This window comes from Triticum aestivum, chromosome 4A, assembly GCF_018294505.1.
Source record: "Triticum aestivum cultivar Chinese Spring chromosome 4A, IWGSC CS RefSeq v2.1, whole genome shotgun sequence".
In the NCBI taxonomy this organism is placed as follows: Eukaryota; Viridiplantae; Streptophyta; class Magnoliopsida; order Poales; family Poaceae; genus Triticum; species Triticum aestivum.
The window spans coordinates 667,719,676-667,791,764 of NC_057803.1; the positions used below are offsets into that span (position 1 = coordinate 667,719,676).

General features: G+C 46.3%; 2 protein-coding genes across 5 annotated transcripts; one reads left to right on the forward strand and one right to left on the reverse strand.

Annotated features, from left to right (window-relative positions):
* The first annotated feature begins 7,875 nt into the window (after positions 1–7,875).
* LOC123082993 (FBD-associated F-box protein At4g10400-like) lies at positions 7,876–11,547 on the forward strand. The gene is made up of 5 exons (XM_044505160.1): positions 7,876–8,401; positions 8,481–8,979; positions 9,243–9,404; positions 9,490–9,645; positions 11,330–11,547. Exons 1-4 carry the CDS (start codon positions 8,091–8,093, stop codon positions 9,514–9,516), a joined length of 999 nt encoding a protein of 332 aa, XP_044361095.1. The 5' UTR covers positions 7,876–8,090; the 3' UTR covers positions 9,517–9,645; positions 11,330–11,547.
* An 18,458-nt stretch (positions 11,548–30,005) lies between these two features.
* LOC123087987 (coatomer subunit beta'-1) lies at positions 30,006–39,188 on the reverse strand. Of its 4 annotated transcripts, none has more exons than XM_044510123.1 (25): positions 38,977–39,188; positions 38,837–38,857; positions 38,631–38,692; positions 38,455–38,509; positions 37,702–37,738; positions 37,276–37,601; positions 37,048–37,179; positions 36,819–36,967; positions 36,037–36,105; positions 35,416–35,566; positions 35,274–35,339; positions 34,573–34,761; positions 33,920–34,060; positions 33,766–33,840; positions 33,460–33,636; positions 33,258–33,349; positions 33,053–33,169; positions 32,631–32,745; positions 32,428–32,499; positions 31,826–32,022; positions 31,654–31,747; positions 31,440–31,546; positions 31,133–31,277; positions 30,879–30,966; positions 30,006–30,555 (listed from the first exon to the last, which is right to left on the reverse strand). In XM_044510123.1, the coding sequence occupies exons 1-25, from the start codon at positions 38,977–38,979 to the stop codon at positions 30,533–30,535; spliced, it is 2,703 nt and encodes a 900-aa protein (XP_044366058.1). In that variant the 5' UTR covers positions 38,980–39,188; the 3' UTR covers positions 30,006–30,532. The 4 variants fall into 4 exon arrangements, with proteins under 4 accessions (XP_044366058.1, XP_044366057.1, XP_044366055.1 ...); XM_044510122.1 differs by having other exon boundaries at positions 30,864–30,966; XM_044510120.1 differs by having other exon boundaries at positions 30,814–30,966.
* Between the last annotated feature and the right edge of the window lie 32,901 nt (positions 39,189–72,089).

The window sequence follows — 72,089 nt, forward strand, 5'->3', positions numbered from 1 at the left end:
CTTTCCTAGTGTCGACCACCACCTTATGTGTAATGGTCATTAAGGACTCAATCAATCCAAAAAGAATAAAAGTTACATACGAACCTAAAGATAAGAATGATACGCGAGTGTGACTTGCAAAAGTACTAATGATAAAGAACTCTGTTGAGTTTCTGAAATGGAATAAGGAAAAAGTACTCCCATACCAGTTAACAGATAACTTCATTATGTATGAAGTAATCAGATAAATGAAGTCGATAATCAAAGTTTCCTCAATTCACAAGAGTTATGAATGGTTTTTCGAAATTGTGGTAGAAAAGTTATTGCCACATTTCGAGGGGGAGAAAGAAATATGAGATATCCATTAATGAAGAATGTGATCGTCTGGGGAGTACGACGTTCATAATAATACCCCTAAAGAAAAGAAATAGTTGTATTCCTGGATCTTTACAGTTTTGAAAGCAGACTAAGGAATACTAAGACGGTGCTTAATTGCCATAAAGAATAAAATTTTAACAGAATAAACCCAAATAATAAAGTTTAAAGATACGCCTTTTTTAGTGAAGATAGAGTAATCTGGGGGAGCATGTTGTATGACCTATATAACACCCGTTGTTAGCTCTATAAAGGAGGAATGAGTAAACATGGATCTTGTGATAAAGGTTCCTGTAAAACCTATTGCCTCTTGGAAATGGAAGACCATACAATTAATTTGCCTCTTGGCAATGACAGAGCAACAACAACCCCATATGAACAAAGTGCCAGTACCTGAGACACAGATGGTCTCAAGGAATGAGAAAATCAGATACTTCTGATTACTATAAAGTCTATGTTAATGGAGGTTGATCCCACCTCATTTAAAGCGCTCGATCGAGCTTTGAGTAGTGTCTATTTTGTCTAAATGATAAGAGACTATATGAGATGAAATACAATTGGTGAATCCTGATGATGTTTGGGACTCATAAGTAATTTCCAATGGAGCCAAAACAGTAGGCTGTAAAGGGTCTACAAGGTCAATGTGATTCCAAAGGAAATATGTAAAGGTGTAAAGCGAGACCTAAATCGAAAGATTATGTTGAAATGAGAATGAATAGATTACACTTAGTGTTAGTGGCACATCATGATCTGAGTTACATCAGATGAAAGTAAAGAACACAAGGGATACTGCTTCAAGAAGTCTTTTATGGACTAGAGCAAGTCTCTAGACAGTGGCATTTAAAGTTAGAACAATCAGATGGTATTTTGGGTTAAAGAAAATGAGAGGACAATTGTATTCATGCAAAGTTATAGAATATGAAATTCATTCTAATCCTGTGCATGTTGATGACGTCCTACTTGCGAGTGGTCATGTCAATCTACTACAGGAGGGAAAAAGAAGTTCTTGTCCTCAAAGTTCAAAAGAATGTTTTCGGTAGAGTGTCTCTTGTTATAATTATCGAGATTCACCAAGAAAAGAATAGAAGAGGTATTAGGAATGTCGCATAAACATGTTAAGAAAGGTCTCTAAAGTATGCATGCGAGAAAACCTACGCATGTTCTTATAGTCACGGGTAATGGAACGGGAAACTATGGTGTTCCAAAAGTTGATGAGAAAAGATTGAAAACGGATATGGTGCCATATGCTTCAGCTGTTGGAAGCTCAATGTATTACCCTGACACAGTCCACGTATCCGGGTTGTTTTGGCAATGTCCAGTCCATATATAGACCACTGGAATGGAGTCAAAGATATTGACCTCATGCTGAAAGAAATAAGTGCTCTCAAAAGATTGTGAGTACAAAGACAGGACTTGTGAAATGCATAGTGAAATCCACAGTTATCGCTAACTTTCACACTTGGAGTTTTTGTGTGGAAAAGCTCCAAAGAATGAAACAATTATCATCAATGTGATGCAAAATATGTTATAGCTTGATATGAGGCTGAGGGACAGGCAAAATAGTTAAGGAGACCTGTACCCGGAGTTGATAATGGTTGACAACAGTGATAACCATTTTAAGTTTTTCGCTCCTATGACAACGAGTCAAGTGTTGATGCCAAACACACTAACACAGAGTTATGCGTTGTAAAGGATAAAGTCCAGAATTATGTAGAAATGCTTGAAGCATAAAAGCAATAGACAAGTGTTTGCAGATCTGCTTATTAAAGGCTTACTGCCCAGTGTGTTCAGAGAACACACAGTCAACATGGGTTTTATGGTATAGTCTAAGATTTCCGGACAATAAAGGGCCCAAGGTTAAAGAATTTTTTTCGAAACAGAAAGGTACGTTGTGGCTGTCTGATTCTATCGGCAATTGAGATGTGACGATGAAACATGTGCTATGTATTGATCTGTTATGAAACGAGTAAAGTAAAAGTATAAGGTCAAAAGTAAAAGTTGAGATCAAGGGGGAGAATGTTAGGATGATCTCCACCGTGTGGGCCCAACGGCCCACCGGGCCCTTAGATTTGCGCCCTGATCGGGGGCACTCAACCCACTATGGTTGACAGGCCCCTGTCACCTACACTATATAAAGAGGTGGGGGCCGCGGCTCGCAATACGAGGTTTGTCGCGACGCCGTACACCCCACCTATATTCCCCACCGATCTAGGGTTAGTGCAGTGCTGACGGAAAGCACCGCCACCACTGCTCTCTCCCATCACCGGTGCCATGGCCGGCACTAGGAGCTCCTCGAGCCACAAGGAGAAGGTAAGTCTACCGGATTGATCTAGCCTACCCGATCCCAGAGATATATCACACATCAGATAGGGGAACAACCCCTTCATATGCAACATTCAGTGTACCACCAAACAAGGAGATTGCACTTTATCTAGCTGTAATGCCGTCTAGACACGGAGATGCATTATCGTCGAGAGTTGGGAGTCCCCAGGCAGGCTCCTGATTTACAACTACTCTTGCACTACCGAGGATTGGCACGACATGACCTAGGCTTCCTGCGAGAGGAGACCCTCTATTGTGGTGCTCTCCTATAGTCTATGCATCTCTCTCTCTCTCTCTCTCTCTATATATATATATATATATGTGTGTGTGTGTGTGTGTGTGTGTGTGTGTGTGTGTGTGTGTGTGTGTGTGTGTGTGTGTGTGTGTGTGTGTGTGTGTGTGTGCAAACTTTTTCTCCAATGGCAGCTGAATGCCCACTTGTATTTCCATTTGACGCTGAGCCACATTTTCTTGCATCATCTCTATTCCTGTCGCTGCTCTCCGAGCTCGGCCTTGAACCTTCCATTTTAAAGCCTCTATTCCTCACTAAGTAGGAAGGCCCTCTCTTTCTCTAATGATGATGGTTAGAGTAAACCGCTCACTAATTTTGTACTTCACATAGAGAGGGGCCCAATACAAATGTGAGTTGGTATTTTTTTGAGGGATGCACCAATATCGCAACACAGCCCCGTATGATTAATGGTTGCATGCATATTATTTACTCTCACTAGTGTAGATTGGGTCACCACACAAGGTTCAAAATCTCCATCGCACACGAATTTTCAAGAGCAAATACAATGTAGGATTAAAGTAAATTGAGCCACCATGACAAAAAATAGTGATCTTTCCTCGTACCGGCCCGCCCAGCTTTTGCTACATAGCTCCGCCACTGGGGGGAGGCACCGCACATAGTTGGAGAAAAATGTGTGTGATGGGGTTATTCACTGACACATATTTTCTCAAAAGAAGCGTGCATGCTTAGGAGTTGTGATATCTGACTTGTTTAATTTCACACTACGATAAAGTCAAATATGTAACAGTTATTAGATCATTTATTCACTCCACTCTAGGAGACATTCAGATCCTTTCACCACCGCCGCTCTATTTATAAATCAAAGTTCAGTATATTTACCATGTCATGCCCCTTGGGAGATTATGGTGGCCCCCTTAGCCATAAGAGTAACCTTACCAAATATCCCAAAGTGATGTTACACTATTCACATTGTCAATTTCCCATAGCTATGCTCAAGAGGAGGGATAATTCGTCAACTATCTAGTTTTTGTCGATGTTTCTTACGTGCCAACTATAAGAAACCTAGGTACAGGATTTGGCCCTAGAATGAGGATTCGAGGACGAACCCTAGGCCCACGAGTCTACCCCATGGTTGTTCTTGCGATTCAATGGCATGCGGATGTTCTTCGTGCATGGAATCTTCGGTCTCCACCCGGAGTGTTAAGTCACTAGTTGAGGCAGCACAAGGTCTTCTTTCTGGAGTGTTAGGACACTTTCCGAGGCTAACTCGACTATACTCGAAACGTTCGCTATGGGCCATGGTAATTGCGAATGTTTTTATGGCAAATTCTTCCAAAAATCCATGGCATTTTGTTCAAAAACACATGGCAAATTCTGACAAACAAAGGATTTTGCTGCGAAAATTTTGGTGCTTCCAATGCGTAAATTGCCGCGAAAAACATTCATTTTGCCATGCTCTCCAAACAAATGTTTGTTGCTGAGTAACATTACCCATAGAAAATTGTAATGGGACTATATTTTTTTCATAGTAATATATGTCTCATTTATATCATAAGGATCATAGCACAAGCCACATACATACCGACCTGACAAAACTGAAAAGACAACAGAACGCTAGCCTTTGCATAAAGGAACACCAGCCAAGAAGTAAAGTTACAGTCAAGACCGAAAATCCTATGAGCTTGACACCACCGCCTGTCACCTACCACTGGGGCCACCACAGAAGCCACCAAAGAAACAATGACAAATCACCTTCACACCCGAGCTTGAAGCGTCTCCATTGCTGGTATACAACTTTGGGGGGGGGGGGGCACCGCACATAGTTGGAGAAAAATGTGTGTGATGGGGTTATTCACTGACACATATTTTCTCAAAAGAAGCGTGCATGCTTAGGAGTTGTGATATCTGACTTGTTTAATTTCACATTACGATAAAGTCAAATATGTAACAGTTATTAGATCGTTTATTCACTCCACTCTAGGAGACATTCAAATCATTTCACCACTGCCGCTCTATTTATAAATGAAAGTTCGGTATATTTACCAAGTCACGCCCCATGGGAGATTATGGTGGCACCCTTAGCCATAAGAGTAACCTTACCAAATATGCCAAAGTGATGTTACACTATTCGCATTGTCAATTTCCCATAGCTATGCTCAAGAGGAGGGATAATTCGTCAACTATCTGGTTTTTGTCAATGTTTCTTACGTGCCAACTATAAGAAACCTAGGTACATGATTTGGCCCTAGAATGAGGATTCGAGGACGAACCCTAGGCCCACGAGTCTACCCCATGGTTGTTCTTGCGATTCAATGGCATGCGGATGTTCTTCGGGCATGGAATCTTCGGTCTCCACCCGGAGTGTTAAGTCACTAGTTGAGGCAGCACAAGGTCTTCTTTCTGGAGTGTTAGGACACTTTCCGAAGCTAACTCGGCTATACTCGAAACGTTCGCTATGGGCCATGGCAATTGCGAATATTTTTATGGCAAATTCTTCCAAAAATCCATGGCATTTTGTTCAAAAACACATGGCAAATTCTGACAAACAAAGGATTTTGCCGCGAAAATTTTCGTGCTTCCAATGCGTAAATTGCCACGAAAAACATTAATTTTGCCATGCTCTCCCAACAAACATTTGCTGAGTAACATTACCCATAAAAAATTGTAATGGGACTATATTTCTTTCATAGTAATACATGCTCATTTATATCATAAGGATCATAGCACAAGCCACGTACATACCGACCTGACAAAACTGAAAAGACAACGGAACGCTAGCCTTTGCATAAAGGAATACCAGCCAAGAAATAAAGTTACAGTCAAGACCGAAAATCCTCTGAGCTTGACACCAGCACCCGTCACCTACCACTGGGGCCACCGCAGCAGCCACCAAAAAAACAATGACAAATCATCTTCACACCCGAGCTTGAAGCGTCTCCATTGCTGATATACAACTTTGGGGGAGGGGGGGGGAGGGGAGGCACCGCACATGGTTGGAGAAAAATGTGTGTGATGGGGTTATTCACTGACACATATTTTCTCAAAAGAAGCGTGCATGCTTAGGAGTTGTGATATCTGACTTGTTTAATTTCACATTACCATAAAGTCAAATATGTAATAGTTATTAGATCGTTTATTCACTCCACTCTAGGAGACATTCAGATCCTTTCACCACCGCCGCTCTATTTATAAATGAAAGTTCAATATATTTACCATGTCATGCCCCTTGGGAGATTATGGTGGCGCCCTTAGCCATAAGAGTAACCTTGCCAAATATGCCAAAGTGATGTTACACTATTCGCATTGTCAATTTCCCATAGCTATGCTCAAGAGGAGGGATAATTCGTCAACTATCTGGTTTTTGCCAATGTTTCTTACTCGTGCCAACTATAAGAAACCTAGGTACAGGATTTGGCCCTAGAATGAGGATTCGAGGACGAACCCTAGGCCCACGAGTCTACCCCATGGTTGTTCTTGCGATTCAATGGCATGCGGATGTTCTTCGGGCATGGAATCTTCGGTCTCCACCCGGAGTGTTAAGTCACTAGTTGAGGTAGCACAAGGTCTTCTTTGAGTGTTAGGACACTTTCCGAGGATAACTCGACTATACTCAAAACGTTCGCTATGGGCCATGGCAATTGCGAATGTTTTTATGGCAAATTCTTCCAAAAATCCATGGCATTTTTTTCAAAAACACATGGCAAATTCTGACAAACAAAGTATTTTGCTGCGAAAATTTTCGTGCTTCCAATGCGTAAATTGCCGCGAAAAACATTCATTTTGCCATGCTCTCCCAACAAACGTTTGCTGAGTAACATTACCCATAGAAAATTGTAATGGGACTATATTTTTCATAGTAATACATGTCTCATTTATATCATAAGGATCATAGCACAAGCCACGTACATACCGACCTGACAAAACTGAAAAGACAACGGAACGCTAGCCTTTGCATAAAGGAACACTAGCCAAGAAGTAAAGTTACAATCAAGACCGAAAATCCTCTGAGCTTGACACCAGCGTCCGTCACCTACCACTGGGGCCACCACAACAGCCACCAAAGAAACAATGACAAATCACCTTCACACCCGAGCTTGAAGCGTCTCCATTGCTGATATACAACTTTGGAGACCTCCAAGGTGGCTCACCAAAGACGTAACCATTACCGTCGAATGAATCATATCAGGGCAACACCCCGAACACGTTATCAAACTCCAGATCCCCCCCCCCCCCCCCCCCCCCCCCCGCCACACACACACACAACTAAGGCATCGGAGGAGAAAACCATACGTGTCATTCACAAACCACGAACCCAGCACATGATCCACCATCTCTTCCTGATGCCGCCGATGCAGACCATAATCTGCATCCTCTCCTAGGCTACCTACCAAGCTCCGCGCCCGCGTTCAAGCAAATGCCGTTGCAACGGCGGAGTCCGAGGACACAGGTCCACCACGAGGATGCCGCCACACCATTCTTGCTTGAACAGACTGATTTCAAATCCATCCCCAACTATAAGACTGGTCGCCTCATCGGAATAGGATCTGAAAAAAAATTATTCAGCGTCGTCATTGTCGCCATCGAAGTCAAGACGATGAACAGCCTAAAACCTAAACTATGAGAGTAAAAAACGATCCACACGTGTGGATCCGACAACCCCCCCCCCCCCCCCCCCCCCCCACCCACCCCACCCCCACCACCACTGCCGCCGACGACCAAAGTCGCCAACGGAGGGGAGCCGCTGGAAGACGGCGGCGGGGGTGACTCCTGGCTGTGGCGAGACCGCCTTTTCTTTCTTCGAGAAGAAGAAAGAAAAGCGAACAACTATTTTTATTTTATTTTTTGCATAGAAGAAAAGCGAACAACTAAACAAAGCTTTTTTTTATACTGGGATTATATTTCTGCGTATAATTTAGATGTATCCGGAAAAAAGGGGAAATATTGAATAGTAGGAAACGAGCAGCAGAGACGGTATTTAGGTTACCGATCTCGCCCGAGAAACCCTTCCAGCGGCTAGGGTTTCGCCCGAGCCACCCCATGAGATCACCACTGCCGTTCTGAACCTGATTCCGTTGGCGTCGTGCCGTCGTTCCGTCCGTCCGTCCGTTGGCTCCGTGCTCGGCATTCCAGCGCTACCTCGTCCGCCTCTTCAACAGAACCGATGGCTCCGAGAAAGTACAAGAAAGCGCCTAGATCGACCGCCGTCGACCGCATCGGCGACCTCCCGGACGAGATTGTCCACCACATCCTCTCCTTTCTGCCCGCGCAGGAGGCCGTGCGCACGTCCGTGCTCGCCCGGCGCTGGCGCCACCTCTGGAGGTCGGCGACCGGCCTGCGCATCGTCGGCATTGAGGGCGCGGATACCGTCCAGGAGCTCCGGCAGTTCGTGGACCATCTGCTAATCCTGCGTGGGCACGCGGAGCTTCATACTTTTGAGATCGGCATCTCTGAATTCTCGCAAGAGGACGTGCCGTACGTGAACCTTTGGAGTTTGGACCCGTTTCGCCATCCTGTGCAAAGTTCGTTCGCTCACAGTTCGTTTCTGTGACAGTTTATTTCTCAACCTATATGAGCCGCCTCTTGTCTCACGGCATCTGAGGGCACTAGACCTTGAGGGCGTGCGCCTGCAAGGGGCCTTTCTTGATTTTACTTCCTGCCCAGCATTGGAGGATCTGAAGATGAAGCAGTCCCACATTTATCTTGAGAAGATAGTGTCCCGGTCTCTACAACGTTTGAGCATCATCGGTTGCAGCTCCGATATGTACTACCGGATCAGTATCTCTACCCCTTGCCTCATCTCGTTTACACTGGATGGCTTTCAGGACAAAACCCCTTTGCTTGAAAGCACGCCATTGTTAGAGACTGCATTTGTGAGGCTTGGGTGTGACTACTACGATACCTGTCATAATTATGAGGATGGGCTTTTTTGTGGTGCTAATGATTCTAGCTGTCCAAATTGTCTTGCTTACAATGATGGAATGAGCAAGACTGTGCTTCTTGGAGCTCTCTATAATGCTAAACATCTGGAGTTGATATCTACATCAGAAATGGTATGCACACCTCTGTCCTGAACTCCTACTCCTGTTGCTATCCATTTTTTTTCTTGTTGAATTTCTACGTACAATTAGTCATTCCGTTTCTTTGTACTTTGCATGTCGATCCCTTTAGTGGGATTGTGAGAGTAATCATGGGGTACTACTCTCATACCCCTTCTTTTTAACAATAGAAGGACTATCCACTATTCATGGCTACCAATTGCGATCCCGCACTAAGGATTAATTAGTCCATTGTTTTGTTTGTATATTTGTTCCAGTTTATTTTTGCAAGGGATTTGAAATGGTGCCCTACATTTAACAAGCTGAAGACTTTATTACTCAATGAATACTGGTGCGTGGGTCCTGACTTTGATGCACTAACTTGCATTCTCAAACACTCTCCAGTTCTAGAGAAACTCACTCTTCAACTTGTTTCCGAGGTTTGTGTTTCATGGATAGATTATTTCTGCACTACTGAAGTGTGTATTTATCATTCATCTTCCTTAAATGATTCCATCTTCGCAGGGACAACAAGCACATAAGTGGAAATGAAGGGAAGCTACAGTTCTATGGAGAGATCTGCTGTAATATCGGAGCACCTAAAGTTAATTTCTATCAAGTATAATGTAGTTGATGACAGAGTTCTCCAACTTTTGACGTTCATGTGCACATTTAACATACGTAAGTTGACTGATAACCCTTTTCATGTTTGCTATATTCTGAATTTCTACTAAATGTGTGCTAATATAAGGAAAGTAAGTGAGCGAGTAACTTCTAAATTGCTCTCAATTTCAATATGTTAAGAGTCCCAAATTACTTGATACATGGGAACACTGCACAACATTTGGGTGGAGAAACATTGTAATCCATTTTAGAGGAGTTTAAATTTAATTTAAATAAACAATAGCACACCTTATGGGCTTGTTGATTTCTTCTCACGTCAAAAAATTGTGTGAACAGTTTTGAACAAAAATAAATGGCGTGGATTATTTATTACCAAACTGATCACCACCCAGATTTATTTTGCACCCTATATGTGAAATGTGCCTTTCTCACTACACATAGTTTTGATGTTCTTTTAAAGAAAAGTAAAACATGGATGGATAGCATGCTAGTAGGTTGCAAAGTTTGGTGGAAACAAATACCGTAGGTATGCTACTTTTCTTGTTTGGGTAGCATAGCATTCACTATCCAAGTTGCTTCATTGTTTTATTTATATGTGACTCAGCTATCATATCTTTACACCAGAATCTGCGAGTGTAAATGTTATACCGTGGTGCATATTAGTGATATTAAAAAATAACTCAACTTTCTCCGGTGGGAAATACATCGAATATATATATCGGAATCCTTGCTCCCATGTGTAAAAAAATCTACGCAAATATCTTCAAATAATAATTGGTAACAATGTAGCCAAACTTGTTGATCTATCTTGTGAATAGTTGTTAGTACTTACTGCCATGTCCTTTTAACACCATTAGATGGGTGGTTCACTCCCCTTCTTAAGCAATTTTTCATCATCAAGTTATTGTACATATACACACTTGTATTACTAGGGACTAATTATTTTTTGTCCGCACATTTATTTATTATCAATTCAATCATGACCCTTTTGTGTAGTTTCATAATTCCCAAGTATCCCTACACTAGAGTTTTATATATTATTCCTTTTTTGCTTTGGGAGACCTAAACATAACTTCTACGGTTCTACGTGTGTCCAATATGATTTGTTGTTTTACTTGCTTTATTGTGAAACTACTTATGACATTTTGGTGACACATCTTGTTGTAATAGCTATAGAAAGTTGTTCGCGCGGTTCTCCTGTATTCTGAATCATTTGAACTTTCTCCACCTTCTAGGATCATTTGAATTCTTTTCCTAAAGATGATTGAACATTTCTCACATACTACCTATGTTTCCAAATACTTGAATTTCTAGGTTTATCCTAAGTCAAACACCTTTAAGTTTGACAAAGTACATAGAAAAGTATACCAATATCTACAACGGCATATCAATTTTATAAGATTCACCATGAAATATGTTATCATGCTATATATAGTTGATGCCATAGATGGTGATATATTTTTCTATAGAGTTGGTCAAACATAAAGATGTTTGACTTAGATTAGGCAAGAATTCACCCGGTATTGTACCTAGCCTAGAAAATTATCAAATATAATGAAGTTTTGGCTCAATATATCTTTAATAGAACTTGTTGTAAATTACATTTGAATATAATTAGATAAACTATAAAATATGACATGATCACTCAGGTCTTCTAATATTTTCACTTTGTTGTCAACTGAGTTGTTATTTCTTCTGATGACATTGTTCTTACTTCATCATGTCTTTCTGGTTTTGGCAGGATTCAGTTTTGAGTAAGGGTGAGAAAAACTGACTTGATGGTAGATTCATCGATGTGCTATCTATGGAGTATTTGAAAATTTAAGGCTTCATTCTGATGTGATGATTTTTCCCATTTGCAATATTTTATCTACATGCAACTTAGAGCTTCAGATCATCTAGCTAGACCAGTTTTTATGATACCAGGTTTATGCACTTTATGCTTGGAGATAATGTCTATTGCACCTTTTGCTCATCAAGATTTATGTGCTTCATCATAGAACTTGCATCATGAATTGTTATGTTTGATTTGGTTATTGTCTCTTGTCCTATGGTTCCATGAATGGATATGAAGTTGTCATTTTGGAGAATAGAAAAGTGAACCAAGAGCAAATAAAACATCATTTAGGAAGTCAAAAAAAGGAGAAAAAGAGAAGTTAAGGCATTTTTGGTTAACATGATTCTTAAAATGGAATAAAAACACAGGGTTGGGATGGCATGATAAGGAAACACAAAATTATGTACCATAACTGTTAGAAAAGTGAGAACTTTCTTATATCATTATGTGTGAGGCATATTTGTCACAGAAATAAAATAATTTGTTTCATTAGATTATTATCAGTGGAATGTAACTTCTATCATTTCTAACCCTACAAACAAAACAAACTCTAGGAAAAAATCGATGGGAACCCCTTTCTTTTCACTATTCGGTGGATACATGATGTTAATGTCATCCCTACCCACCCCCTATGAGAGTCGCCAAAAATGCAGTCTCCCTAAATTTTATCAATGTTAGGCCATATAGGGAATTGTAGGGAGGTAGGAAGGAAGATATGGTTACCTACCTCTCTCATCAGATTAAAGACCATTCTCTTCACTCCTCGGTATACTAGAAAACCGTGAAAAGGATTACTCTAAAAGTGTTTTCTTCCTGACAGAATCCTTGGAGTTCAGTCCTTGTAAAGTTCGCAAATATTTTCTTCAATTAACATGTGGGATAATAAAAAGAAAGTTGGATGGCATATCGTTTTGGTTGATAGTGTTGCTCATGTGCAAAGCTAAAAGATGAATCATTCCTTGATTTGCTATGTTATGTAATAGTAATACTATCTATATTTTTTACATTGTGAGAGGATATTTTAATATCCTTCGACACTACGATGAGAACATTTCAAACCTCATATTTCCCATTTTTGTAATCCCTTTAATTCCATCATTCATCCTTCGGGGCTAAGATAAATCCACATTAATGTATGTGTGGGGTGGGGGCGTATGTTTACTCGTCTAATATCATTGTATCCCTACTTTTGGAAAACCTTCCTAATGCGTTTGTCTGTTTATAATCAACACATGACTCCTAAAGCTAAAGAATTTCAGTTTGATCTTACTTGATGAAAAATTTACGATTTTCTCCCTATTGTGCATACCATTTGGAATACAATTGTTTACTGTCAAGACCCTACATACATTATTCACATAACACTTGAGCGTTTGAAAATTTATTAAAAGGTTAGGAAAGTGATTATGTTCGACACCTTAGAAAAAATTAAGGGAGTTTACGGAGGAGTTTGCTACCTTAGAGAAGATGGAGGAAATTGCTGTTATGACCGTGGTAACTTATACCCGTAGGAGGCCCACCGGGCAGGTTTAGTTAGGGGATTAGCCCACAAGTTATTTTATTTTCCTGGTTATATAAACAAGCTGTAAGACTCTTTTTCAGATTAAGCAATAAGACAATTCTATTGCTCGGCTCCCGGAGGAGCCGGAACCCTAAACCCTAGCCGCCTCCCCTCACCGATGCCGCCTCCCCTCACCACCGCCGCCTCCTCCACGCGCAAGACGGCACCCAGCCGTCGGCGGCCGTGTGCTTACCCGCGCCCCGCTCCCTCATTCCCCTACAAGCTCCGGTCTAGACCCGGTAGAACCCTAACTCCTACCACCTTGTATCAGGTAGCTCAGTTTCGATCATGTCTTCGCCGCCGCCCACCCCGTCGCTTCCACTGCCGACTAGCACCACTGCGTCGCTGGCCATCTCCACCGCGCCGCTGCCCTCCCTGTCTGCGCCGCTGGGCGCATCCTCCGGCACCGCCACCACCAAGATGCCGGCGCCCTCCACCGCACCACCGGCCGCCTCCTACACACCAGCGGAGATCACCGGAGTCCTCAATGACCTCGTCACAGCCATCCAGGGGATCCGACTGTACCTGGCCAGCCCCTACGGTCCGTCGTCGCCCTGCCGCCGACGGTGGCCACTGGGCCGCCAGCCCTGCCGCGGTACTCGCCGCATCCAGGGGCCCCCGCCGCATCCAGCCCTGCCGAAGTGGCCGCAGCGGCCGGCACCGGCTTCCATCGTGCCTCTAGCACCCACCGCCCCCATCCAGCAACCGCCGCTGCTGCCGGCCCCTCCACCACTCAGCACCGGGCCAGGACCGACCACGCCAGGAGGCATCCCGATCCATAAGGTTTGCTTTCCATCATCGCCATCACCGCTCCCAGCCTGGTTGTCCGGCTCGGTGCCGCAGCCTGTCTACACTATGACCGGGGATCAGCCGGCGCCCACCTTGCAGTTCGGCAATCCGTCCGGCTCTGCGGGTCCTTCCGTGGGCCGCGCCACCATGCTTCGCCAAGCTGGACTTTGCCACCTACGACGGGACTGAGGACCCCCTCAACTGACTAAACCAGTGCGAACAGTTCTTCCGGGGGCAACGCACACTCGCGTCGGACCGCACCTGGCTTGCCTCGTATCACCTTCGGGGCGCCGCACAGACGTGGTACTACGCCCTCGAGACGGACGAGGGCGGTATGCCCCCTTGGGAGTGTTTTTGCAAGCAATGTCTCCTTCGCTTCGGGTCGCCGATCCGCAGGAGCCGGCTGGCGGAGCTCGGTCGCCTCCCCTTCACATCCACGGTGCAGGACTTCGCCGACCGCTTCCAGGCCCTGGCATGCCATGCGCCGGGCGCAACGGCGCAGCAGCGGGCCGAGCTCTTCGTCGGCGGTCTTCCGGACCACATGCGCATTGACGTGGAGCTTCGGGGACCCCAGGACCTCCAGACGGCCATGTACTACGCCCGCACCTTCGAGTGTCGCGCGTAGGCCTTGCAGCAGGCGGCCCCGGATCACGGAGGTCGACAGCACGCCAGGCAGCCCCCAGCACCGGCGCCAGGCCGGCCGCCCCCGGCCGCTCCTGCGACCACCACCCAGGCCGCGATGTGGCCCTTTCGTCGGCTCTCTCCGGCCGAGCAACTTGAGCGTCGGCGCCTGGGGGCTTTGCTTTAACTGTGATGAACCCTACGTGTCGGGTCACGTTTGCCCGCACCTCTTCTACATGGAGACGGCCGACTACATCGAGGAGGACACACCTGCCAACGGTCTCGGCGAGTTGCCGCCCCCAGTTGCTACGGAGGCCACCCCCGCGGCTGCACCCACGACGGCGCTCGTGGTCTCGCTCCATGCGCTTGCCGGCATCCGCGACGAACAGACTATGCTCTTGCCGGTGATGATTCACGGCGAGCGCCTGGTGGCCCTCTTGGACACGGGGTCCACGCATAACTTCCTGCCCGAGGCGACCATGCGCCGGTTAGCGCTCCAACCGATGGGCGGGGAGCAACTTCGGGTCACAGTGGCTAACGGCGACCGCCTCCGGTGTCATGGTCTGACATGAAACATGCCCATCACTATCGGCGATGAGCACTTCACCATCACGTGCACGGGCATCGACTTGGGCTGCTTCGACTTCATCCTCTGCGTCGACTTCTTGCGGACCCTTGGTCCCATCCTCTAAGACTTCCAAGCCTTGACGATGACATTCTGGTGCCAGGGTCGCCACGTCCGGTGGGAGGGCGTAGGTGGCGCCTCTCCGGCGACGCCGCAGCTCCAGCTGGCCGCGGCCGCCACCGAGCCCGAGCATACCTTGCTGGATCGCCTCCTGCAGTAGCACCGCGACCTCTTCGAGGAGCCTCAGGACCTTCCGCCAGCCCGGGTGTATGATCACCGCATTCATCTCCTGTCGGGCACGGCGCAGGTTGCAGTGCGCCTCGACCACTATCCCTAGCTGCATAAGGACAAGCTAGAGTGGCAGTGCGTGCTCATGCTCGCCTTGGGCATCATCCGGATCTGCACGTCGCTGTTTTCGGCGCCGGTCCTCCTTGTTCTCAAGTCGGATGGCACGTGGCGCTTCTGCATCGACTACCGCGCTCTTAATGCCCTGGCGCTCAAGGACAAGTTTCCTATTCCAGTGGTCGACGAGCTCCTGGACAAGCTCCATGGGGCGTGTTTCTTCACCAAGCTCGACCTCCGGTCGGGCTACCACTAGGTGCGAATGCACCCGGACGATGCCGCCAAGACGGCATTTCGGACTCATCACGGCCACTTCGAGTTCCTAGTGATGCCTTTTGGCCTCTCCAACGCCCCGGCGACCTTCCAGGCTCGGATGAACGACGTCCTCCGCCCCTACTTGCGTCGGTTTGTGCTCGTTTTCTTTGATGACATTCTTATCTACAGCGCCTCATGGGCGGAGCACCTTCAGCACGTCGCCATCGTCTTCAACAAGCTTCGGGCACACCATCTTCATCTTAAGCGCTCGAAGTGCTCGTTCGGGACGCCTTCAGTCGCCTACCTCGGCCACGTCATCTCGACCGAGGGGGTTGCTATGGATGCCAACAAGGTGGCGGCCGTCGCGGCCTGGCCGACACCGCACTCACTTCGGGCTCTTCGCGGCTTCGTGGGCCTCACGGGGTACTACCGGAAATTTATTCGGGAGTTCGGCCTCATAGCGTCACTGCTCACGCGCTGGCTGCGCTGCGACACCTTTACCTAGGATGAGGAGGCGACGGCGGCATTTGAGGCCCTCAAGGGGGCCCTCATGATGGGCCCCGTTCTTCAGATGCCAGATTTTAACCGGCCATTTGTGGTGGACTGCGACGCCTCCGGTGCAGGGTTCGGCGCCGTCCTTCATCAGGGTGATGGCCCTCTCGCCTTCTTCGGCAGACCCTCTACCGCGCTCCATCTTAAGCTCGCGGCTTATGGGAGGGAGCTCATTGGCTTGGTGCAGGTTGTGCGCCATTGGCGGCGCTATCTTTGGGGCCGCTCATTCCGAATTCGCACGGATCACTACAGCCTTAAGTTCTTATTGGATCAGAGGATGTCTACCGTACTGCAGCATCAGTGGATTAGCAAGCTCTTTGGCTTTGACTTCACCGTCGAGTATCGTCCGGGCCGCCTTAATACTATGGCCGACGCCCTATCTCACCGCGACGCGGACCCCGACCCCACCGTCGGCGACTTCGAGGGGGTGGTGCTATGCATCCGCACAGGACCCTCTTTCGCCCTCTTCGCCGACATCCGACAGGCCACCACGCCCGCGCTTTCCTTTAGCAGAGGCTTGCTGCGAGCGACCTAGAGGAGCCGTGGTGCCTCACCGATGGCCTCCTCCTGCATGGGCGCCGTATCTTCGTGTCGGCGCACTGATACGTCTCCAACATATCTATAATTTTTTATTGTTCCATGCTATTATATTACCGGTTTTGGATGTTTATGGGCTTTAATTTACACTTTTATATCATTTTTGGGACTAACCTACTAACCGGAGGCCCAGCCCGAATTGTTGTTTTTTGCCTATTTCAGTGTTTCGAAGGAAAGGAATATCAAACGGAGTCCAAACGGAATGAAACCTTCGGGAGCGATCTTTTTGGAACAAACGTGATCTAGGGGACTTGGAGTGGACGTCAAGCAACAGAGGAGGCATCCACGAGGGTGCCCGGCACGCCCCCTAGGGCTGGGCGCGCCCCCACCCTCGTGGGCCCCTCGAGCGTCCACCGACCTACTTCTTCCTCCTATATATACCCACGTACCCTGAAACTATCGAGGAGCACCACGAAAACCTATTTCCACCGCCGCAACCTTCTGTATCTGTGAGATCCCATCTTGGAGCCTTCGACGGTGCTCCGTCGGAGGGGGAATCGACCATGGAGGGCCTCTACATCATCTCCAAGGCCCTTCCAATGAGTTGTGAGTAGTTTACCACAGACCTTCGGATCCATAGTTATTAGCTAGATGGCTTCTTCCCTCTCTTTGAATCTCAATACAAAGTTCTCCTCGATCTTCTTGGAGATCTATTCGATGTAACTCTTTTTGCGGTGTGTTTGTCGAGATCCGATGAATTGTGGGTTTATGATCAAGTTTATCTATGAGAAATATTTGAATCTCCTCTGAATTCTTTTATGTGTGATTAAGTTATCTTTGCAAGTCTCTTTGAATTATCAGTTTGGTTTGGCCTACTAGATTGATCTTTCTTGCAATGGGAGAAGTGCTTAGCTTTGGGTTCAATCTTGTGGTGCCCTTTCCCAGTGACAGAAGGGGCAGCAAGGCACGTATTGTATTGTTGTCATCGAGGATAAAAAGATGGGGTTTATATCATATTGCTTGAGTTTATCCCTCTACATCATGTCATCTTTCTTAATGCGTTACTCTGTTCTTTATGAACTTAATACTCTAGATGCAGGTAGGAGTCGGTCAATGTGTGGAGTAATAGTAGTAGATGCAGGCAGGAGTCGGTCTACTTGTCACGGACGTGATGCCTATATACATGATCATGCCTAGATAATGTCATAACTATGCGCTTTTCTATCAATTGCTCGACAATAATTTGTTCACCCACTGTAATACTTATGCTATCTTGAGAGAAGCCACTAGTGAAATCTATGGCCCCGGGGTCTATCTTTTATCATATAAGTTTACCATCTATTTTTAGTTGCATCTTTACTTTTCCAATCTATATCATAAAAGTACCAAAAATATTTATCTTATCATATTATCTCTATCAGATCTCACTTTCGCAAGTGGCCGTGAAGGGATTTACAACCCCTTTATTGTGTTGGTTGCGAGGTTCTTGTTTGTTTGTGTAGGTGTGTGGGACTTTTGAGGAGCCTCTTACTGGATTGATACCTTGGTTCTCAAAAACTGAGGGGAATACTTACGCTACTTTGCTATATCACCCTTTCCTCTTCAAGGAAAACCAACGCAAGCTCAAGACGTAGCACGCACGATGACCTCCGTCATTAGGTTCTGCTGCTGGCACACTCGACCGGCCACGAGGGTGTGCAGAAAACCCTACATCATCTCCGCGCCGACTTCTATATCCCCGATGATCGGGCCCTGGTCCGGGACTGGGTGCGGTCTTATGTGACGTGCCAGCGCAACAAGAGGAAGACACTACGGCCAGCTGGTCTGCTACAGCCCTTGGAGGTGCCGTCTCAGGTCTGGGCGGATATCTCCATGGACTTCATCCGGGGCCTCCCCAAGGTGGGCGGCAAGTCTGTCATCCTCACGGTGGCTGTCCGCTTCTCCAAGTATGCTCACTTCATCGCACTCGACCATCCCTACACTGCTGCGTCCGTGGCCCGTGCCTTCTTCGACGACATCGTCTACCTCCACGGGTTTCCCGCTTCGATCGTCAGTGATCGGGACCCGGTGTTCACGGGGCATGTCTGGCGCGATCTCTTCCGGTTGGCTGGCATGAAGCTCCGCCTGAGCACGGCCTTCCATCCTCAGACGGATGGCCAATCCGAGGTCGTCAACAAGGTAATTGCCATGGACTTGCGTTGTGTCACAGGTGATCGTCCTCGCGCTTGGGTGGATTGGCTCGCGTGGGCGAAGTACTACTAGAACACCTCCTATCACTCTGCCCTGCGCGCCACACCATTTGAGGTGGTCTACGGCCGCCCCCTCCGCCCATCCTGTTGGTTGACCCGGCGACGGCTCGGATAGAGGCGGCGGGAGATCTTCTTCGCAGCCGCGACGAGATGTTTGCGGAGGTCCAGCAGCGCCTCATTCAGGCCCAGCAGCTGGCTAAGCACTACTACGACGGCCACCATCGCGAGGCGGAGTTCGCGGTGGGCGATTGGGTGTGGCTGTGTCTTCTTCACTGCTCTACGCACTCCCTGGACCCCCGCACGAAGCGCAAGCTGGGCCCTCGCTATGCCGGGCCCTTTGCCATCTTGGAGCGCATCGGGAAGGTGACCTACCGCCTTCAGCTTTCGCCCGATGCTCGCATCCACGACATCTTCCATGTGGGGCTGCTGAAGCCCTTCCGTGGGGAGCCCCCGGCGGCCACACCCACGCTTCCTCCGACCTTCGACGGGTGCCTCCTTCCGGGACCCGACAAGGTGTTGCAGGCCCAGCTACGTCACGAGGTGTGGTACGTGTTGATCCAGTGGGCTGGCCTTCCGGAGGAGGAGGCTACTTGGGAGCAGCGCGATGAGTTCCGCCAACACTACCTAGATTCCAGCTCGAGGACGAGCTATTTGCGCAGGCGGGGAGAGATGTTATGATCGGGGTAACTTATACCCGTAGGAGGCCCACCGGGTAGGTTTAGTTAGGGGCTTAGCCCACAAGTTATCTTATTTTCGTGGTTATATAAACAAGTTGTAAAACTCTTTTTCAGATTAAGCAATAAGACAATTCTATTGCCCGGCTCTCAAAGGAGCAGGAACCCTAAACCCTATCTGCCTCCTCTCACCGCTGCCGCCTCCTCCACGCGCACGACAGCGCCCAGCCGCTGGCGGCCGCGTGCTCACCAGCGCCACGCTCCCTCCTTCCCCTACAAGCTCCGACCTAGACCTGGTAGAACCCTAGCTCCTACCAATTGCTCCTTTGCTCTAAACATTATGATAGGAAGGTTGGCAATAATGTTGACATAAATAAGTTGCTTTTTGATGATGAGATTAACTGGTTGCAACAATCTCATGAGAGATGGCTTATTAAAAGGGATTGGGACGCTTTCTACTTTCGTAGGCTTGCTAATGATACAAGAAATTTCAAAAATCATAGTTTTATCCTTCGAAGATAGGGGTAATGTTACAGGGGCAACTCGGGAGTTGGATAGTCATACCAATACGTATTACAAACTTTTTGGCCCTCTCATGTTAACATTTTTCATATTTCCATTAATGTGTGACTTCTTTCTGAATAGCTCGACAAGGATGACAACCTGACCCTAACCAAAATTTTCTGTATTGAGTTCTTATGGAGCTTTTTCAATTGTGATGGAATATAACCTAGGAGGATGATACGTGCATGTTTAGTCATTTGCACTATGATACTCTTGATGTACAAAGACTCGACTCCGGTTTTATCACCTCCTAAAGTTTTCATGCTGACAAAACTCATCAATTCAGATGCATGTACCTCTGTTGATCCATTTATAAATTTATAACTAAAACAATAACTTTGAGACATGAACCCTTTGCTCAACACTAATTACTATTCATCAAATGCTTTTTATCAAAGCTAGAAACATTATGGGTGGTATTGTGTCGTTGCATAAAATTCACACTCATGTGAAGAAGCATGTTGATATATAAATTTGAAACTAGACTTTCAAAAGGAATATGATAATTTAATAAAGATTTCTTACTTGAGTGTTATGCTCTAAGGGGGTTTGATAAGAAGCGATGCGGTTGGGTGTAACAAATCCTTCACAATGGTACTGCCAACGTCAAGCTTAAAAAATATTGGTCCATATTTCCAAAGTACCAAAGGGATTAGGCAAAGGGGTCCATTTCCCAATACCCTTTCAACCTTGCAGTTGACTACTTAAGTAGAATAGTTGTTAAGGACCAGAATAATGAATTTTTGGCATCCTTGGCTCCTCTTTTGCAATTTTACAATATGCAAATGGTAATTTGTGTGTATTATAGTCGTGATCTTGAAAAAAACTCCCTACCTCAAGTATATGCCTTATATTTTTCATAACATCTTCCAACAAAGAGTTCAATTATATCAGGTTTTAATTCAATTTTTTTATAAGTGAGGCGTTTAAAATTGGGACATATTTTTTTATTTCTCATATTTATGTTGATAAGTTTGATTGCCAAGTTCCCTATGAAATATCTGGTGTTGGGCTGAAAAATGCAAATTGGAGTTCTCTTAAGCTAAGTTTCTAAAAAAAATAGATGATGCTTGGAAAGGGGTTCTTCGCCCGTGGGAGTAAAAATTGTACTATTGATGTTTCTATGTTCATAATGAACAAAAAAAATATCAAGAAACTTGATAATCATAGCATGAGATATCTTTGGCAAGGTTGTGGTCCTATAAAAACATAGCATGTGGTCAAATTGGTTAGAGTGTGCACATCTTAATGTAAAGGGACCTTCGGTGTTACAGATTTGAGGAAGCGGAATATCACTCTCATGGTGAAGTGGGTGGAGGTTAGAAAATCTAGTTGGATTGTGGCAAGCATTGTCCAAGCTAAATACTAGTATATTCAGGTTGTTGTTTATGTAAACATTGTTTTCCTGACCCCCCCCCCCCTCCGCCCACCTACCCATGTTGCAAGGTCATTTTAGAAGTCAAAGAGCTTTATATGGTGGTTAGCCTTTTGAAATGTGAAAATGTTTATAGACTTTGTAAAGACACATGGACTAATCAAATATATTTGTGTGATAAGTTTCCTCAGGTAGTGAATGATATATGTGTTGTCGTTAATGGGTTGTCTAGTGATCCCTGTCGAGTTTTGTGGGACCTTGGGAAGAAACTGAAACTCACCATTAAGTCTATGTATAAGTGGCTAGAGAGCAACCTTGTTGGGGGCACTTTAGTTGGATCTAGAATGCTAAGCTTCCTTTTAAAATTTATTTTCTCTACCAACTTTCACATGATGTTGTGTTGTAGAGAATTCGTGAGGAAGATAAACTAGTTGGGAAATCCTGCTTGGTAAAACTAAATTTTCACAACATTTGATTTTTCCCTATCATGTGGCCAGGATTATCTGGAGAACGATGTGGTGTGTTTTGGCACTTCTCTTTGCACAAATAACATTTGAAGCTTTATTCTTGGTGTTACTCATATTTTCTAGTGGTGACGAATTTTACACAGTCGGTTGGAGGCTATATGTAAAACTAGGAATAAATCGACCTTTTAGAATAAGTTGATCAAGATCCCCTTTGAAGTTTTGTTCGTTGCTTTGTCCTCTTTGCTTTCCTGACAAGCTCTTCAGAAGCCCATAAATATGGATGCTTTCAAGAAGGGTTCCACGTTGCTCCATGATGATGTTGTGAACTTGATGGATACGTGGAGATAGGACCCTTGGCAACTCCGCTTCAATTCAATGATGGTTGTTACATCCTTTTGTTAGTTGTTTCATTTTGGATGATGTCGTTGATGTCTACTATGCTTGTTACTCTATTGTTGCTAATTGGAATAAGTAATAGGCTTTGGTATCATAGCAAAAATAAATAAAAACTCATCTTAGACCAGAACTAATATGAAAAGTATACTATTGGTTCACTCTGGCCCAAAATGTTGATAAGCCATAGGATCATGAGCACGCACAACATTGGGTTTATAAACTCACTTTGTTCCTTTCTCATTTCTTTTCATGTAAAAGTAGATGTTTTCGTTGAGAGACTAATAGAAATGGTGGTAGCCCAATTAAAAAATAACGAATTCCAGTTTTTCTCCTACTTCAGTATTTTTTATGTTGATTACCTCAATTAGCAAGCTGTCATCCGGATTACCCCATTTAGCAAAGTTTTACTAGCTTTTACCCCATTTAAAGTAATCTAGGTTGTAGATAGCTCCTCTAGTAATTATTTTGCTTGACAAAGCGCGCATGGAGTTATGTCTAGCACAATCCAACACCAGGAAGCAAATGCAGTGAAGAAGAATGAGGTGGAAGCAAGGAGTTGAGCGACCTGACACTACTAGGGAAAACCTTATACACAAAATCTTACCAGTAGCGCGTTCTAAAATGAGGCGCTACTGCTAATTAGCAGTAACGCGTCTGCCAAAACCGCACTACTGTTACCCCCTTAGCAGTAGCGCGGCAGGAACTGAACGCGCTACTACTATAATTGCCACACCGTTCCCGACGTGCTAGGTATAGTAGTAGCGCCCTTCTAGAAACGGCGCTACTACTACCGATTTTAGCAACAGCGCGTTTTCCCCTCCCACGCTATTGTTAAATCTATTCTCACCTAACCCCCCGCGCGGCCTGATTCCCTCCTGATCTTCCTCCCCCAATTCACCACTCTCTTCTCCCCCTCGTCGCCTCCGCCTCACCGCCGTCTCGCCGCCGTCTCCCCCGACCCCGCCTCGCGACCGTCTCCCCCGACCCCCGCCTCGCCGCCGTCTCCCCTGGCCCCGCCTCGCCGCCGTCTCCCTCGACCCGCCTCGCCGCCATCTCCCCCAACCCCGCTTCGCCGCCGTCTCCCCCGACCCCGCCTCGCCGCCATCTCCCCCGACCCCGCCTCGCCGCCGTCTCCCCCGACCCCATCTCTCTCCCCGCCCTCTGTAAGCACTCTCCCCTTCCGATCCCTCTTGTTAATTTGCTTAGTATGAACCCTAGCTATTTAGTGCTAGTTAGTATGGACCCTAGGCTATTTTTAGTGTTAGTTAGTTAATTTAGTGTTAGTTAGTTAGTTAGTATGAACCCTTAGTAGTAGTTCCTAGGTACTAATTAGTTAGTAAGAACTAGGTACTAATTAGCTAGGTACTAGTTTATTTTTATTTATAGTAAGTTTATTTTCAATAAGAACTAATTGAATTAATAGAACATGTTAGTAAGAATTTGTTGCTATTTTTTTAGTTAAAGCAATTTTTCCCGTATCGACGTGGATGATGCCTATCCCGCATCCTCGTCGTCGAGTCGGTGGAGGATGACACCTGCTTGACCAGATGGGCCATGTCCGGGACTAGGCTCCGCCGAGGTGGTACTGGGAGGCGCTACCTACCGGGGGGCACAGGTTGGTGAGGAGCCAGCCTGTCGTTGACCCGAACCTTCTTTGGTGGTGGTCGCGTGGGCCAGTGACGATCCAGAGGCTCGAGGACTCCGCGGAGGTGGTGCGTCACCGTGTCAGTGGGGAGGACGCGCACGTCCGTCGCTACTTGTTTACGTTGGAGCACAGGCCGTTCTCCAATACCTGGCAGGTTCTCCGGGGATCTCACTGGAGCTATGATCCCGTGATGGTTCCTTCTCTGTGGGTGTCCACCGCCCGTGCTGATACCCGTTGTGTGCTACGGTTTTAGTTGTATTAGTGATATTATATGTATGACACTATTCGTGATTATTAGTAATAATATTCGACGATGTACGGACGTATGAGATGATTTACTTTTGCTTATTGAATGCATGCTAATTTGAATCCTATAAGATAATTTGAAATGTATATATTGTGTTGCTCAATATCCAAGTGGCCGGTCATGTTTGCAGGTTACACCTCCGAGTGGCCTATGTTTTGCCGGAGTGTTGATTCATTTCCGTTCCGGCAAATTTTAGGCGCTCGATATGTCCTATTTTAGCAAAGGTCATGCCGGATTTTTCCGTGAATTTTGGCATGACTTGTGCCAGAATATGTAGGAAATATCGAGTGCCCCGGATTTGTGTGTTGAGTATCTTGGTAGTTGTCTTCGGTCGATTTTCAATTAATGTTTTAACTATGAACATAGGAAATGTCTGACGACGAAAAGGATTTCGGTATTTGCAAATACTGCGAAGACGAGCGTGGCCTGTGCGACGGAATATTCCTAGATGATGATAGGCGCTTCAGCATCAAGCTGGACGAGAACTTCGAAGTGGATACAGTAAGTCACAATGACAAGTCTTTTTTCGTAATTAAGCATGACATCTGCTTCATTTGCTTCAACTTATATTTTTTTTACTATTCTACTAGTGTATCCCCTCCATGCAAGAGTTTTTGTATTGGATAAGATAGGTTTCAGTCATAGTATGGAGGAAAAGAAAGTTTACTTGAAGACCGAGCATGGTTATATTTTCCATGCAAAATTGTACAATTCAGACGACTACACCTATTTTGGATGCAAAACATGGCGAGCACTATGCAAGACTTATGCATTTGAGCCTGATATGGTTATCACCTTTGATATTCGTCCGGGAGATGATATTGAAGGTAATACCGACATCTGGGTCAATGTGCAGACGCCTCCAGTTATACCATTATGTAAGTTTCTCAACCATATTTATGTCTTTGATATTGTTTATTCAAAAATAGTTGACAACTAATTGGTATTGTCAGCTTATTTCGGTGCAAGCAAACATGTCCAGTGCTTGGTAGACAGGACCGTATACTGTCCTGGGGCTGAACTCAACTGCGAGGAGCTCAGTCATTATGTTTCATGGCTTGAGGATCTTGATACTGTCAAGACAAATTTTCTTCCTGCATTTAGAAATGTTAGTACTGAAAATGTGCGACCAATAGTGTTCGTAATGAACTACGGTCACATCTATTTAGGAAGGATGCTAAGATTTTTACTATTTGTCATCAGTGCATCTTTTCCATACATTATTTTTGAAACTAAACTTCATTGCTAAGTATGTTACCATATGATGTTCTTCAACAGGGACTCCCGATGAATGTTATGCCTTATGGGATCGAGATTAAATGTACCATGAGTATTATCAGCTTACGGTCAAGATATCCTACAGATTACTTTAGTGCATTCAAGGTTAGCGACGGATGCTTAATAGTGCAAGACTGGACCAAATATGTGATGGGGGAGCGCAGAGAAGTACTAGGGGGCAGCAAACAGATGTGCTACCCACGATTAGGAAACAGGTTCATCTGCATGCTCCAGCTTGATCAAGGAGGAGAGCTATACATGTTTTATGTTATTTTACCTAAGAGATAGCAGCAGGAGTGATTAGCTAGCTAGAAATGAGTTTGAGGATGATGATGTGCTACACTATATTACTATGATGATAAAATAGCTAGTGTTGGTGGTAATGACTATGATGATTATTATTAGCTAGTGTTAGTGGTGATTAAATAAATACTATTGGTGGTAATGGCTATGATGATGATTAAATAGCTTGTGCTGGCGGATTAGATTCAAGTGGAGGCAACATGTGGTGCACATCGAAAGTACTACTAGTCCAAACTAGATCAAGTTTGGATTAGTAGTATACTTTTGACATGCACCACATATTGCCTCCACTTGAACCTAATCCACCTTCATTTGACACACTGTTATGGACATAATGATGTAAACCTCATAACTGGTATTGTACCAATATTTGTACGATGGCGCATAAATACACTAAAAAAAGTACTAATAGCGATGGACAGAAAACACGCTGCAAGTAGTTACCTTAGTAGTAGCGTGGTACTGAACAAACGCTGCAGCTATGTCCTAGCAATAGCGCGGGTGGACACGCGCTACTGCTAAGCAATAGCTGTAGCGTCTTATTGGTAGCGCGCATACCCGCGCTACTAATGAGCACAAACCAGCGCTACTGCTAGGGTTTTCCCTAGTAGTGTGAAGAAGAAACTCATCAAGGCGAAGAGGCGAGTATGTACAGTTGATGACCATGAGAAGAAAAAAACCTTGTCTGACTAAGCCATTCGACCAGTTAGGACATAGGGGAAAACATCAAGAGAAAAATTGGGACGAATCATACCACGTGTACCTCATGACCGGGACGAACCCGATAGATTGCTAGATGAGGTAAAAACTAGCAAACCTTTTGCTAAATGGGGTAATCTAGAAGAAAAACTGTTAAATGGAGCAATTCACATTAAGAATGCCAAAATAGGAGGTAAAACTGGAATTAACTCTTAATGAAAACATATAGTGTGCATCGACCTACAATTTTTTATACTATCTACGTACACGTTAGAATTAAGTGTGACGTAGCTAGAGTTCCTTTAGGCTTCATTTTGCACACAAATGGTGGGCCGTGGAGTAGTGGCAGACCTCGAATCTGAGTACTGAGGGTGCCAAACTTCAATACGTACAAACAAAATTTAGAAAAACTTAGAATAAAATGGTATAATTTAACCTAAATAGTATGGAATGGCACTAAGTTGATGCACAGCTGATATAAATATACTATTTTGCAAAAAAAAAACGGGGCGTCGACCTGTTGGCTGGGGTAGCTGCCAGCCCATCCGTGTTCGAGTCTCGGCTTTAGCGCGCAGTGCTTGCGGAGTTTTCTCCTATAAAAAAAGCCAACAAGGGTTAGCTCTGAGTTGGTCTGATTTTTTATTTTATTTTTTGCAGTTGAATCGCATTTGCTGATGATGGCGCACTTGAACATGTCGCTAAGAAGCGCCATAATTGTGGTATACTTTGGTCGGAAACTCAAGGCCCTACGACTATACCTAGACCGTATGCACATATTCTAAAAAAAATCACCAACGTTTTTCAACCTCTTTTCAGAACGACACAAGATATGTTGTTGACCACAGCACTGACGCACACCCGAGGCAAGAATTAGGCGGAGGTGGGGAGTGCGCGCGCGTCACAAGAAGTGGTCTAGGATAGGGTGCAAATTGACTCGAATTCTCCGTTTGCCAATAAAATAGGAAATGATTGGACCATTGGATGAGCCATGCATGCCCATCTTCTTCACAGTGATTGATCGATGGAAAGGTAACATGCAAATCCAACTGAAAATCTCAGTAGCGCACGCAAGCACGCTCCTAGCAGGCTGACACCGACAACCCGGCACTACTTCAGCGACGACATCGCTTCTGTTGCGAAACTCTTGTGAAGAACAAATCTACAACCAGTCGCTTGGGGGCTAAATTTCGTGTTTTGACCCTTTTCTGAAACCTATTCGAGATCTGACCCTAGTTTGAAATTATTTCGAGGTCTGATCCTTTTGCTACCGCCAGAGATCATGGCGGTAGGGTATAACAGCCTACCGCCAAGTACCCTGGCGGTAGGGTTGCATGCCCTATCGCCAAAACATCCTAAGTATTGAACACAATGCGTGCTCGTACCTACCGCCAAGCCCATTGACGATAGGGTTGTGCAGGCTACCGCCAGCCTGTTTGGCGGTAGCGATGTTTCCTACCGCCAAAGTCCCTGGCGGTAGGCTGTTATACCCTACCGCCATTGACTCTGGCGGTAGTAAAAAGGTCAGTTCTCGAAAAAAATTCAACCTAAGGTCAGATCTCAAATAGGTTTCAAAAAAGGGTCAAAACACAAAATTTAGCCTCGCTTGGGCGCTTTGGGGTTGGAACTTGGGAGTGGACAACTATCACTAATCAGACCAAGCACATTCGACCCGAGATTCATTTGCTTTTCGCTCACAAATCACAATGCACTTTGCCGGTCGATAGATTTGACATGCACAACGACAACGAATGAATGATAGGATTTGCACTTCCTAGAATTACGGCTCCCACACTGTACTAGTACTATAAGGGCATCTGGCAACACATAAATTTCTTTCCACATCCATTCGCGGACATGGATGCGGGAGGCCGTTATCCAATCGTAGCTACATACATTTCAAACTATCTTTCAACAAATCGGATGAAATTCATGCAAACAAAGCCAGATTTCATATAAACATGACGGATTTCATACAAAACCGGACGAAACGGTTACATTTTCGACATATTTTCAACGAAAAAGGTAAAACTATGCGCACGCACGGTCACGTGGAGCTCCACTCACACGACACGGATAAACTAGTCTACGGCCGGCCGCCGCGGATCCCTTTGTCTTCTCCATGTCCGGCAGCCGGCTAACCGGACTGCTGGGAGTCCCGGAGGCATATTCTTCCTTCGTATCTTCCTTATGTTCGGTTGTGCTGCTCAGACGGGTGCTCGGGATGGTGGTGGCGGTGGCATCCCGTGCTCTACTTCTCCTCGATGATGGCGACGGGCACGGACGTGTGGACCGCCACCTCGTTGACATCCGTGCAACTGACTTCTTTTCTCTGCATGCATGGTGCGGCTACGCGCGCGTCGTCTGTGGGTGGCGCGGTCGCAAGCACTGGAGGCACGGTACGACGCGACGTCGTTAACGGCGGTGATGATGCCCGTGCCGCCATGCTCCCCGCTGTGTCGGCCTGGAGCAACTCGCCACTCCTCCGCGAACGGGCTTGGAGCGGCGTGTTGCTGCCACCGTCGGGCTAAGCGAAGGAAGTTGAGCAAAGAGCTGCCTCGCCCGTATCCACTGGGCTCGGGGGGCCACTCAGCCGATTTTTATGCCGGAGAACTGCTCTTCCGACTCGTCGGGTACCATCGAAAGATTGGAGAAAATGATGAAAGTAGGAGATGGGGAGCGGCAGAGTGGTGCGATTCTTACCCGGCGTCTAGCCTCGTTTAAAAGATGGCGGATTGGAGGAGCCTGCCCGGCGTTGCGTTTAAATAGAGGCCACGGTAGGTTTCTCGGCTTTCACGCGGATTTAATGGAAGCATTTGAATGCGGCAAGGAGGCGTGTTCAACCAGGTGGGCAGCGGGTGGCGCTCTCGGCCAACGCGGCGCTTCAATGGCGAAGGCACTGAGAGGTCACGTCCGTCGTGTACCGCCTTCAATGTGGAGTGGCATGCTCTACAACGATATGACAAGGGCATCTAGCAATAGGCGGGAAGCACACACAAGAGGGTGGAGGGGTTTTTAGTGGGTCAAGTTGTCGAAAGCGGGCGTGACAGCAGTCCAGACTCCGATGAACCTCCCCTATATTTATCTCCAGTTTGCAGGAGAAAAAGTGTCAGGACCACATCGCGGACCGATACAAGGCTCCGTTTTGCGGGAAGTTTGCAGGTCGTCATTCAAGATGCCCTAATACTCCAGCCATGGCCAGATGGCCCTAAGATAAAATGGAAATTCTTTAAAGAAGACCTGCGATAAAGTGGAAATTCTCTAAAGAAGAAAGGCTTCAGCATGTGCTCGACGAAAGTACAAGAACGAGCTTTCAGCCAACATCAGCAAGCACAAACAAGGAATTAAAACAGGATACCGCATTCACAAACAAGCAAAGCCTTATGGAAGAATACACTGGCAAGCCTTTTGCACCACAATCATTAACGCTACATGTATGGAATGGTAACACACAATTACAGTGATTGGCTATAGAAAATTTTCATCTCCTACAAGGTTGTTATGGCTATTGTAATATGACATATACTACACATCTGTATAACGATTTATTGAAAAGCTTTCCATCAACAACCAACTCTGCACCCAACCGATCGATTTTAGTACATGAAAAATTGGGTACGAAAATGTGCCGTACACGACGAAAGAATTGCCTATGTTGCTGCAAGCCAGCCTGCCAAGATTGATCCCATTAGAGTAGTCTTCCACTGGAGTCTAGACTTCATTTGTGGGATTTGGCCAAGAAGCAATAGGTGGCTCATTGGTCACTATAAGCATCAACCCATTTCGAAGTTCCACGATAAAATTGGTATTGCAATTGTTTACCCTTGAAAAAACAACAGGTTTAACCATTGAGTTGTGGTTCCCTTGGCGCCTACTCATCATGTTGGGTTAGCACTGCAAGACAGAAACATGAGAGTAAATTCGGGTAAATGTATGGGAACAGATAAGAAATCGTGTGAAGCAAATAAGAAGGGTAAAAACATAAATGGTCAGGCTGGAGCATATATGTGTTAAATCTCCTAAAAAATAGCAACGGTGTATACCGAGGTAACTGGATTTGCTTTAAAAGTAAGCAGCTCTAGAAGGGTTCGGCTATCCTAGAATTTGCGGGCAAAGCCAGTGAATCACCATAGACAAAATTTGGATTTTTACATTTGCCAAACAATTCTTTTAGGCTGGCGAGGTTCCTTCATTGTTCGTACCCCACTGTTCCTCACCCTCATTCCCATTTACAAGAACGGTTTCTTCTGGTTGATCGGTATCAACTTGGACAACTTCATCCACGTTCTCCTCCGTTTCCATTACCTAAGAGGAAATTTATTTTGTTATTTCAGAAATTAATAAAATAGCATTGCAATAATAATAATCAAATAGAACAATGCCAATGTGATCAAGTCATATAATAAGTTTCCTAAAAGCACCACAGGATATAAGTTGAAGGAGAACAAGAGGCGTACTACAAATGCAATACCTCTTCATCAGGCTCTCCATTTTCATCCAGTGCTTCCACTGGTTCCTCTTCTTCAATGACCCGCATCCTTTTGAAAGCTTCCACAAGAGTAGTGTCTGACTTCTCAGCATGGTTCAAGTACTCATCTGCAGAAGGATAGTGGCCCCTGCACATACAAGACATGTTATTGCAAAAGATTTGCCTACTTCAAAATCATGATGGACATGATTTTTTAAATAGGAAAATTATGAGATGTCCAATGCAATAGAAGCAAACATTTGATATTATTACACTACCAAGGAAAAAAACAATATGCAGCAATTTTTACCTCTGGGAAGCAACATTCTGCTCTACAGTAAGTGCAACCTGCCAGTCTTCAAATAAATTTGGATACTCAGCAGGATCTGCCAGAGAATCTGCAGCTTTTGGATTAACCTGCAAAGAAGGAACAGATGAACAGAAGCCGAGGCCGACAATACTTGAATACACTTTCGTACTTTAAACAGACTTCTCAGCAAGAGAGCATAAGATCAAAATTTTACTTTGCTGAGGTCTTTTCTCCAAATTGCTACAATCTCTGAAACTTTGCTGGGAAGATAAGAACGCGCCATTAATGCAGCTTCAGGTATACGGTTGCTGCGGAGTACATAAGATGTAGTTTAGCTTTAAAGTGAAGTGCATGGCAATTAGTTCATCACAGCAGAAAAGGCTCACCTGTCTACAAGCAATTGTATGCAATCTTCCAATTTACCAAGCATAAAGAGACAGAGGAAAGCAACATTGTTTTTTCCGTGCTCTTTTGCTAGAGAAGCAAGCTTTTCGACTCCTTCAGCATCTCCGAGAGATGAGTATAGTAGCAACAAGCCACTCAAGTCCTTCGCTTGCAGAAGACACTCTTCCGATGCCTCGAGCTGCAATGTGTAATTTGTGAAATACTGAAAACACTAAGCTAGCACAGTTAATACAGATGCAAATTTATAAAATTAGTCAATTATATATGACGATTTAAATTAATGGCAACCATATGACTGCAACACTGATGAATGACCGACAACCATTTCCACGGAGACATTTTCGCAAGGGGAAATCTTGGAAGGGTCTTTTTTTCCAAAAATAATGTTTGATTGGATTTTTTTCTGAATTTTAACCAGATAAAATGATTCAATTCAGAACAAAGTGTTAGAAAATAGAATTTCAGACTTACAATAAGATACTAGACCCAACTGAAAACTTAACTACTTGTAAACAATAATTCATTAATTTTAGAAGTCACATATCAACAACCTTTCATAAGATTTAATCATTTAAGAACCAACCTTCCCGGTGGACATGGCGAGCTCACCAAGCTGCTTCCACTTTGATTCGCTTTGTGCTTCTACGGCAATAGCCTGCACGCAAATGATGACCAGAAAGTAGTAACCCAATTAGCCAAACTTAGCAGCATAGAATACCTTACATCACATGCTCTCTATGATGTGAACTTGTGAAGGAAAAAAACACATAACAATGTGCTGTGTACCTTTGCGACTTCTAGTTTTCCAAGCTGCACAGCCAAATCAAACTTATAATCAGCATCAGTGGCTATCTCAAGAGCCTCCTCCAACATTCCTCTGGACTCCAAGAAATGAGCGACACTGCCATATGAAAAGGGAGACCAGAGCTAAGTTAGAACATAACGGATTAAGCCGTCATACACTTCTGATCCTACAAGCTGAATATATTTCAGATTTGATATTGAGATAAATGGCATCACAGTTACAAGATATGACAGACACCATAAACACGGTCAAAATGGGAGCAAAACTGAGAGCAAATTTCAAGAACCCATCTTGATTTGTTACGGCTTTAATCAAAAATGATTTTGTTTATTCAGAAGCCAGAGTAAACCCTCCCAAAAAAATTAACAGAACCTATCCCTGTGTGTCAAAGACAGACACTAACCTATTATATTGCGTCTTTGGTATGGACGGTAAGATCTCATTTGCACTTTCCAAATCCCCGCGCATCACAAGCGTCTTGTATTCAATCAAACTGAGAAGTAATGTATACCCAATGACACTGCAAGGAGCCAATGTATTAGTTACAGAAAGCAAGAAAGCAACAACAGGTGATACATAAGAACTGAGGCATATTCAAGCAAACGCACTTAAACTCCTTGTCAATAAGATAAACTCGACTTTGATTCGCAAGATATCCCATCAAATACATAGGGCGATCCAAGTGATACATTGTGGTGACCTGTAAATAGAGTGTATAACTATGTAAGGAAATAAAGTTGTATCACACAAAAATATCCATATAGAGAACGTGAAAACAAAAAAAAATTGTTCAGAGCAAACAATCTTTACCTCACCACCAACGCAATAATTTAGGCGCCATGATGAGTTGTTGTAAATAAAACAGTCTCCAACCCAAATCCCAGTTCGCACTCGCTCATTGACCTCATGAAGCAACTCAAAAGCATCTTCAGCGCCTTCCTCATCAGCAGGCTTTCCACCTTCCAAGTAGGCAGCAACAACATCTCTCTGCAGGGACAAAAATCATAAACAAAATTTCATGCATGTTCTAGAAAAAGATGTTACGTAGGAACACATTCAAAACCCATGGACCAAGGAAAAATTATAGATGAACATTTAGTAAATGCAATAGCATACATTGTACTTCAGGATGTAGAATGATGTATCACTTGCGATCGCAACTAGGTCACCACTATCAGCCCAGTAGACGTTCTACAAGCACAGTCGAAAACAGGTTATTGAAATGTGGACTCCACATATTCATAATTACAATAAAATATACTGAACTCACCTTGACAGTCACATCAATTCTGCGAATTAGTCGACAATCAGCCCAGTCATAAAAGCAAATAAAGTCACTGGAACACATTGCCAAAAGTACCCCACCAAAGATACGCTCTGCAGAGAATGTAGGACGGATAGTTTTCTTCTCCTGTAAATCAGATCATTCAAGTCAAGAGATGCATTGCCTTCATAATATGGATTAGAACAGTTTCTACAATTTATACAAACGTGATAGATAAAAGATGCCAGATCACATATTAGTTCAACATACAGTTGTATGATTTCTAGATCAATGAATATGGTTAAGCACTTGAACATAAGTAAAGCATTCCCTTTAGCTGAAGAACTGCAATATGATACAATACACCGCAACACTAAACTACAATGAACTGCAAACCTACAACGGTCTGTAATTCCTTTCACCAAATATGACAAACTATGACCACAAGTATTAGCATAAAACAAAGTACATGATATAAAACTCTAAACTGAATTAATATAAGTGTTTGACAGAAATATTCACTGATTAAAGCAGTATATAAACATCACACACTAAAAACACGAACAGCCCCAAAGTGATCTTAGAAGAAATGGGACAAGCAACATCGATCTTGCACAAGTTGCTGGTAAAAAGGCCAAAAATAATAGTATACCACCCACCTGGAATGATTTATTGAAAATCTTTATTCTGGATGTACTTTCTCTGATTGCGTACTCTCCTTCTGATGACCAAGCGAACTCTAACGCGGATCCAAATGATCTGTTCCTCCAAGCCAGTGCAGTGTAGATTATGTATTCACCATCTCCGCATACAACAACAAACCGGCCATTGGGGTTATGCTTCAAGTTCTAAGCAAACAAAAAATTAAACCATATTTAGATACAATAATCAAGATATACGAAACAGCAAATGTTAACTAAAAACAGAAAATAAAAACTTGTAACTTAGTATCATATCAAGGAACAAAACTCAAGGTGCTGATTTGCTACAAATGTATCCATGAATATAGAAAATGCATAAATGGTAATGATGTTCATAGAAAACCAAAGCTTGTAGTATTCTTCAGTGCACCAATAACAACTCTATATGATTATTTTTATGTGTGCAAAGTTGATAGTTATGTATAAGAAAATGAACATACTCAAGTTATAACCCCTATTACAGTAAGCAATTCATATGTTCTTTTTGAAGCTTATCCATTTAATTGTCAACAGTAATTACAAAATACAGAAATGGACAGCTGCTGTTATGCATATCAAGACATGGATGAGTAGTTTATGCAGGAGTTCAGATACTTAGGTATGCTGTAACAATACTAACAAGAGCTAAATATGAAGAGCATTGTACCATCCAAAAGTACCTGCGGGTAAAGATCACAGCTGCCTAATTCCTTCACAGCTAAGGGCAATCTTTCCCCATCTGTAGCCTGGTATCAAACATAATAAGCGATCAGCCAAACTTCTCAATTTGATTAGTTTTGTTTACAGAACAGGCAAACTAACCTCAAAGTTTGCACCAACAGTCTTTATATTCACAGTCTGTATCTCATTATGCTTTGCCCAGATGATTTTTCCACTGGCATCCATACTTGCTACTGGTACTTCGCGACCCATTTTAATCATAATAGTTCCCTCATCATAACCAATCACCATTCTACATAATAAGCAAATGGTATTATTAGTTTCACAGGGAGTAGCATAACCAGGCCCAAAAAGTGTGGGCACAAGAAACAAGAGGAACTAGTTGCAGAAATAAGAATGTGAAAACTTAACATCTAGAAACATAGTGGGCATATTGCAAGAAACATACGAGTGAAAGGCATAGAAACATTAGTAAAACCATCAGTTGACAATGCTAGGTTTTGTAAGTGTGAAATGGCATGTTTAACGAACAATTTTATGCATGTGAAGGTCTATCAAAAGCAAAGATAAATAACTTTTAACAAGAACTTCACATTAATTAATTTATAAAGCACAACATCAGTACACATCCACTAAATAGAAGAAAGATACCACGATGTAATACTCCTAATTAATGGCAAATTATTATTTTGATAGCTAGCGCCCATTGGATAGGTGGTGGCAACAATAAAACAAAGCAGAAATCAGATCATCATCCATTACCTTCTTGATCCCTTCATGTATCCAACAGCCCAGACTCGCTCAAGGCCATAGTTTAGTGTGTTCTCAAGCCTACAAAATAAGTGAATAAATAAATAAAATTAAGAACTTTTCACCTTTGTGTAATTTCTAGGACTAAACAAAAGTTATGTGCTATCTCAAAGACTGACATATTTTCCGGATTATTACAGAAAATATCATATAAGCAAACTGATTAGTATGTTTAATTATTTATTACCCTGATGATGACAGTTATCTTTTTTTCATACAAATAAGCAAATTGATACAAATTTATCAACCTTACAATTATCTACAGAAATGGCTCATAGTAGGAGTACTTGGAGAACTATTGGGTCCGACTATAAACTCTAGAGGCTTGAGAACAAATGCCACGAACAAAACTTGATGCTCCATAACATTGGGGGCTGTATGATGAGAATGTTGAAGATGGCAAAACAGTTGAACCCTTTAAGTTTAGCACATCATGCAAACTAATAAGATTCCATGGGGTTGAACATAGAAGAGTACAAACAAACACTAAAAGTCACTAATGCCATGCTCATGGGCCTTAAAAGTTTATTCTGCCTGCATAGGGGAGTCAAGCCTGTTGTTTAGCAACATTTTGGTTGTTGAGAAACAGTCAAGAGATCTCTAAACCGAACTTTAAAGAGTTGCTTCAGTAACCAATTTTTCTCTTGGGTAAGAAGTAAAGTGACCAACATGAGAACTAGGAAAGATAGATCCAGAGTTTGCACTAACACATTGATACAGAAAAAGGAAGCAACCTGTAAGTTGTTGAATGCCATATACGAACTGTCCCATCCTCCGATCCAGTAATGATTATAGGAAGCTCAGGATGGAAACAAACAGCAGAAATGTTGTGTGTATGTCCTTCAAGTGTCTGAACACAGCTCTTGGTTTGGTAATCCCAGACCTGGTTTATCATAATTATCCATCTTAGGATTGGACCGACACCTTATAAGGTTCAAAATACAGCAGGTACAAAAGACAGACCTTTGCAGTGGAGTCATCAGAACCAGTAATCAAATAGGGTCTGTCACCACCAGTGAAGTAATCAACACAGTTCACACCCTTTTGATGTCCATCTAGCGTAAAATTTGGATCTGGAGAACCCAAACTCCATATCTGCCATTTCAGATTAAGAAGCATTAATATACATGACAACATCATGAGTCATGGCTCATACAAACATGTCTGCAGATGAGGGGGGTGTAAACAGACCTTTGTAGTGCGGTCGAGAGATGCACTTGCAAAAGTGTTAGTATCCTTTGGATTGAAAGTAACCTGCATGACATAGTGCGAATGCCCCTCAAAGATTTGAGTGCACATCCACCCTTTGTCCCAGTCCCAAAGCTTTATCAACATGTCATCAGATGATGACAGCACATATGGAAGAGTTGGATGGACTGCTACACATCTGATGTAATCAGTATGGGCCTCAAAAACTTTAATTTTGTCCATGGTATTGTAGTTGTATACACGAATGAACATGTCATCTGCACCGGCAACAACCCATTGTTTCCTTGACACAAATTTTGCCGACCGCACTGAAATTATGTTCAAATATACATCATACAGTTAAGTCGGTTCCAGATTCCACTTCCAGCACAAATTCTATTTACATGCAAAGATATGTATGTTGTATACCTGGCAGCTCTGAAACTTCGAACGATTTCACCATGGTCTGCAAGATATACAAAAACAAACATATTATAAATTCTGTGGAGCCAGCTTTTAAACTTTTATACAGCAGTACTCCATAGATATACTTGTCAAGAATAAGATTAGTAAATAATATTGAGCAACAAAAACGATGAGAGGAGCCAGGGAAAGCTTTTGACATACTACACAGTATGTGCATAATTCATCTTGTTAAAACCTAATTAGCATAGATTCTAAGGCACCACACATGATTTTGAGAAGCTCAGTTTGGCTTATTGTATCCTAAATAGATCAATTAAATCTAGATAATGAAATAGTAAAGGATGTACTTATGTCACCATTTCATATTTTCACAAGAGGGTATCAATACTATCTAACAAGAGTGATACTTGGGTGGTGAAGTTCTTGCTCCTTACAGCACTTTCTACTTGTCGTAAGCTTACAGCATATAATCAGAATTGCGGCATGGGAAATTCTCCACAACTGAGCAATAAGCAAGGACACAAATCACGAACAACAGAAAATACATCAGAAATCAAGCTCTAGCGTCAGGGGTTGAAACAATTAAGCCTTAATCATGTCCTGTTCATGTGGTAGTACTTTGTCCTTTGTTGCGCGAGTGTTAGCACTTGATTGATTGTTACGAATACGAACTGAAGTACCTAACAGTTACTTCAAGAGATTCAACATTATACAACAGGAACAAAACTGAAGATAAAAACAACTCAAGTGCCTTGCCTGCGTCTGGTAGTCCCAGATGCAGAGAGTCCCCGAGTACAAGCTCGCCAAGATCCTGCACCATTGCAAAAACCATAAAACCAAATTATCAACCGTGGCACACCAAAGGACAAGCAGCACCGACACCCCAAATGCGAGCGAAATGCACTGAACGCCAGGAGAACGCGAGCACTTGCCATGGCTCCGTGGGGTGCAGATCCACCGACTTGACCCTCTCGGACCGCTGCGCGAACTTCCTCTGATCACACCAACAAAACCAACAAAAACGAACACGAAATCAGCTCTCGGCCACGCCCAACTAACCCAACAACAACAGCAACACCAACAACCGAAACGGGACAGCGGGACCGAGATCCAGCGCGGGGTCGGGCGGGGGGCGCACCTTGATCTCCAACCTGAGCGGCTGCGGAAACAACAAGCAGAGGGCAACAGCACTGGTCAGATCCCGGCGCGCGCAGCACGAAAACTGGGGCAAAACGAACTGGAGACAGATTCGGGGGGCGAGAGCTCAGATCCGCGTACCATGGCGGCGACGGCGCGGCGGACGGCGGGGAGATCGGGCGGCGGGGACGGGCCGAGCCACGGAGATCCGCGGCGGCGGTGACGGCGGCTCCTCGCGGCGCCGCGCGGCGAGGCGGCGAGGGAGGTGCGAGCCGGATCGCGCGAGCTCGGTGGAGGAGCGAAGCGGGGTGGGAGGAGAGAAGAGATGGAGAGGGGGAGGGAGGAGGGGTTTTTGTGCGTATTTTTTTTTATTTTGGAACGTTTCAAATAAGTACCTGGTGGTTTAATACTTTCGCAGAAAGCAACCGCACGATTGCAAAAAAAAAAAAAAACTACCAACTTTATTTTTAGGCTAAAAGAAGGCTCACAGCAACTCTAGCAGACCCCGCATCCGCCCATGCCCAGTAAAATAACCGTCAAAATGTGGGTATGGGCCGAAAAGTCTGCCCGACCAGACCCCGCATCCCGCCCCGGCCCGCAAAAATTTTTATGGGGCGCGGTAAATTTCCGGTACCAACCCGGGAAAACGCGGGTTTTCCCCCTCGCGGCTGCGGTGCCCTGCATCACAGAGAAGCAGTTGGCGGGAGGGACATTTCAGCCAGCGCTCTTTTCCCCCCTTCCTTTCGCCGCCGCCCGCCCGCCGCCGGCGATTCCGGCCATATCTGCGGGCGGAATCGCTCCGCGGGGCCGCCCCACACCCTCCCGCGCCGAGCCACTGCACCGCCCTTCCGGATCCGGCGAGAAGAGTCGGCCCCCAGTCGTCGCCGCCGCTGGGATCCACCACCGCCGAGCGCACCACCCTCGTCGTCGCCCCCGGATCACTCGCCACCGGTTAGTCCCCTTTTTTATGATTTTCGCGAGTTGTGTAGTAGATTGACGTGTCGGCGTGCGTGTAGATGGAGTTGACCCCGTGCGAGAAGTTCTTGCTATCCGATTCGTCCGATTCGGACGACTCGGATGTGGAAACCATGCTTGCGACCTTTCGGCAGCAAACATTGGTCATGTCGCTTGCCGTGAAGGAGCATGAAGACGGGTATCGAAAGAGGAGGCGAGGATCTACTGTCGGGCGTCTGTGCATTCCGCGGAATCGCCATATTGGAAACGAGATGTTGATGCAAGATTATTTTTTGGAGAATCCTACATATCCTGCACACCTCTTCCGCAGAAGGTACCGAATGCGCCGATCCCTTTTTGTGAAAATTGTTGAAGCTTGCGAGGCAAATTGCCGGCATTTCACTCAGAGAAGGAATGCCGCGGGCTTAAAGGGATTTAGTGCATATCAAAAAATCTCCGCAGCTATGCGAGTGATTGCATATGGCGTTCCGACTGACTATGCCGATGAGTATCTTCGCATTGGTGAAGATAGCACAATTGAGTCTGTGCGTAGATTTGCGAAAGTGATCGTCCGTGTCTTTGGTCCCGAGTATCTTCGGGCACCAAATGAAGATGACACAAAGAAATTGATGGCAGCTAATGAGAGGAGAGGTTGGTGGAACGAACCGGGACCAATGGGCCTCACTCCTGGCCCACCACCATTGGTCCCGGTTGGTGGCTTGAACCGGGACCAAAGGCTCCCCTTTAGTCCCGGTTCATGCCACCAACCGGGACCAATGAGGTGCCTCTATATACCCCCTCGCGTAAGAGCAGAGCACACTGCTCTGTTTTTCTGGCCGCCGAGGGGGAGATGGCTTGGTGATGCTCTAGCTCACCTCCTATGCACACAAGGTGTTCGATGGAATGCCCGAGCCACACTACTTAAGCTTTCTCCTCTCCAAGCTCGACCTCCAAGCTCCATTTTCCTCAATATTTGTCTAGGTTTAGCGGTCCGTCACGCCCCGTCCCCGTCTTCACCACCGTCGATCACCCGCGCCGATCTCATCGCCGGCACCACCGTGGTGAGCCTCTTGTTCTTATCTTCTTTCTGAAAGGAAAAATATTATTACTTGTATGTTTAGATAGATACTTGTATTATTTTCTTACTTTTATTATTGCATCTTATATAGTGCGATGGTTTTGGTATCCGCCCCCGTCGGCTCTCGTCCTGTCTATGATTCGGATGTGGTATATATTATCTTTTCATAACTATTGGTTCATTTATTGTTTATGAAAATTATGCCGACCAACATGACATAGATTTTATTTATCTAGGAGGTTGTTGAACCGGAAATTGCAACCGACCCTATTGTCGAGAGGTTAAATTTAGTTGAAGAAGAAAACAATTTCTTGAAGGAAAAAATAAGAAAAATTGAGGAGGAGAAGATGATATTGGAGTTGCATGTTGCGGATGTCGTCGATGATTACAAGATCAAGATGGATGCAATGCGCTTGAAGATTAGAAAGATTAGAAAATATGTCATTCATACCGAGGCTTGGTATCATTATGCCGTTGGATCAGTTGTTACCTTGGTTGCGATTATGATCGCATTTGTTTTCGCATTGAAATGTTTTACATAGTTTCAATGTATGGTTTAATTAATTTAGATGCTCTGCAGAGCTTTATGTTGTTCTGTAATGATTTTCGCTTGAAGATGAGAACTATGTATGTAATTTGGTTTTTAATGTGATGATGAACTTCTATTAATTTGATCACTTAGTTATCTATTCATGATTTTCTGTAATGATTTTTGACACACTTAATTATATATAATACACGCAGATGAACCGGCAATGGATGTACGGCGACAGACGCACCTCCGAGTACATTAAGGGCGTGCATGATTTTCTTGAAGTGGCTGAGGCAAACAAGCAGAATGGTTTTATGTGTTGTCCATGCCCTATATGTGGGAATACAAAGTCTTACTCTGACCGGAAAATCCTTCACACCCACCTGCTTTACAAAGGTTTCATGCCACACTATAGTGTTTGGACGAGGCACGGAGAAATAGGGGTTATGATGGAAGACGGCAAAGAAGAAGAGTACGATGACAACTATGTGCCCCTTGAATATGGTGATGCTACTGAACATCAAGAGGAACCAGACAATGTGCACGATGATGCTGCAACGGGCGAAGCTGCTGAAGATCAAGAGGAACCAGACGATGTGCCCGATGATGATGATCTCCGCCGGGTCATTGTCGATGCAAGGACGCAATGCGAAAGTCAAAAGGAGAAGCTGAAGTTCGATCGCATGTTAGAGGATCACAAAAAAGGGTTGTACCCCAATTGCGAAGATGGCAACACAAAGCTCGATACCGTACTGGAATTGCTGCAGTGGAAGGCAGAGAATGTTGTGCCAGACAAAGGATTTGAGAAGTTACTGAAAATATTGAAGAAGAAGCTTCCAAAGGATAACGAATTGCCCGACAGTACATACGCAACAAAGAAGGTCGTATGCCCTCTAGGATTGGAGGTGCAGAAGATACATGCATGCCCTAATGACTGCATCCTCTACTGTGGTGCGTACAAGGATCTGAACGCATGCCCGGTATGCGGTGCATTACGGTATAAGATCAGACGAGATGACCCTGGTGATGTTGACGGCGACCCCCCAGGAAGAGGGTTCCTGCGAAGGTGATGTGGTATGCTCCTATAATACCACGGTTGAAACGTCTTTTCAGAAACGGAGAGCATGCCAAGTTGATGCGATGGCACAGTGAGGACCGTAAGAAAGACGGGAAGTTGAGAGCACCCGCTGACGGGTCACAGTGGAGAAAAATCGAGAGAAAGTACTGGGCTGAGTTTGCACGTGACCCAAGGAACGTATGGTTTGCTTTAAGCGCGGATGGCATTAATCCTTTCGGGGAGCAGAGCAGCAATCATAGCACCTGGCCCGTGACTCTATGTATATATAACCTTCCTCCTTGGATGTGCATGAAGCAGAAGTTCATTATGATGCCAGTTCTCATCCAAGGCCCTAAGCAACCCGGCAACGACATTGATGTGTACCTAAGGCCATTAGTTGAAGAACTTTTACAGCTGTGGAATGGAAACGGTGTATGTACGTGGGATGATCACAAACAGGAGGAATTTGACCTAAAGGCGTTGCTATTCGTGACCATCAACGATTGGCCTGCTCTCAGTAACCTTTCAGGACAGACAAACAAGGGATACCACGCATGCACGCACTGTTTACTTGACACCGAAAGTATATACCTGGGAAGCTGCAGGAAGAATGTGTACCTGGGTCATCGTCGATTTCTTCCAACCATCAATGTCGAAAGAAAGGCAAGCATTTCAAAGGCGAGGCAGATCACCGGAAGAAGCCCGCCATGCGTACCGGTGATCACGTACTTGCTATGGTCAATGATTTACACGTAATCTTTCGAAAGGGTCCCGGCGCACTAGCTGTTCCGAATGACGCTGGGGGACACGCACCCATGTGGAAGAAGAAATCTATATTTTGGGACCTACCCTACTAGAAAGACCTAGAGGTTCGCTCTTCAATTGACGTGATGCACGTGACGAAGAACCTTTGCGTGAACCTGCTAGGCTTCTTGGGCATGTATGGAAAGACAAAAGATACAGCTGAGGCACGGGAGGACCTGCAACGTTTGCACGAAAAAGACGGCATGCCTCCAAAGCAGTATGAAGGTCCTGCCAGCTATGCTCTTACCAAAGAAGAGAAGGAAATCTTCTTTGAATGCTTGCTTAGTATGAAGGTCTCGACTGGCTTCTCGTCGAATATGAAGGGAATAATAAATATGCCAGAGAAAAAGTTCCAGAACCTAAAGTCTCATGACTGCCACGTGATTATGACTCAACTTCTTCCGGTTGCATTGAGGGGGCTTCTACCGGAAAACGTCCGATTAGCCATTGTGAAGCTATGTGCATTCCTCAATGCAATCTCTCAGAAGGTGATTGTCGGTGTCAAAACCGGCAGATCTCGGGTAGGGGGTCCCGAACTATGCGTTTAGGCGGATGGTAACAGAAGACAAGGGACACGATGTTTTACCCAGGTTCGGGCCCTCTTGATGGAGGTAAAACCCTATGTCCTGCTTGATTAATATTGATGATGTGTGTTACAAGAGTAGATCTACCACGAGATCAAGGAGGCTAAACCCTAGAAGCTAGCCTATGGTATGATTGTTGTTCGTCCTACGGACTAAAGCCATCCGGTTTATATAGACACCGGAGAGGGCTAGGGTTACACAGAGTCGGTTACAATGGTAGGAGATCTACATATCCGTATCGCCAAGCTTGCCTTCCACGCCAAGGAAAGTCCCATCCAGACACGGGACGAAGTCTTCAATCTTGTATCTTCATAGTCTTGGAGTCCGGCCGATGATGATAGTTCGGCTATCCGGACACCCCCTAATCCAGGACTCCCTTAGTAGCCCCTGAACCAGGCTTCAATGACGACGAGTCCGGCACGCATGTTGTCTTCGGCATTGCAAGGTGGGTTCTTCCTCCAAATAATTTATAGAAGATTGTGAACACCAGGATAGTGTCCGCCTCTGCAAAAATAAATTCCACGCACCACCGTAGAGAGAATAATATTACACAAGTTCAATCTGCTGACGTATTTTGCGGCGTGACGTCGCACCACTACCAAGCCTTTACTAGAATCGTTTTTATTGTACCACCTCAGCGCGTATAGCGAAGCGGTTTCCTTGGCACGTCTTGTCTAAGCAGAGATCGTGTTCCCCTTATTCCGGGATTCCCATCAATACGGACGTGGGTAACCCAACCACACCATTGATTGTGGCGCTTGGGGGATAAGCGAGTTTTATCAGGCCGGTGGGGACGCATGTTTGTGTCCGCCCATATAAGGGGATAAAGATCCAACCCTTTTACCTGCGCCTTCTTACTCCTTGGCTTATCCAACTCCGCGAACTCGAGCTCCAGCGCCCAAGTCCGCACTTCTCACCTCAACCTTCTCCAACTATGTCCGGAGCGGGAGGCAAGTGGATGGCCTCCTCCGTCACGAAGGGGCAGATCCAAAAGCTGCGCAACGCCGGATATTTGTCCAGCAACATCGCGCACCGGCTCCCCGACGAGGGAGAGCTCATCCCCACCCCCAGGCCCCATGAGAGGGTAGTATTTCTTCCCCATTTCCTCCGCGGACTAGGCTTCCCACTCCATCCCTTTGTCCGGGGGCTCATGTTTTACTACGGCCTGGATTTCCATGATCTGGCCCCGAATTTCATCCTCAATATCTCAGCATTTATCGTCGTGTGCGAGGCCTTCCTCTGCATCCAGCCCCACTTCGGTTTGTGGCTCAAGACCTTCAGCGTCAAGCCGAAGGTTGTGAAGGGCAGCCAAGCGGAGTGCGGAGGCGCCATGGTGGGTAGGATGTCCCACATTACTTGGCTAGAGGGCACTTTCGTGGAAACCATTAAGGGGTGGCAATCGGGGTGGTTCTACATCACCGAGCCGCGTGACCCTGAATGGGCAGCGGCCCCCGAATTCAGATCCGGCATCCCTACACGGCTCACCTCCTGGAAAGAGAGTGGCTGGATCTGGGGTGATTCGGAGGAGCTGACCGGACTCCAAGCCTGTATCCAAAAGCTGGTGGACAAGAAGCTCAAGCTTGTCAATGTAGTCCAGGTCATGCTCATCCGCCGGATTCTCCCGTGCCAACGACGGGGTTTCAACATGTGGGAGTTCGATCCGGCGCAGCACCAGACTCTGAGCGGGCTCTTCGACACTACGTATGAAGATGTCTGGAAGGTGCTGTTCAAGGGCGCCGAGGCTCCCGCATCCGCTACCGAAGATCGCGGATTCAGCTCGCAGCGTCCGGCTGACGAGGTAAGTGATTTTGTCCTTTACGGAACGCTCGTTTTCCATAGTTTGACTCTATGCGGGATCTAAATTCCCTTTACCTTTGACAGGACTGGCTGGCGAAGGCCGAACAGACTATCTGTCTGGCCCCGTTGCCAGAGGACCCAGCGGATGCCCGCCTAACAGGGCTGCTGGCTCCGGCACCCCACGTGGTGCTGGAGAAGAAGGCCAAGAAGAAGGCCACGGGGACTCGGAAGAGTTCCCGTTTTCAGGTGCTATCAGATGATGACTCCGAGGCCGACTCCTCTCACCAAGGTGAGGAGGAGAAGAAGAAAGCCTCTCCCCCAGAGGGGGGAGAGAAGAAAAGGAAGGGCCCCCCAACGAGGGAGGCCGAAGGGTCCAAGAAGGGAAAAACTCTTCCCCCGGACTGCTCTGCCAACGCCAGTGACGACGACGAGGACTGGCCTCCAAGGGCCAAGCCCCTGGCGAGATCGTGAGTATCCGGACTCCCAAATAACTTCATGGTTTTTATTCTTTGCCACACAATGTCTTTCTAATGCCGCATACAACCCTGCAGTCCGCCCAAGGACGATCTTCCCGCTTCGTCGAGCGGGTCCTTAGGTGCGTCGGATATGGATTCTCTTCCGACCGCCTCCACCCCCCGTGACACGGACGATGCCGAGGTGGGATTCCGGGAAGGGACCCGCCAGGAGGAGGAGGCCCCGGAGGTGTCGCAGGACAACCTCCCGGACTTTGCACCGGACTCGGCTCCGGATCCCATAGTGGCTCCCGAGTCCGGCGGGCGGCCCCTTCGTAAGAAGGGCAAGACCGTGATGCCGGCAGCCTCCGTCCAACCGGAGGCGCCGGATAGCTTGCTGGAGGCGCTTAATGGTGCCTCCATCGAAGAGGAACACCGCACTGTTATGAGTGCGGTGATTCAAAAGGTGCAGCTCGCCCAGAGCGGGCTGACCGAAGCCTGCAGCAGCCTTCTAACAGGCTTTGAGATAAGAATTTTGATATATGTAAAATAGTACCGCATAGACAGTAGCCCCTGATGCTCGGTTCAGTGTTCGGAAAGAAAAGTCGGACTGAGGATCTTAAGAAGATATACGCAGGAGTCATAAAAAATATGTCAATATGGGATTGCAGGTTGCGCTGCTGACCTCTGTCGCACTGACTGCGGAGGTCAATACTTTGAAGGAAAGCCTCGAGCGGTCCGAGAACGAGCTCGGCCGTGCCAAGAAGCAGCTCGAGGACAAGGAAGGTGAGTAACACCTTATTAAAATTGTACCTTACAGAAAAGGATTTTGGTTGCAAAAAGAATGACAAGGATAACGTGGTTATTGCAGGGGCCACTAACGAGGTGGCGACCCTAAAAGAGGCGGTGGCCGTGGCCGAACGCAATGCGGCCGCGGAGCGCACCAAGCGAGAGAAGCAGGGAGCGCGTGTGGCGGAGGTACAGCAAGAGCTCCAGGATCTCGTGAAAAAACATTAGAGCCTGGAGCGTGACTCGAAGACTCGAGAGTCTGAGCTTGCAACGGCTCTTGAGAGTGCCAAAGCCGCTAAGGCCGAAGCCTACAAGGCCCTCCAAGAAATCGAGGAATTGAAGAAAATAGCGGCGGGTAAGGCATTTTTCATGCAAAGTAAGCATGTGAGTGTTAATTACCTGTTACTTACCCGAATTCGAAGCTCTCCAGGAATGTTCGCAGATCTTCGTCGCAGCATATCCGATGCCGCCGCATTCTACCGGGCCGAGGAGGGGAGCTTAACGGAGAAGGTCTTCTGGTCTCAGTATGCTGAGACCGGACATCCGGTGCCCCTTAGCGACCAGCTGAAGCAGCTGGTCGAGCTTCATAAGATGGCCAAACAGGCCAAGAAGGGCCTCATAGTTCGGCTATGGCCTAAGGAGGCCATGCCCGGGAGCTACTTCGGCCTGGTGCGGCGGCTGGTGGATGCGTGCCCGTGGGTTGAAGTCATCAACCACTCCGCTTGTATTGAGGGTGCCCGTCGGGCCCTTGCCCGCGCAAAGGTGCACTGGGGCAAGATGGATGCCCAGAAGCTCGTGACGGACCCGCCGCCGCAGGGCAAGGAGCACCGCACGCCCGAGATGTATTATAAGAGTATGCTGAAGGGCGCCCGCACTATTGCGGGTGAGTGCTCCAAAGATGTAATATTTGAGTAGACTCGCATTTTGTTATCCTGTGCGCTGAAAACTTAGTTCATTTGCGCTAAGCAACGCATTTTAATTTAAAATATTACCTTCTGTGCAACTGTTTATCAAATCTGAGAGATGGCAAGTCGTTGGCTTCAGCCCCCATGCCACGAGTGCTGGGGTGTTTGGGATAAATTTGAGCACTCTTGTTCCCATATTTGGGTCCATCTAGGGAGGCGCTCAACACAACGAACAAGGCAACCGGACTTATAATGCTTGAACACTCTCACTTAGCCATAGAATTCTATAATTTTAAATTTCAGCGAAGCCCCTAGTCTTCGGAAGGCCGAATTTGGGGCGCTATCCACGCCTGGGCCGGACAAAAACCGGCTCCTCGCTCTAAGCGGCATAAGTCTTTAGGGACTCGCAAAAAACCTCTCGAACAATGACCAGCTCTCGCCTCATCATGACGGTCAGTTTTAGCTTTCTCCACTGAGGCGTTAACCCAGCTCAACTGGGGCGCAATCGCAGTGGTTCTCCCAGTGCTACCTTAGCCGATACAACGGAACGTAAGGTACCAAAACATGGGAGCCAGGCAAACCCAACTATTGACCCAAGACATGATTCGGAGCTGATGCATATAATGCTATAAGTTCGGGGTGCCGCACTTGTGAAAGTGTTCGGACTTATCACACCATGATGCGGGAAACATAAGCCCCTGGTGTATTTAGCCGTACCAAAACATACGGATGTGACATGTCACAAATGAACATATGTATAAAAGAAAAATGCAATTGGAAGCAAAAATGTGTTGCATTACTTATTCAAGAAAAACTGTTGTAAGTGCAGAACGATACAAATGGTGCGATAAGCAAGGGATGGGACTGTTAAACATGTCCCCCTCCAGGGGTAGGCTGCGGAATGGTGCATAAAACAGATTTAATGCTCGTAATGGAGACCACCTGGATATTCGTTGTAGCCTTTCTTCTTCTCTGGCTGTTGCATCGTGAGTTCGGCAGGTCTACTGCCGGACAGGGCCTCTGACGAACGGAGTCCTGTGGGTAAAAATAAAAAGGAAAAAGAAAAAAAAGAATGACACACTTGAGAGCCCCTGGTGTGGTTGAGCCGCAGTCTGGGCCTATCGTGGTCGCGCCCCTCTCCCCATGCCCATGGTATCTTCAGAGCGTAATGGTGTACGCGAAGGACCTGTCTTGATGTTTTACAGGGGTTGGGGTTGGGGCCGCACTGCTACGCGTGCTCGGAACGTGCCAGGTGGTCTTGTTGTAGGTTACTCCGGGCGCGCTTAGCTGTGTCCGGCCGCTTAACGACCGGACTCGAGAATTGCCTTAAGAGGCTGCATTGTACTTCTGCCGCGAGAGCCGCTGTATGTTCCTCCGTGCGGAGAGAACGTTCAGTGTTTCCGTTGACCGTGATGACTCCTCGAGGGCCTGGCATCTTGATCTTGAGGTATGCGTAGTGCGGCACCGCGTTGAACTTTGCAAATGCGGTACGTCCGAGTAGGGCATGATAGCCGCTGCGGAACGGAACTATGTCGAAGATTAACTCCTCGCTTCGGAAGTTATCCGGGGATCCGAAGACCACTTCCAGTGTAACTGAGCCTGTACAATTGGCTTCTACACCTGGTATGACGCCTTTAAATGTCGTCTTGGTAGGTTTAATCCTTGAGGGGTCTATGCCCATTTTGCGCACTGTATCCTGATAAAGCAGGTTCAGGCTGCTGCCGCCGTCCATCAGGACTCTGGTGAGGTGAAATCCATCGACGATTGGGTCTAAGACCAATGCGGCGAATCCGCCGTGGCGGATGCTGGTGGGGTGGTCCCTTCGGTCAAAAGTGATCGGGCAGGAGGACCATGGATTGAACTTTGGGGCAATTGGCTCCATCGCGTATACATCCCTGAGTGCACGCTTCCACTCCCTTTTGGGTATGTGCGTTGCGTATATCATGTTCACCGTCCGCACCTGTGGGAGGAAACCCTTCTGTCCTCTATTGTTCGACGGTCGGGTCTCTTCCTCGTCATCGCTATGCAGCCCCTTGTCATTATTTTCGGCAATTAACTTGCCTGCCTGCTTGAATACCCAACAGTCCCTATTGGTGTGGTTGGCTGGCTTTTCGGGGGTGCCGTGTATCTGGCACGAGAGGTCGAGTATTCGGTCCAAATTGGACGGACCCGGAGTAGTTCTTTTGAATGCTTTTTCCGCTGACCGGGTTTAGAGCCTCTGAATCCTGCATTGACTGCCGTATCTTCACTATTATCGCCGTTAATGCGGCGTTTGTTTTTGTTGCGACGCGACCTGCCATTACGGTCCTTGATATCCGGACTGCCAGAATTTTTGCTGAGGTTGTTGCTGCGTGCTAGCCAGCTGTCCTCACCCGCGCAGAAGCGGGTCATGAGTGATGTGAGGGCTGCCATGGATTTCGGCTTTTCCTGTCCCAGGTGCCGGGCAAGACACTCGTTGCGGATGTTATGTTTGAAGGCCGCGAGGGCCTCCATATCCGGACAGTCGACGATTTGGTTTTTCTTGGTTAAGAACCGTGTCCAGAATTGTCTGGCCGATTCGTCTGGCTGCTGAGTTATATGGCTTAGGTCGTCAGCGTCTGGTGGTCGCACATATGTGCCTTGGAAGTTATCAAGGAATGCGGCTTCCAGGTCTTCCCAACTCCCAATTGACTCTGCTGGCAAGCTGTTAAGCCAATGCCGGGCTGGCCCTTTAAGCTTGAGTGGGAGATATTTGATGGCGTGAAGATCATCACCGCGGGCCATGTGGATGTGAAGGAGATAGTCTTCGATCAAAACCGCGGGGTCTGTTGTGCCATCGTAAGATTCAATATTCACGGGTTTAAACCCTTCGGGGATTTGATGATCCATTACTTTATCTGTGAAGCATAGTGGGTGTGCGGCGCCTCTGTACTGGGCGATATCACGACGGAGCTCAAAAGGGCTTTGTCTATTTTGTTCGGCCCGGCCGGACTTACTGTGTCCGGCGCGACGGTTGTCGTCACGTATCATGGGGCGCTCACGCGATCCATAGATCGATCTTGATTGTCTTGCCTTATCCTCCAATATATCTCGCAAGTCCGGAGCGTTCCCCTGTGTCCTTGTACTTTTCGAGCGATGCCGGGGTACGGTTCTAGTGAAGGGCCTAGAGGCCTTTCTGTCGCGACCACGGGGTGGTCGGTCAGCCGTATTGTCTGCTGGTGATGCAGGTTCATATGCCTCCTCCTTTAATCGGGGGAGCAGCTTGCGTTTAGGGTAGCTTTTGGAGGGGCGTTCGAGCTCATGCTCTTCGGCCGCGAGGACTTCAGTCCATCTGTTCGCTAGCAGATCTTGATCAGCTCTAAGCTGTTGCTGCTTTTTCTTGAGGCTGTTTGCCGTGGCCATAAGCCTACGTTTAAAACGCTCTTGTTCGACGGGATCCTCAGGCACGACGAATTCGTCGTCGTCGAGGCTTGCCTCGTCTCCGGAGGGAGGCATATAATCCTCTACCTCTTCTTCTGCCGCTCTCTCATGAGGGCTGGCGTCTCCGTCCTCCTGTGCTGAATCTTGCTGGAGTGGGTTGTCTTCGGCACTGTCTGGGGTGTTATTATCTCCGGTGCCGGAATCTTCATTCTTGCTGTGGCGGGATTTAGAGCGGCGCCGCTATCGCCGGCGCTTGGGCTGTTTCTTGGAGGGGTCTTCCTCCGCTGTTTCTTCGCCATTCCCATCCTTTGGGTTATCCATCATGTATATGTCATATGATGAGGTGGCTTTCCAGTGCCCGGTAGGCGCTGGTTCTTGGTCGTCTCCGGCATCGTCGTCCATACCGTCGATGTCTTCGGAGTCGTAGTCTAGCATGTCGGTTAGATCGTCGATAGTGGCTACTAAGTGGGTGGTGGGTGGGCTTTGAATTTCTTCGTCGTCCGCATCCCAACCGTCCTGACCGCAGTCCGGCCAGGGCTCTCCTGATAACGAGAGATACTTTAGCGAACTCAAGATGTCGCCGAAAGGTGAGTGTTGAAAGATGTCCGCAGCGGTGAACTCCATGATCGGTGCCCAACCGGATTCGTTTGGAGGGGCGCAGGAGGCTCGGAGTCCGGCGAGGAGTCCGGCACCTCGGAGTCACGGGCTTCATGAGGGACAAGATCAGTGTTCGGCTCTATCGTCGTAGAGGTTGCAGCCCCCGAGGCGGTGTCTAGCCATCCGTCCTCGATCTGCGCAGCCGGCTCCGAATTGAAGATCGGAGCGGACTCGAGTGCGGCCTCCAGGATACTGTCCGGCTGCAGAGCTAAATCATGCTCGTCGTGACAGTGCGGCATGCTCGGCTGTGGCTCGAATCCATCGAGGATCAAGTTCCCGCGGATGTCAGCCTTGAAGTTCAAACTTCCAAATCTGACCTGATGGCCAGGGGTGTAGCTTTCGATCTGCTCCAGATGGCCAAGCGAATTGGCCCGCAGTGCAAAGCCGCCGAATACGAAGATCTGTCCGGGGAGGAAGGTCTCACCCTGGACTGCGTCGTTGTTGACGATCGAAGAAGCCATCGAGCCTATCGGTGACGACACAGAGGAACTCTCAATGAAAGCACCAATGTCGGTGTCAAAACCGGCGGATCTCGGGTAGGGGGTCCCGAACTGTGCGTCTAGGCGGATGGTAACGGGAGACAAGGGACACGATGTTTTACCCAGGTTCGGGCTCTCTTGATGGAGGTAAAATCCTACGTCTTGCTTGATTAATATTGATGATGTGTGTTACAAGAGTAGATCTACCACGATATCAAGGAGGCTAAACCCTAGAAGCTAGCCTATGGTATGATTGTTGTTCGTCCTACGGACTAAAGCCATCCGGTTTATATAGACACCGGAGAGGGCTAGGGTTACACAGAGTCGGTTACAATGGTAGGAGATCTACATATCCGTATCGCCAAGCTTGCCTTCCACGCCAAGAAAAGTCCCATCCGGACACGGGACGAAGTCTTCAATCTTGTATCTTCATAGTCTTGGAGTCCGGCCGATGATGATAGTTCGGCTATCCGGACACCCCCTAGTCCAGGACTCCCTCAAAACCTCTTGAGATCCTTTCTTCTGTGTTTCGTCCATTGTTTGCAGCTGAATCATTTGGTGTATGCCATTACAAGCCACCAGGAAATGGAGCTGATCAAGAGACACGGGGTGACACTCCTTGGTGTGAGGTTGAATTCCTTTCACGGTGATCTTCTTCCCATGGTGCTCGAATGACATCAGCTTGTGACCCTAATGGACATCCATCGGGTTGTGTTGCTCGAGCCAATCCATTCCAACGATCATATCATAACAGCCCAGAGGTAAAACCTTCAGATCAGTGTAGAATTTGTGCCCTTGAACTATCCATTTGCACTGTTGGATCGCCTTATCGCACAACAGATGCCCTCCATCTGCAATTTTGACCTTCAGGGCACTCGTGGTTTTGCAAACTCCCTGTAACTTGGTTGCCAGATCAGTGCTGATGAAGCTGTGAGAGCTGCCGGAGTCGATCAGCATTAACACTTGTTGTTGCTGAATTTTCCCATGCAGCCTGATAGTTTGCGGGGCGACAGTTCCTTGCATCCCAGCCCTCGAGATAGTGTGACACTCACTGTCCGATTCTGAATGCTCCTCGCTGTTTGTCAGCCCAGGCAAACCCAGCACATCGAACATCTCCTGGACCACGTGGAGTTGCACCGCGGTGGCGCACTTGTGCTCCCTGCTCCACTTTTCTCTGCAGAGAAAACATAGCCCCTTGGCTCGGCGATACGCCTTGAGTGTGGAGAGGCGATCCTCGACCACGTGGCTGCTGCGGGGCCCTTCTGTCGCCACCCCACGACGATCGTCTGAAACTGTGGTCGAGGTGGGTGGGGGACGCCCTGGAGGAGCCGGAAGGGGCATGGCTCCCCTGAGATGGGCGCGGCTGCCCTGCCCGCCCCCAGTCCCACCTTCAGAGCGCCGTGGCTCGCGTTGCCTGGAAATCTCCAGCGCCTCTTCCTGTAAGAAAGCGAGAGAAACAACAGTATCTAGATCTTTGGGATTATGAACTAAAACAACAACACGAATTTCATCCCTAAGGCCATCCACATAACGCGAAGGGAACAGAGCATGATCCCAGGTAGTGCTGTGTGCTAGCAGGGAGTGCATGATTTCAGTGAATTTTGCGGTGTAGTCGGATACTGAATCCGTTTGCCGCAAATGAAACAACTACCGCAACAGGACGCTGAACTCTTTTCTCTCGAATTGCTCACAAACGACCGCGCAAAACTTCTCCCACTCCATGCTGTGTAAGTCAAAACTGTTGTTCTCTAACCACACCATGGCAGCCCCGATGAAATGCATGGCTGCGGTGTCGACCCAGAACTCCGGGTCCAAATGAAACACTCTAAAGTAGGATTCACAATTGCGCCTCCAACTGCGTGGCCTCTCTCCCCCGAACAGCGGGAAATCCACCTTGGGACTAGGCAGGTTAGGTGCACGCCGTTGGAACGGACTGCCTGAACGGGACGAACCCCGCAGAGGAGATCGCCCCAATGGCCTCGATCGGTGATCTGCCTGGTGTGAATTCTCCACAGGACGAGAGCTGGGGCTTGACAACGTACCCGTGACCGGAGGCGGGACTAGGGTGGTCACCACCCCAGAGCCAACCCCCCGGTGAAGTAGATCGACGCGGTGGCCATCGGGCCCTTGGTTGCTGCTGCCGTAGTTGGGGAACGGCGCGCCGGGTGGCCTCGGAAGGATCGGAGGCAGCTCCGAGGGCTTGAGGGTGAGGACGGGGTTGCGGGCGACGATGTCGATCTCCTTGCGTACCTCCCCCATTTCCTGACGCAGATCGGCGAAGGACCGCTCCAGCTCGGGCCGCCAGATCCGCCACCGCGGGCTAGATCTCGGCGAAGATGGTGTTGGACGCCGCCACGGCCTTCATGATCGACGCGTTCTGCTCCTGAATCGCCTTGAGCGCCGCCGCCAGCTCCTCCACCCTCTGCTCCATCTCTACCGCCTGCCTCTGCTGCCGAGTGGTGTAGGTGGGTTTCTGTAGGTAATCTGGTGGCTCTGATACCATATGTCACGTCCATCTTACTCGATTCAAGCTTCCATGGCGGATTACAGCGAATTTGGCTAGGGTTTATGGGGAAGAGAAAGGGGATCGGGAGGAAGGAGGAAGATACAGGGGAAGGGAAACATGGAGAAGGTTCGACCAACTACAATTCCGTGCCTCGCTACTCGGACCCGGGTCCATTTAACCTTTCGCTACAGTTCCCACGTCGACGGGTCGTAGAGCCTGTTGGGCCGCTTGCTCCTCTTGGGCCGTCCGGTGGCGCTGGTGGACTCTGGAGGGACTGCTGACGTAGTAGGGCCCGTGACAGCCGTGTTGCGGGTCGCCCATGCATGAAGCGATGTAGAGGCCGGAGAGCAGTTGTTTCTATGGAGGTGCTGGGAGGAGCAGAAGCCGGTCGTCCGGCTGACAAAGTGTCCAGTTGTGCGTCATGTGTGAGTTGAGAAGATCGAATCGCATGCGAACAGAGTAAATTCAAAACCTGGAGGACATCGGTCGAGCGACAAGCAAGGCCTCTGTTTTCTCATGCTTCAGTGTCCTTTTAGATAGCATTTACGTACTGTTTTTTGACAAACCTTTGGATCTATGTGCTTGCAGCATGGAAGTAAATTCCATCCCAAGAGTGCCCTTGCAAATTGTTTTCTTCATTTCTCCATCCGGATAACATGCTTCTTACCTTTTCATCGCTGCCCATCATGCATTCGTTTAATTCCTTTTCCAAAAAAAATGCATTCATTTCATTTATTTATTATTGGGTTGTCTATGTTGTGCGTGCCTCATATATATTATTACTGCATGCACATTCTTTTTTCTCTTTTTTAGCTATTGGTATGGGGCTCGTGGTCATGTAGAAGCTCTAGCATGTATGGATGCGTTTATGATGGATTTGCATATATTTTTGTGCTTTCGCTTTCGAAGGAAAGGTTATTTTAAGATAGTTTTGAAGGACAAATAACGCATCAATCATTCACGTTAGTGGTGTTATCATGCCTCAAACTAGGTTTTAGGCTTCCCAGCCTTTTGTGTTGGGACTTGCTTGGGCTTTTATTTCAATGAAATATTGGGCTTCGATCGGGCTTGGTACATTTTAAGTGAAATTATCATCAAACTATATGTTGCATCTTTTTCATGTTAACGATGTATTTAAATTTCCCAGCATGAAAGGCGACGCCTACTTTTTTGAGATGAAAATTGTGACTACTAATTACGCAAGTATGAACATAATCTACAATATGTTAATTTTCTGACTTTTCATATCATACCATCAAAGGTTCAAACAAACATACTTTTATATTTATTTTCACTGTTTACTATCTTTTACTTCATAATCCTCCTCCCATACAGTGCTACAAATTCCCTCAGCAACGCGCGGGGTATTATCTAGCTATATCAATTTTAAAGATGTGCAACATGTGTACATGCCCTATGTCTTGTCCACGGTTGCCCCTCCTAGGATACAGGTGTTTCTCTGGCTTTTGTCTCATAAAAAACTTATGACTAAGGACAATCTGTTTAAGAGAGGCATTGAAAAACCCACAGAATGTGTTTATTGCCTAGAAAATGAATGTATAGACCACGTGTTTGTTGTGTTGTAGCTAGGCAAATCTAGAATGATATTTCTAACTTCTTCTCTTGTGATTTAGGAACTGTTTTTTTCAATTGCTAGATTCAGCCTGCACATAAGAAACATGTAGCCATGAACTCGGTTTGTGCTTGTGTGCTATGTTGCATTTGGAAATATAGATAATCTTTGTTTTTTGACAATGTTGCATGGTCTGATTTGAAACATATCTGGTGGTTGATCCATTGGACAATCAAAAAATGGATGGTTCTCTTCAAAGGGAAAGCTCCGAAGGAACTGGAAACAATCTCTTTGAAGATCTCTATTATCCCAGGTCGCCCTTCCTGCTGACTGTGGGGTAAAAGTCACAGACTTAGACATTGAAGGTGCCCATTATCAGAACTCACCTACCTTCAGGATGTTGATGAAGGGTCAAATGATCTCAGATGGAGAAGACCACACCTAGCTTTCTCCCCTAGGGAGCCCTGAGATGATGCTCAAGCAAGGTGAAGCTCTGACTCCTGTCATTGTGCTGGAACTCCCCCTCTCCTACACAGCTGATGAAGAAGATGAAGAGTGAACTCTTGGTTCACCAACAAGCTGTGAGACTGGAGCTGGCCACAAGTGACAGAGAGGTGACAATGCATACCTGAAAAAAAAGACGAGGGAGTTTCTTATGCAAAGTCGCTTCTATTAAGGAGCAGTGTTAGTTTTAGCTCTAGTTTCAGCTGGTATTTTTTTGCTGTTTGTAGTAATAAAAGTAGAGTAGCTTTGAACTGCTGTAGCTATTATCGGTATTATGTTTTTCTTTTGCTGCTTCACACCCCTCCCTGGACATGACTACATGGTCCATGTGGTAAGCTACGTGAAAACAAACAAAGCCCACCCTGGACATTCGTTTTGTGTTTGAACACCTGGTTTCATGTTTTCAATGAGAATGGAGGGGGGAGAGGGGGGGGGGGGGGGGGGCTGAGAGCAACTCTAACAGACCCCGCAAAACACCGGCCCGCAAAACGCGTTTGCAGTTCGTGCAAAACCGCTTTTGCGGGACGGCGAGGGCTAGCACAGATGCAGACCCCTCAAACGGACCCGTAAAAAAGTATGTTCGCGGAATATGTTTTTTTACGGGTCGGCTATGCGGGTTCTGCTCTTTGCGCCGCTGTATAGCAACTCTAACCGACCCCGCAAAACACCGGCCCGCAAAACGCGTTTGCAGTTCGTGCAAAACCGCTTTTGCGGGACGGCGAGGGCTAGCACAGATGCAGACCCCTCAAACGGACCCGTAAAAAAGTATGTTCGCGGAATATGCTTTTTTACGGGTCGGCTATGCGGGTTCTGCTCTTTGTGCCGCTGCATCCCCGCAAATCATCAGCCCACAAATCTCAAATCCAACATAATTCAACAATCGAAAATAAACAGAATTATTCAAATCAAACATAAAACAATAATCATCCGCGTTACAAATAATTATTCAAATCACCGTAGCAAACTTAAAATAATGCAATACAAAACTCGTCATGAATACAAATACAAATGAATACAAAAATTAGTCATTGTCCAGCCCTTTGGCAATGGTGCTCAATGAGATCTTCCTGAAGTTGAAAGTGTGTGTCCGCATTTTCAATCTCCTTGTATGTCTGAAGAAAAGCTCTAATGTGGTTTGGGTCTCTAGCTGGTTTGACACGGCTACCCACATTATCGTAAAAGAATTCTAAGTCCATTCCTCTCTCATCTTCAAGAATCATATTATGAAGAATAACACAACAAGTCATGATGTTCTTTAGGGTTTTCTTATCCCAAAAACGAGTAGGACCTCGCACAATGGCAAACCTAGATTGCAAAACACCGAATGCTCTTTCAATGTCTTTTCGGGCTGCCTCTTGCACCCTTGCAAATTCACATTGTTTTTTTGTTTTGGATTCTTTGATGCTCTTGACAAATGTGCACCAAGGAGGATATATACCATCTGCAAGATAGTACCCCTTTGTGTATTCATGCCCATTGATGGTGTAGTTGCAAGCAGGAGCATCACCACTAGCAAGCCTAGCAAACAAATGAGAGCGCTGCAACACATTGATATCATTGAGTGTGCCGGGCATACCAAAAAAGCAATGCCAAATCCATAAATCCTCGGATGCTACGGCCTCTAGCACAATTGTTGCATCACGAGACTTGCCACAATACATTCCTTGCCAAGCCTTGGGGCAATTTTTCCAATTCCAGTGCATACAATCAATGCTACCTACCATCCCAGGCCAACCTCTCCTCTCATTAGCTGCCATCAATTTCTTTGTGTCATCTTCATTTGGTGCCCGAAGATACTCAGGACCAAAGACACGGACGATCACTTTCGCAAATCTACGCACAGACTCAATTGTGCTATCTTCACCAATGCGAAGATACTCATCGGCATAGTCAGTCGGAACGCCATATGCAATCACCTACATAGCTGCGGAGATTTTTTGATATGCACTAAACCCCTTTAAGCCCGCGGCATTCCTTCTCTGAGTGAAATGCCGGCAATTTGCCTCGCAAGCTTCAACAATTTTCACAAAAAGGGATCGACGCATTCGGTACCTTCTACGGAAGAGGTGTGCAGGATATGTAGGATTCTCCGAAAAATAATCTTGCATCAACATCTCGTTTCCAATATGGCGATTCCGCGGAATGCACAGACGCCCGACAGTAGATCCTCGCCTCCTCTTTTGGTACCCATCTTCATGCTCCTTCATGGTAAGCGACATGACCAATGTTTGCTGCCGAAAGGTCACAAGCATGGTCTCCACATCCGAGTCGTCCGAATCGGACGAATCGGATAGCAAGAACTTCTCGCACGGGGTCAACTCCATCTACACGCACGCCAACACGTCAATCTACTACACAACTCGTGAAAATCACAAAAAAGGGGACTAACCGGTGGCGAGTGATCCGGGGGTGGCGACGAGGCACTAGTAGAAAAGGGGGCATCAGTCCCGGTTCGTAAGGGCCTTTAGTCCCGGTTCTTGAACCGGGACTAAAGGGTCGTGACTAATGCCTCCCCCCTTTAGTCCCGGTTCTATCACGAACCGGGACAGATGTGCCTCCACGTGGCCGGTGCGCCGAGCCCAGGCAGGAGGGCCTTTGGTCCCGGTTGGTGGCACCAACCGGGACCAAAAGGCATCCATGCGTCAGCATTTTAGTGGCCGTGGTTTTTGTTTTTTTAAAGGGGAGGGGGGTTTGGGGGTTTTGGGGGGTTAATTTAGGTGTTTCATATATTGTGTTAGCTAGCTAATTAATAGAGAGAAGTGTCCTCTCTTATGTCCGTGCTTGGTCGACGCTACGTACTGTACATAGAGAGGCCCTCGACACGCTAGCTAGTAAGAAAATGAAGGGAACCATTAAGTACAGAAATTCGTCATGCATACCGAGAGAAGTGATCGATCGATCTCTCCTTCTTCGAGAGATTGGTCGAACAACAAGTTTTCGTATTATCTATCCGACGCTACTGGGTACATACATATAGAATACGTAAAATCTCTTACAATCCCCTAGCAATTGAAATCAATTTCCACATGATATTCGCCGGCTTTATTGATGACGTGGTCAAGAAAGAATCCCGCCAATTCCTCTTGAATTGCTTTCATGCGATCTTGTTCTAGGAGTTCATCCCGCATCTGCCACGTCTAATTTGAAGAAGGGGGTTAATACATATATGAATGAAACTCAACAGAAATGATGGTGTAATAAAATGAAATTGTGAATATTATTGCTTACGCACTTCATATTGTCTTTTAGAGTAGCCCCGCTTATTTTTCAAAGTCGCGCTATAGATGAACTCGCACATGTAGTATCCACAGAAATCATTCCCTTGTTCCTGCCACAAGCACTTTACGAGAAATAGAGGTCAATCAAACTGATAATGAAGCATTATAAATGACATTGATGAAAGTACAACTATAGAATCAACGGAAGATGCGCGCAACTAGCTAGCTGGTAGTACTTACTTTCGGGTATGTATATCGCAGCTCCTTCGGCAGTCCCGGAACTTCTGCGGTGAACTGTTTCCAAACCCTGCAAGACAAATAAAATAAATATTATTACTTGAGATATCAGGAAATGAACAAAAAGTTGCCGATATGGTGCGATAAATGATTGATTGAACTTACTTGTTGAGTATTTCAGTCATGTCCGCATATGTTTGGGGATCTTTTCTTCTTGAGTCTAAGACGTTTACTACTCCCCGCTCAAGTTTAATCTCCAGAAGAACATAGTGGAATCTGCACACGCATGCATAACTCATCAATTACATTACTATAACCTCGCTCGAGTAATAAGGGAAACCGAATATGCACATGACAGTAACACTCACTGGGCGTTGTAAGGAAAGAGTATTAAATCTTTGTTTTGATTTTTGATCAATGATTGTAGCAAGTTCTCCTCGGCCTCTGCGGGGTGCTTTTTAACCGGAAATTCATCTATGATATTTGTGTTAATGAACCCAATATCATACATTTCTTGTTTTTTACACTCGACGATCTTCAATCCGCATAATATAGTGACGATAATTAATTATAAATACATGCAATGAAAGAGCCGAGCTATATATAGAGACTTAATGACAGAAATAGTACTTACAAACAGTAGCAAAAGACCATTAGTTTATCGAGGGCCTTTTGATTGAAGAACACGAAGAACTCATCAAATGGAACAGTCAAGAGATCAGTTGCAACGAGGTCGTGCTCCTGTTTAATATTCAGATACAAAGCATTCGTCCCCCCAGACTCTCTGCAGGTTTTCATGTACCAATTATGGAATCTTCGCATCATAGTTGTCAGAGATTTTTCATCTTTGACGAGAGGCTTCCCGTACTCGTATTTGTGTTCGTCCACCTCCAAGAAATCAGGAAGTTGATCGTCAGGTAGGTAATCTTCAAGATTGCCATAACCGGCCACCGTCCCCGGAGCATTAGACACATTGAGCGGGGGGCAACGATTGCTGTGCTTGTTCGCCGAGCTGGGCAATTTTTTTCCCAGCTGCTCGTTCTTTTAACCTTTTATCACTGACAGTACTTCCCGACCGCTGGGCTTCGAGATATGTCTATTCAGTAATGCGCTCATAGTTGGTTCTCGGCAGAGACTTTGGTGGTTTCCTCAGGGCATCGATAGTGTGCTTTGCTTTCACCGGATCTACCTTCTCCTCCGGAGGTGGATGTCTCTTTGCTTTCACCCCTTCAAAGAAGTCCTTCACGTGGGCCCGCACGATCGTCGCGTTTTCCTCCTCGGTCCTCTCGTACGGTAACTTCTCTAGAGGCTTGAGAGGTGGACCGTATCTGTATTGCCTCCCGCCTCTGCTGGCTGTACTACTAGACGCTGGAGCAGACGGAGCGGCTGTGGCGCCTGTCTTCTTTCATGCTTGCTTACGAGGCGGAGGAGAAGGACTACGATGCGCCGGAGCAGCCGGGGCGGCGGCGGGTCTCTTTCGTCCTTGCTGGCGAGGCGGAGAAGGAGGAAGGTGTTGGCTGCTCGGGCGCATCGGCGCAGGCGGAGAAGGAGGCGGAGTGCCATCACACGCCGGAGAAGGAGGAGGCCCCTAGTTGCTTGGGCACGCCGGCACATGCAGAAAAGGAGGTGGAGTGCCACCACGCGCCGGAGAAGGAGGAGGCTGCTGCCGCTCGGGCGCGCCGGCACAGGCGGAGTGCCGCCACGCACCGGAGAAGGAGGCCCGGTGCCCTGATCGACACTCGCTGAAGGAGGAGGCGGTGGAGGAGGCGGAGTGCCCTGACTCGCCGGAGGAGGAGGAGGAGACGGAGGCGTCCAGTTCGGAAGGTTGATGAGCTCCTTCCGCCATACACATATATACACAAAAAAATACACATATATACACATACAAACACATATATGTATACACATATATACACATAAAAATGCACATATATACTCATACAAACACATATACGTATACACATATATACACAAAAAAAATACACATATATACACAAAAAATGCATATATACACATATACACACAAAAATGCAGGGCAGGGGCGGCGGCGCAGCGGCCGCGCAGGGGCACGGGAGCATGTGCTCACAGGGGGCGGCGGCGACGGTGAAGGCGAGCAGCCTGACAGCGTCGGTGGCGGTGGCGACGGTGAAGGCGAGCAGCCTGACGGCGTCGATGGCGACGGTGACGGCAAGGTGGAGCAGGGCGTCGGGCGGCGACGGCGACGAGGAGGAGCAGGGGAGAAGTGGGGGATTTGGTCGAAAACTGCTAAGTGTTGTATATATATCAAGAGCATTGGTCCCGGTTCATGGCACCAACCGGGACTAATACACCCTTTAGTCCCGGTTCGTGCCACCAACCGGGACCAAAGTCCTCTTTTCAGCAGCCCAAAGGGCGGGAAGCGGCGGCCTTTGGTCCCGGTTGGTGCCACCAACCGGGACTAAAGGATGGGCATTGGTACCGGTTGGTGCCATGAACCGGGACCAATGCCCCCCTTTAGTCCCGGTTGGTGTCGCCAACCGGGACCAATGGTCGTGTGCTGGCACGGTGCGGCACGAAAGTTTAGTCCCACCTCGCTAGTTGAGAGGGGCGCGCAGTGGTTTATAAGCCCCACTGCCGCACCCCTCTCGAGCTCCTCTCCACTGCAGGCTTACGGGCCTACTTACTACTGCTTTGCCTGATGGGCCTACTGGGCCTCCTGCGGGCCTGAATCCTGGCCCATGGTGGGTTTCTAGTCGTATTCAGGCCGTGGGGCCCAGTAGGAGGCACTTTTTTTCTTTACTTATTGTTGCTATTTTTATTTTTTTCCAGCTTTTTTGTTTTGTTTTTTGCATTATTTATTTTCTTTTGTTTTTTGCTTTATTTTTAAATTTTTTTGCTTTTAGTTTTAGAAAAATTATAAATTTTCTGTTAGTGCCATTAGTTCTCAAATTTGAAAACACTTTTTTTGTTTTTTTGTTTTGTTTCTTGCTTTATTTATTTTATTTTGTTTCTACTTACAACAAAATACTTATTGTTGTTATTTTTATTTTTTTTCAGTTTTTTTTGTTTTGCTTTCTGCATTATTTATTTTCTTTTGTTTTTTGCTTTATTTTTTAATTCTTTTTTGCTTTTAGTTTTAGAAAAATTATAAACTTTCTGTTAGTGCCATTAGTTTTCAAATTTGAAAACACTTTTTTTGTTTCCTTTTTGCTTTATTTATTTTATTTTGTTTCTAATTACAACAAAATACTTATTGTTGCTATTTTTATTTTTTTTTCCAGTTTTTTTGTTTTGTTTTCTGCATTATTTATTTTGTTTTGTTTTTTGCTTTATTTTTTAATTCTTTTTGCTTTTAGGTCAGCAAAATTATAAACTTTTTGTTAGTGCCATTAGTTTTAGAAAAAATATATGCTTTCTGTTAGTGCTATTAGTTTTCAAATTTGAATAGAGAAAAAAGGTCCAGACGAACCGGGACCAATGGCCCACGTGGCTGCCCTCTTGAGAGTGTTCTTGGTGAGAACATAGTTGACAAGGAGTGAACCGGGATTAATGGTATTACGAGGGCCGAACCATAAGACATTAAAGCATTTCAAATGAACTCTGAAAAAGTTGAAAGTTGACATGGTATCATAATTTCACGCACATAGCATGTGCATGTACAAAACGGACAATGGTATCATACTTGTCTGTTACAAAGTTGGCATGGTATCATCATAATAGTTGCGGGAGAAAGTCTTCACTTTTTCTTCACTTGTGTCATTTTCTTATTGCGCCATAACCATGGATAATCTTCATCGTTTATCAGGATGCTGGAGTCAGCCTTGACTTTGAAGGGAGGAATTTCATGAAACTTTTCATAATCTTCAGACATGTCTGTCTTGCCCTCCACTCCGACGATGTCCCTTTTTCCTGAAAGAACTATGTGGCGCTTTGGCTCATCGTATGATGTATTCGCTTCCTTATCTTTTCTTTTTCTTGGTCTGGTAGACATGTCCTTCACATAGATAACCTGTGCCACATCATTGGCTAGGACGAACGGTTCGTCAGTGTACCCAAGATTTTTCAGATCCACTGTTGTCATTCCGTACTATGGGTCTACCTGTACCCCGCCTCCAGACAGATTGACCCATTTGCACTTAAACAAAGGAACCTTAAAATCATGTTCGTAGTCAAGTTCTCATATGTCCACTATGTAACCATAATACGTGTCCTTTACCCTCTCGGTTGTTGCATCAAAGCGGACACCGCTGTTTTGGTTGGTGCTCTTTTTATCTTGGTCAATCGTGTAAAATGCATTCCCATTTATCTCGTATCCTTTCCAAATCGTAACAGTCGAAGATGGTCCCCTGGACAACAAGTACAGCTCATCACAAACAGTGTTGTCACCTCTGAGACGTGTTTCCAACCAACTGCTGAAAGTCCTGATGTGTTCACATGTAATCCAGTCATCGCACTGCTCCGGGTGTTTGGAGAGCAGACTGTTCTTGTGTTCATCGACATACGGGGTCACCAAGGTAGAGTTCTGTAGAACTGTGTAGCGTGCTTGAGACCAAGAATATCCATCCCTGCATATTATTGAGTCCCTTCCAAGCGTGTCTTTTCCAGTCAGTCTCCCCTCATACCTCGATTTAGGGAGACCTATCTTCTTAAGGCCAGGAATGAAGTCAACACAAAACCCGATGATATCCTCTGTTTGATGGCCCATGGAGATGCTTTCTTCTGGCCTAGCGCGGTTACAGACATATTTCTTTAGGACTCCCATGAACCTCTCAAAGGGGTACATATTGTGTAGAAATACGAGGCCCAGAATGACAATCTCGTCGACTAGATGAACTAGGACGTGCGTCATGATATTGAAGAAGGATGGTGGGAACACCAGCTCGAAACTGACAAGACATTGCACCACATCACTCCTTAGCCTTGGTATGATTTCTGGATTGATCACTGAGGGAGTCCTGGACTAGGGGGTGTCCGGATAGCCGAACTATCATCATCGGCTGGACTCCAAGACTATAAAGATACAAGATTGAAGACTTCGTCCCGTGTCCGGATGGGACTTTCCTTGGCGTGGAAGGCATGCTTGGCGATATGGATATGTAGATCTCCTACCATTATAACCGACTCTGTGTAACCCTAGCCCTCTCCGGTGTCTATATAAACCGGATGGCTTTAGTCCGTAGGATGAACAACAATCATACCATAGGCTAGCTTCTAGGGTTTAGCCTCCTTGATCTCGTGGTAGATCTACTCTTGTAACACACATCATCAATATTAATCAAGCAAGACGTAGGGTTTTACCTCCATCAAGAGGGCCCGAACCTGGGTAAAACATCGTGTCCCTTGTCTCCCGTTACCATCCGCCTAGACGCACAGTTCGGGACCCCCTACCCGAGATCCGCCGGTTTTGACACCGACATTGGTGCTTTCATTGAGAGTTCCTCTGTGTCATCGCCGATAGGCTCGATGGCTTCTTCGATCATCATCAACGATGCAGTCCAGGGTGAGACCTTCCTCCCCGGACAGATCTTCGTATTTGGCGGCTTCGCACTGCGGGCCAATTCGCTTGGCCATCTGAAGCAGATCGAAAGCTACGCCCCTAGCCGTCAGGTCAGATTTGGAAGTTTGAACTTCACGGCTGACATCCGCGGGAACTTGATCCTCGATGGATTCGAGCCACAGCCGAGCGTGCCGCACTGTCACGACGAGCATGATTTAGCTCTGCAGCCGGACAGTATCCTGGAGGCCGCACTCGAGTCTGCTCCGATCTTCAATTCGGAGCCGGCTGCGCAGATCGAGGACGGATGGCTAGACACCGCCTCGGGGGCTGCAACCTCTACGGTGATAGAGCCGAACACTGATCTTGTCCCTCATGAAGCCCGTGAGTCCGAGGTGCCGGACTCCGAGCCTCCCGCGCCCCCTCCAATCGAATCCGGTTAGGCACCGATCATGGAGTTCACCGCTGCGGACATCTTTCAAGACTCACCTTTCGCCGACATCTTGAGTTCGCAAAAGTATCTCTCGTTATCAGGAGAGCCCTGCCGGACTGCGGTCAGGACGGTTGGGATGCGGACGACGAAGAAATTCAAAGCCCACCCACCACCCACTTAGTAGCCACTGTCGACGATCTAACCGACATGCTAGACTACGACTCTGAAGACATCGACGGTATGGATGACGATGCCGGAGACGACCAAGAACCAGCGCCTACCGGGCACTGGAAAGCCACCTCATCATATGACATATACATGATGGATATCCCAAAGGATGGGAATGGCGAAGAAACAGCGGAGGAAGACCCCTCCAAGAAACAGCCCAAGCGCCGGCGTCAGCGGCGCCGCTCTTAATCCCGCCACAGCAAGAATGAAGATTCCGGCACCAGAGATAATAACACCCCAGACAGTGCCGAAGACAACCCACTCCAGCAAGATTCGGCACAGGAGGACGGAGAGGCCAGCCCTCATGAGAGAGCGGCAGAAGAAGAGGTAGAGGATTATATGCCTCCCTCCGGAGACGAGGCAAGCCTCGACGACGACGAATTCATCGTGCCTGAGGATCCCGTCGAACAAGAGCGTTTTAAACGTAGGCTTATGGCCATGGCAAACAGCCTCAAGAAAAAGCAGCAACAACTTAGAGTTGATCAAGATCTGCTAGCGGACAGATGGACTGAAGTCCTCGCGGCCGAAGAGCATGAGCTCGAACGCCCCTCCAAAAGCTACCCTAAACGCAAGCTGCTCCCCCGATGAGAGGAGGAGGCATATGAACCTGCATCACCAGCAGACAATACGGCTGACCGACCACCCCGTGGTCGCGACAGAAAGGCCTCTAGGCCCTTCACTAGAACCGTACCCCGGCATCGCTCGAAAAGCACAAGGACACAGGGGAACGCTCCGGACTTGCGAGATATATTGGAGGATAAGGCAAGACAATCAAGATCGATCTATGGATCGCGTGGGCGCCCCATGATACATGACGACAACCGTCGCGCCGGACACAGTAAGTCCGGCCGGGCCGAACAAAATAGACAAAGCCCTTTTGAGCTCCGTCGTGATATCGCCCAGTACAGAGGCGCCGCACACCCACTATGCTTCGACTAGTGCAGAACCGGGCAATAGCACCGGTTCGTAAGGCACTTTAGTGCCGGTTACATAACCGGCACTAAATTGTGGTCACTAAAGCCCCCCCTTTAGTACCGGTTCAGCACGAACCGGTGCTAAAGGGCAACCACGTGGCACGAGCCAGCTCCGAGGGCCTGGAGCCCTTTAGTACCGGTTGGTAAGACCAACCGGTACTATAAGGTTTGGGGGGTTTTTAGTTTTATGATTTCTTTTTCATTTAATTTTGTGTTTCCATTTTAATTCTTTTCCGTTTGCTGGTATTTTACGATACTACACATTCTTTTTGTGTTTCCATTTTTCTTCTATTTATTTCTGAATAGTTTTTTTTGCTGTATTTAGTTTCTTCGTGAAGTTTTTTGCTTAATATAATTTATTTTCTTCTATTTATTTTTGAGTAATTTGTTTATATAGTTATTCCTTTTCTGCTTTATTTTTTTCCTCCTCTTCTTCTTCCTCTTCTTCCTCTTCTTCTTCTTCTTCTTCTTCTTCCTCCTTCTCCTCCTCTTCTTCTTCTCCTACTCTTCTTCTTCCTCTTCTTCTTCTTCTTCTTCTTCTTCTTCTTCTTCTTCTTCTTCTTCTTCTTCTTCTTCTTCTTCTTCTTCTTCTTCTTCTTCTTCTTCTTCTTCTTCTTCTTCTTCTTCTTCTTCTCCTCCTCCTCCTCCTCCTCCTCCTCCTCCTCCTCCTCCTCCTTCTCCTCCTCCTCCTCTTCTTCTTCTTCTTCTTCTTCTTCCTCCTCTTCCTCTTCTTCTTCCTCCTTCTCCTACTCTTCTTGTTGTTGTTGTTGTTGTTGTTGTTGTTGTTGTTGTTGTTGTTGTTGTTGTTGTTGTTGTTGTTGTTGTTGTTCTTCTTCTTCTTCTTCTTCTTCTTCTTCTTCTTCTTCTTCTTCTTCTTCTTCTTCTTCTTCTTCTTCTTCTTCTTCTTCTTCTTCTTCTTCTTCTTCTTCTTCTTCTTCTTCTTCTTCTTCTTCTTCTTCTTCTTCTTCTTCCTACTCCTCCTCCTCCTCTTCTTCTTCTTCTTCTTCTTTTTCTTCTTCATCTTCTTCCTCTTCTTCTTCTTCTTCTTCCTCCTCCTCTTCTTCTTCCTCTTCTTCCTCTTCTTCTTCTTCTTCTTCTTCTTCCTCCTTCTCCTCTTCTTCTTCTCCTACTCTTCTTCTTCCTCTTCTTCTTCTTCTTCTTCTTCTTCTTCTTCTTCTTCTTCTTCTTCTTCTTCTCCTCCTCCTCCTCCTCCTCCTCCTTCTCCTCCTCCTCCTCTTCTTCTTCTGCTTCTTCTTCCTCCTCTTCCTCTTCTTCTTCCTCCTTCTCCTACTCTTCTTCTTCTTCTTCTTCTTCTTCTTCTTCTTCTTCTTCTTCTTCTTCTTCTTCTTCTTCTTCTTCTTCTTCTTCTTCTTCTTCTTCTTCTTCTTCTTCTTCTTCTTCTTCTTCTTCTTCTTCTTCTTCTTCTTCTTCTTCTTCTTCCTCCTCCTCCTCCTCCTCCTCTTCTTCTTCCTCCTCTTATTCTTCTTCTCCTTCTCCTTCTTCTTCTTCTTCTTCTTCTTCTTCTTCTTCTTCTTCTTCTTCTTCTTCTTCTTCTTCTTCTTCTTCTTCTTCTTCTTCTTCTTCTTCTTCTTCTTCTTCTTATTCCTACTCCTCCTCCTCCTCTTCTTCTTCTCCTTCTCCTTCTTCTTCTTCTTATTTCTGCGTAGTTTTTTGTATAGTTTTTTCTTTTCTGTTATATTTATTTTCTTCTATTTATTTGTGAGTAGTTTTTCATCTAGTTTGCCAAAATTCAACATTTTCAGAGTTCATTTTGTAGTGATTTTCAATTTCATGGTCATTTTGTAAACGATTGAAAAATAGCAAATATAATTTTTTTTCTTTTCTGCTTTATTTTTTCTTCTATTTATTTCTGAATAGTTTTTTCTTTTCTGCTATATTTATTTTCTTCTATTTATTTCTGAGTAGTTTTTTATTTTGTTTTTTTCTTTTCAGCTATAGTTTTTCTTCTTTTCTGCTATTTTTTCTTTTCTGCTATTTTTTCTTTTCTGCAAAACTTGATGGTCAAAGTCTGGAGTTATAACTTAAAAAAAAGAAATGTCGACGTGCAATTAGTTTTTGCCATAACAGAAGAAGTCCGGAGTTGTAATAAGTTATTAAAAATAAAAAAGAGGTGCAATGCTCGTTAATTTGCTTCAAGCCTTTCGGAATAGTGTAAACTGCACTGCGCATAGCTCCATGCAGTCTACCGTATTCCTGAAGGCTTGAAGCTAAGCAACGTGAGCATTGAGCCTCTTCTTCATCGTCTCTGCACTCAGGGCTTATAAACCGCTCTTAGTCCCTCTCACTTCGCGAGGTGGGACTAAAAAACAGCTTGCCATAACCTCATAAACCCGAATACTTCGAAAGAGATTGTCCAGTTTGTAAACGAAGTGCATCCAGTTTTTGCCGTAACCCTCTCTACTTTTTTGAACATGATATGTGGGTGAAATGATGATACCATGCCAAGTTTCAACTTTTTCAGAGTTCATTTGTAGTGCTTTTCAATTTCCAGGTCATTTAGTTCTCAAAACAAATCATTAAATGCATGAAAAATAGCAAATGAAGGCATAAACGGTTGAAAGTTGATGGCGTTGCTTTGAATGGTGCATACTGAACGCAAAAAATATAAGAGCATTTAGATCATGATCTTATATTTCTTTACAGTCTAAATTGTCAATATGATCTTATAACATCAAAAATACTTTGATCATCAATGATCTTTGTGTGTACAATCTGAATTGTCAATATGAGTCATCAACGATTTATAAACCGATGAAGACTCATATTGCAGCCACAAATTCTACACATAGAGTTCAATGAAGACCAAGTGCTTGTGATAGTTTGAGAAATAACATATTTAAGGTGGTAAAAGGCTTGTTAGGGGAGCGAGGTGGGACTAAAAACAGCTTGCCATAACCTCATTAGTACCAGTTCGTAGTACGAACCGGCACTAAATGGTGATGGTGGGGCCATAGCCTGACCGCAGGCTGACACAGCCTCTTTAGTACCGGTTCGTGGCATGAACCGGTACTAAAGGTTCGCGACGAACCGGTGCTATTGATCGCCGCCACGAACCGGCACTAGTGTACACATTAGTGCCGGCTGAAATTCCAACCGGCACTATTGTGCTTCACATTTGACCATTTTTCTACTAGTGTTCACAGATGAAGTAATGGATCATCAAATCCCCGAAGGGTTTAAACCCGTGAATATTGAATCTTACGATGGCACAACAGACCCCGCGGTTTGGATCGAAGACTATCTCCTTCACATCCACATGGCCCGCGGTGATGATCTTCACGCCATCAAATATCTCCCACTCAAGCTTAAAGGGCCAGCCCGGCATTGGCTTAACAGCTTGCCAGCAGAGTCAATTGGGAGTTGGGAAGACCTGGAAGCCGCATTCCTCGATAACTTCCAAGGCACGTATGTGCAACCACCAGACGCTGACGACCTAAGCCATATAACTCAGCAGCCAGACGAATCGGCCAGACAATTCTGGACACGGTTCTTAACCAAGAAAAACCAAATCGTCGACTGTCCGGATGTGGAGGCCCTCACGGCCTTCAAACATAACATCCGCGACGAGTGTCTTGCACGGCACCTGGGACAGGAAAAGCCGAAATCCATGGCAGCCCTCACATCACTCATGACCCGCTTCTGCGCGGGTGAGGACAGCTGGCTAGCACGCAGCAACAACCTCAGCAAAAATTCTGGCAGTCCGGATATCAAGGACCGTAATGGCAGGTCGCGTCGCAACAAAAACAAACGCCACATTAACGGCGATAATAGTGAAGATACGGCAGTCAATGCCAGATTCAGAGGCTCTAAAACCCGGTCAGCGGAAAAAGCCATTCAAATGAACTACTCCGGGTCCGTCCAATTTGGACTGAATACTCGACCGCTCGTGCCAGATACACGACACCCCCGAAAAGCCAGCCAACCACACCAACAGGGACTGTTGGGTATTCAAGCAGGCAGGCAAGTTAATTGCCGAAAACAATGAGAAGGGGCTGCATAGCGATGACGAGGAAGAGACCCGACCGCCGAACAATAGAGGACAGAAGGGTTTCCCCCCACAGGTGCGGACGGTGAACATGATATACGCAACACACATACCCAAAAGGGGGCGGAAGCATGCACTCAGGGATGTATACGCGATGGAGCCAGTTGCCCCGAAGTTCAATCCATGGTCCTCCTGCCCGATCACTTTTAACCGAAGGGACCACCCCACCAGTATCCGCCACGGCGGATTCGCCGCATTGGTTTTAGACCCAATCGTCAATGGATTTCACCTCACCAAAGTCCTGATGGACGGCGGCAGCAGCCTGAATCTGCTTTATCAGGATACAGTGCGCAAAATGGGCATAGACCCCTCAAGGATTAAACCTACCAAGACGACCTTTAAAGGCATCATACCAGGTGTAGAAGCCAATTGTACAGGCTCAGTTACACTGGAAGTGGTCTTCGGATCCCTGGATAACTTCCAAAGCGAGGAGTTAATCTTAGACATAGTTCCGTTCCGCAGCGGCTATCATGCTCTGCTCGGACGTACCACGTTTGCAAAGTTCAACGCGGTGCCACACTACGCATACCTCAAGCTCAAGATGCCAGGCCCTCG

Excerpts from the sequence above, each read along its gene's own strand:
- LOC123087987 (XM_044510120.1), bottom strand. Across the intron at positions 37,739-38,454 it reads TCTGGGACTACCAGACGCAG|ACCATGGTGAAATCGTTCGA; the intron begins GCAAGGCACTTG and ends TATATCTTGCAG. Across the intron at positions 32,746-33,052 it reads CCAAAGACGCAATATAATAG|TGTCGCTCATTTCTTGGAGT; the intron begins GTTAGTGTCTGT and ends TTCATATGGCAG.
- LOC123082993 (XM_044505160.1), top strand. The coding sequence starts at position 8,091 with ATGGCTCCGAGAAAGTACAAGAAAGCGCCTAGATCGACCGCCGTCGAC. Across the intron at positions 8,402-8,480 it reads TTCTCGCAAGAGGACGTGCC|TTTATTTCTCAACCTATATG; the intron begins GTACGTGAACCT and ends TTTCTGTGACAG. Across the intron at positions 8,980-9,242 it reads TGATATCTACATCAGAAATG|TTTATTTTTGCAAGGGATTT; the intron begins GTATGCACACCT and ends TATTTGTTCCAG.